The sequence below is a fragment of the Magnolia sinica genome, chromosome 4, assembly GCF_029962835.1.
Source record: "Magnolia sinica isolate HGM2019 chromosome 4, MsV1, whole genome shotgun sequence".
In the NCBI taxonomy this organism is placed as follows: Eukaryota; Viridiplantae; Streptophyta; class Magnoliopsida; order Magnoliales; family Magnoliaceae; genus Magnolia; species Magnolia sinica.
In genome coordinates, this window is record NC_080576.1 from 22,912,233 (window position 1) to 22,984,321 (window position 72,089).

The 72,089-nt window shown below is 41.1% G+C and overlaps 1 protein-coding gene across 2 annotated transcripts; it reads left to right on the plus strand.

Annotated features, from left to right (window-relative positions):
• Positions 1–816: 816 nt before the first annotated feature.
• Positions 817–26,753, plus strand: LOC131242778 (uncharacterized). Of its 2 annotated transcripts, XM_058241651.1 has the most exons (13): positions 819–1,312; positions 11,802–11,951; positions 12,203–12,229; positions 18,789–18,879; positions 19,539–19,582; positions 20,104–20,202; positions 20,822–20,879; positions 21,042–21,094; positions 21,258–21,359; positions 22,877–22,942; positions 23,146–23,255; positions 23,403–23,574; positions 26,441–26,753. In XM_058241651.1, the coding sequence occupies exons 1-13, from the start codon at positions 1,178–1,180 to the stop codon at positions 26,507–26,509; spliced, it is 1,176 nt and encodes a 391-aa protein (XP_058097634.1). In that variant the 5' UTR covers positions 819–1,177; the 3' UTR covers positions 26,510–26,753. The 2 variants fall into 2 exon arrangements, with proteins under 2 accessions (XP_058097635.1, XP_058097634.1); XM_058241652.1 differs by lacking the exon at positions 20,104–20,202 and having other exon boundaries at positions 817–1,312.
• The last annotated feature ends 45,336 nt before the right edge of the window (positions 26,754–72,089 follow it).

Genomic DNA, 72,089 nt, shown 5'->3' on the forward strand with positions numbered 1-72,089 from the left:
CGCTCGTTAGATGTGGGCCGCACATGTATGGTATATCAGACCATCGGTTGTCCATTGGTTTTGATGATGGAGCCGCTTACGAATATACCGGGTGTTTGCGTCTGTCGACAGTTGTGACGCGTCACACCGTGGAAGTTAGAAACAAGAGACGGTTGGCGGAGAAGAAAGCGTTGCATGTTAAAGCGTTGATGCCACGTTTGTAGCCTAGCATTTCTCCCAACGAGAAAGTCGAGAACGCGAAGCTGTGACCCGGTGCTAGCCACGTGGGTGGGACCCTGACCATGGCCCACCTCGATGCATACATTGTATATCCACGCCGTCCATCCATTTTGCAGGCTTATTTTGGACGTAGTTAAAAAAAATGAAGGAGACCAAATCTCAGGTATACCAACACAGGAAACAGTAGTCAATGAACGCCCATCATTAAAAAATTTCTACGGTCCACTGTAATTTTTTTTTTTGCCATCCAACCTGTTGATAAGGTCAAACAGACCTAAATGAAGGGGGAAAAAAATAACAGCCTGATCCAAAACTTATGTAGGCCACAAAAAGTTTTTAGTGGTCATTAACCATTTTTTCCTATGCTGCGGTCCACATAAAATTTTTACCTACTTCGTTTTTGAAATCATATCTAAAATTAGCTGGAAAAACAGATGGACGGCGTGGATACTGAATGCATACATCTAGGTGGGCCCACCCACATCGCTGGTTCCGGGGTCGCAGCCAATCGCGTCCGAAGGTCGAAGTACACGTGGCACGAGTCAATCAAGTCGTACATCTGTCAATACCTACTCCGACGGCAAAGTCTCCAACCGACACGAACGCAATGATGGACGGGTGTTCTCGTCAGTCCGGGAAAACTGCTCAAAATGGACGGCCAGAAACGTAAGATGGTGAAATCTTTTTGAGCAGTGATGGCCGCTAAAATCTACGGTCACACGGCGGCACGTGCGGGAAACCTGTGAATTTACAGGGACGAAAAACGCGAGACAGGTGGAAAGGAAGGGAGGGAGAGTGGAGACAGCGACACCCTTTCTTTGGTGTCTCCGCCCACCGACCCTCGAACTTTTCTCACCTCAAAACCCCACTCCACGCAAGAATCCTGACATTTCCCGATCCTTTTCTTGTGCAATTGGACCCCTCCGTTTTGGAAAATTCCAGTCCATGATCTGTTAAAATGGCCGGAGTTGCGAATTTCCGGACGTGCGGATGTCCGCAGAAGCCTCTTCTGGCTGCAGAGAGGGGATCGGGCCTTTCTTCTGTCGGTTCCGTCGGTCGGAGATCGACGGTCAGGATTTTACGGCCTTTTGAGGTACGGATCTGTGCAAAGGTTTCTTCTTCTTCTTCTGCTGCTGCTGCTGTGGCTTTTTTTATTCTTGTGATTTTTCTCTTATGTTTTAATTGAGATTGGAAATGGCTGTGGAAATCTCTCTAACATTTTTTGTTTGATGGAAAGATCCCTGACAAGCGGGGAATGTCTCTTCATTTTGCATTTGGTAATGCGCAGCGGTTAAGGTCATTTCTGTCATATGGTGTGTGCAATAGCCTTCTGTAGGTTCGAACAATACCAGATTTGCGCATTGTTGGGGCTTATTTGACCTTTTTGGACCTTTAGTTCTTCCAATGGAATTGAATTTTAGAATTACCGAAATGGCCCTGATATGACGGAAAATACCCATATGCCACCCCTTTGAACCAGGGAAAGTTGGGTCGGGCTCAATCGAACCAGGCTGGCAACCCAAAATTTTGGCCAGGTTGGGTCGGGTTTGGTTGAGGTTGGTTGGGTTGGGTTCGGGCTGGAAATCCTCAACCCCACACCAGGTCAGGTCGGGCTTGGGTTGAGGTCTCAGGCAACCTGACCCAACCCAACCCAATCTGGAAGCATGAGCCTCTTCTACAGAACCATTTCGGTCTTGGTCCTAACTTAGTACTAAACAAGTTCAAACTAACGGGTACCCATGTGATGGATTCCTCAAATGGGTTTGTCATTTCCATAAAGTGGTCACTTGGATGGGAGTCAATGGAGGTAAATGGGAGGAATAAGGAGTAAATGGCCTTTGAGGTGCATTTGGATAGGAATGAGTGCATGGAAATGAAATGAATTGGGAGTAAATGGGTCTATAAATGAAATCCTCTCTCAGATGAGAGATTTGGAAGTAAATGGGGGTGAAATGACTTTTTGGGCTCCCTTGGAGAGTCGCACGAGTAAACAAAGGTGTCGTTGCACACATGCCCACCATACACGATGATACTCTGAAACAATCTAATTATTGGCTACATCACTAAAATCACACCGATAGAATTATCCAAACCGTCCAAAGGTTGGCCCTCTAAATGGACGGCTAAAAAACATTGGCAAGTTGCTTCTTTGTGATCATTACATTTGTGGCTCACCTGTGGCTTGAAATTTCCTCATTTTTGGCTAAGATATATATTTCAATGGGCTTATTACAAATTTACAATCATTCCATCAAATATCACATATATACACTAATCTTGGATATTAAAGTTGATTTGGGACATCACATGTTCCTGTGAATATATTGAAAAATTCCAATGCATTCCAATTCCTCCCATTTACTCTCATCCAAACAAAATATTTGGATTTCAGTGCATTTCATTTACTCTCATTCAAACACCACTGAGTACGTCATTTACTCCCAATCCATTTACCTCCAATCCCATATCCCTTCACCTCTATTTACAAGCCCCCAAGCGAGCCCAAAGGATATAATTGACAACTCATAGTTGCATTTGCTTCCCTTTTGAATCTTTGGTCCCACCCAACCCAACCAACTTGACCAACCCAAGATGGGATAGTGTTGAGGATATTGCTCGGGATTGGGTCAGGCATGGGTGAACCTAACTTCATTCTCGTCGATCACTGGTTGACCCTCAACCCGCCCCGCCCCGCCCCGCCCTGCCCAAAGTTGCACTCTACTTTGAACTGGTGATATCCGGGGCCTGTAACAGTGAGTCAGTCCAATCTTTGATGCTGAGTTTTGCCTTTTTGGTGTCCATATTAACTTTATTTAAAACTTTTAAGTTATTCAGTAGTTTGTAATGACTGACATGTATTTATGTGTGGAAGTGAGAAGCACATGAGTTATGTATAGTCGTCAACTTGTAACTTGTAATTGTATATAAATACTACAAGCCTACAAGAGTATACGTACTGTGAAATGTGACTACACTACAGATTAGAGACCGTTAAATGAACCATCATGTGCATATTAATTGGCATACTTTAATTGGGTTTTCGGATGCATGAAATTAGTCGATTCATGAATTTGAAAGCCCGTCAATCGATGTCTTCATGAAATTGTAGGCTAATGATTTAGCATATTTATTATTTGATTTTTCTTTGTCAGCTTCATGGTATTGCGCTTTATTATTTGGTTGGCCTTATCATATTTGCATTTTGGGAGAGGGTTTTAGTTTACTTTTTTTTTTTCGATATCAAATGATCTAAACCATACAATCAATGGCTATCAAGATTGATGTGGATTTGAGCTGTCCAACATGCGCCACACTTTTGATCATCCATCTCTCTCAAAAACCACTATGATTGGATGATTCTAACCATCTGATCAATGATTGGGAAAGTATACATTTCATATTGATTATAATAGGGAGAGAAGCCTTAATGACTGGGAAAGTAGGCATTTCATATTGATTATAATAGAGAGAAGTTTCATTGTTTGTTGGGACTATCCATCATGATGAGCCCACCTTTGGTTGTTCACCCCTATTAAAGAAACATTGATGGGATGATACTAATTACCTGATCAACAGTGGGTGACCCATATTTATTGCAATTGAGGTCCAGTTCGTGATCTTAATTGTCCATCATGTGGTGCTCACCTTTAAGCGCCCATTCCTTTTAAGGGTCATTGCCGTACGACCGCATGCCTTTTTTGCCATTGACAAATAAATGCCTGCTTTTAAACTATTTCCATGTTAGTGCCTAACATTTTAAGTTGTTAGTCATATCCTACTGTTTCTTATGTGTATGTATGGGATACTATATTTTCTAAATTTCAATATCGCCCCTTTAGTCATATTACCGCTGCTTTTACGCATGCATAAAACACTAAAATTACATAGGGCCCACCATATTGTATATGTGGAATCCAATCCATCTATCATGCGAGAACCCCTATGATAACCGTACATACAAAATATCATCCCGATAAAAAAATTATATGGGCCACACTATCGGTAACAATGTAAAATTGTTCCTAACACCTCCAAGGTCATGCGATGTGGCCTGTTTGTGTTTTGCTTTAGGGTGAGTTTTGTAGCTTACAACTTGGTGATTCACACTCAATGAATGGCTTTGATGAAAGATACATGCGATGGTGGCCCATGAACAAACCTACGATTGGCTGCGTATGTGCAGACGCGTTTAATATTGGATACCGCGGCGGACGTGGATTGCATACTGACACAGCCAGTAGCGACATTGCCTGGACGATGCTCTATGGGCCCCATCATGATGTATGTCTTTTACGCTATTCTTCCATTTTTCGAGCTCATTTTAGGGCATGAGTCCAAATATGAAGCAGATCCAAATCTCAAGTGGACCACACCACAAGAAACAGTGGTGAATGAACGCTTACCATGCAAAATTTCTTGGGGGCCACAAAAGTTTTGGATAATTGTGAGTGTTCATTCACCATCATTTCCTGTGGTGTGGTCCACTTGAGATTTGGAACTACCTCATTTTTGGACTCATGCCCTAAAATGAGCTGGAAAAATGGATGGATGACGTGGATAAAACACATACATCATGGTGGGGCCCACAGAGGATCGTCTAGAAGCGACTTGCTACTGGCACTAGCAGTGTTAGTATGCAATTCGTGTACTAATGATGCCTATTGATGGGCAACCCTAAATTTTTTGTTAAAAGATGATCTGGCTGTTGATTGTTGTAGTCAAATTTTGTCCATTGAGATGTCGAATTGGACCCATAAACCAATGGAAAGAATAAAGCAATCCATTTAGTGTGATTATTAGACCATGGACAATTCTCTCGTGCAAGAGCTTGTGCATTTTTGCTAGTTCATCTAAACACGTCCAGTATCTGTATCTTACAGAGGCTCATTTAAACTTAAACGGCTCCAATTGTCATACCATCTCAACATGCCCGATCCTTGATGGCGAAGGAGGCAAAGCAAACTCTTCCTATTGATATGCAATGTGATTGAAGGGTTGAGTGCATCCCTTCCCTAGCCATTGGGTGGAATTGATAGGGTAGAGATGGAAGTATGAAAATATGGTAGATCGGGTCCATCCATGTACTACACTTGAACCCTAGCATGGGTGGCTTATGTTTGAAAAGAAAAAAGAAAAAGAAGACAATTCTACCCACATAATCCATGGCCATCAAAGCAACTTAAGAGAATGAATAACGACAAAAAATTCAGCAAAGAGAAGTAAAGGAAAAAAACAACGGATAGGATTGTTTGGTAGGTTTGATTTGTAAAATATAGGCCATCCATGCTAGGGCCCTTGTAGATGGATGGATTGGATTTATACAGAACCATTCCACGTGTACATTGGAGAGATGGCTCTACCATATTCTGGTTCTTCTACATCTCGTGTTAGTTTGCCTCTGTCGCGAGTCACAATTCAATGTGTGTCACCACCCACTGGGGCCTACTTGCTGACTAGTTCATGATCGGAATCTGGTTGTGGACTCTATGCTGTATGGCTCACTGTAAGAAACGTAAGCTGTATGGATGATTGTGACCATCAGTCTCTGCAAATGAATGTAGAACAATGAAAAGGAAAATTTCAATGATAGGCATTCAATTCCCACTGTTTCTTGTGGTGTGGTCCACTTGAGTTTCGGATTTAGTCCATTTTTTTTTTCCTCATGTTGTAAAATAAGCAGGCAAAATGGATGGACGGTAAATATGTCATCAACAATGGCAGTGGACTCCAAAATTCAGTTCTCCAAACTGTCCTTTTGTGCGATAGTCGTTAGTTGTGCTGGTATAAAATCAAGGGTAAAATTTCCTTTGCCATTCTCAAGTGTAAAATCGACTTATTATTCCATTACCCATCCATGAGTCAAACTCAACTAGGTAGTGTATTGACCGTATTTCTTAAAACTTGGCATTGACATGGAAATACTTCAAAAGCAGGCACTGATTTCTCGATGGTGAAAGAGGTAGGCAGCGTACGAGAATGACTATTCCTTTAAAAGGTCTTCGATATAATAATCTTAAATATCTAATCAATGGATAAGAAATGGACCGTCCATATTTGTTATACCATGAGATGTCCTATTAGATCGACGACCCACCTTTGAATGTCAATCCCTTCCATAAAATCACTTCGATTGAATGATCCTAACCATTTGATCAATGGCTAAACAAATGGATGATCCATATTGACTATGATAGAGAACCAATCATTGATCTAGGCCATCGATGATGTAAGGCCCGCCTTTGACTAGTCATCCCTCTTAAAAGTCACTTTGTCCAGATGATCTTAAGGATCTAATCAATGACTATGAAAATTGAAGGTTGATTATCATAGAGAAGTTCTAGTCATTATTCTAGACCATCAACGTATGGTCCTCTTTTGATTTCGATAGTAAGAGTCACTCTGATCAAATGAATCCTAACCGTTGATAAGATATTTATGTAAATGGATAGTCCATATTGATTATAATATAGATGGCTAGTCATTGATCTAGGCCATCCTTGGTGTCGGCCCACTCGTCTTAACCATTTGATCAATGGCTAGGAATTGGGTGGTCCGAGATCCTATTTGTGATATGGAATGTCCATGTTGGACCCACCTTTCATTGTCAACCCCATCTAGAAATCACTTTCATATGATCCTAACCATCTTGTCAATGGCTAGGAAATAGAAGGACCATATTGTTTAAGTAGAAAGGGCCTTGACGCAAGGAAGGACGTTATGAGGTCAATCATTGTCTTCCTCGATCGATAAACGCCTTGAATCCACAAGAGCAAATTTTCGAATCCACGAGAGATATGAAAGTTTTCTAGAGATTTTATTGATTGAAATAAACGAGTTTAACATCCTTAAATAACCCTAAACAAACGCTAAAACGTAATCAAAGAGTCCTAATCAAATAAGGAAACAAATTATGAAAAACAAGCAAATTTTCGTCGTTTGTCGACTTGTCAAAATGGCTCAAAAACGTCTAGAGACTAAAATTGGAAATTCTGTGAATTTTGACATGTTGACTCAATTTTTCGACCTGTTGAACAGTATTTCGACCTGTCTAAGCTGACAGAAATCAACCGACAAGCAATTTGGAATTTCTGGCAGAATTTCGACCTGTCGACCATATCTGTCAACTGGTCGAACCATGCTGAATTTTGTTGATTTCTCCTTGGGCTTCTTCCAATCCATGTGCGTTAGGAAGGTGCTTGATCCATGTCCTACATCAAACCCCTCCACTTGAAAAAAACTCGTCCTTGAGTTTGGTTCACAATACGTGTTTAACTTCCTCTAGTTCGGTTCACAATACGTGTTTAACTTCCTCGAGTTCTTCAGTGAACTTGGTTCACAATACTTATACCGGTCTGCTACATTGAAAGTCCTTGAGATCTCTATGTCCTCTAGAAGATTAAGAACAAAGGCGTTATCATTGATTTTCTTAAGGATCAGAATAGGGCTATCTTCTTATTCACCAACTTGTTATACGTCATAGCCGGAAACTCTTACTTGCGCAAGTGAATTAACACATTATCATCCCCTTGAAACACCTTTTGACACCAATGTTTGTTAGCATCTTCTTTGTACTTGACGTTAGACTCTTGAGCTGACACAAGACATGTACTCATGCTCTCCTTGACTTGATCCTTATGGATCAGTTCTCCGCTTGTGCCTGCAAGATCCCGCATTCTTTTTGATAATGTGTGCAATTAGACAAACTTGCTCCTGAGACAAGATTAATGTGGTTTTGTAGATCTCGTATGGGAGGCAATTCCTTAGGAAGTTTATCAGGCACAATTGCCTCGAACTTCTGCAATACTGATTTCAAATTCTCTGGGATGTTCACGAGCTCCACATCGTTGTCCCTTTCAACTAATGCATCTACATCTCTCGTCTCCGCAGATTGTTTGACGAAATCCTGTTTGGTTACGAGAGATTGTCCCTCCACTTTAGAAGTCTTGGGTTCGTTCTCCGTTTCCATAGGGGCCATACATACGCCACTGATGAATCCGGTGGCTTGTCGCGACTCCGTCTTGACCAGGTTGGCTCTCGCCGACAAACAATGAGATTTCTCTACACAACTCCTCATTGATCGGCTACCCTGCTGACAATTTTGGTATTGTTGGAACAATACCTGATCGTAATCGCTGGAAAGGAATTGTGTGCACAACAATTTCTTCATCCACGACCACGTATGGATTAGTGCTTTCATCTATCTTATCTGTGCGAGCCTAAGTTGCTTCCACCAAGTTGAAGCTCCGCCCTTCAACATGTAGGCCACAAGTTTAACCTTCTTCTCTTAAGCGATATCTATGTAGTTGAAGAAATGTTCGACTTCAAGCAGCCAATCAAGGAAGTCCTCGATGTGGAGTTAGCCATTGAAGATAGAGAGATCGACTTTCATCCCGAAGTCTTGATCCGTCCGATCTACCTAATCGCCGCCTCATCTGGGATGCTAGAGGATCATGTTATCGACCTCCTCATCCCTGGATCTCACCTCCTCAGGTGTGATTCTGCGATTCACCGCCAACATCGTCCTGCTATTAGCACGATTGCGAATTCCAGCGCCTACTGGAGGTGGATCATTGCCACGAACACGGAGTTTCCCTAGAGCCTGCGTCATGCAATCGATGACGGCCTACAACCCTTGCATGACTTGCCAACTCTTTTGCTGCGCCGCTTTGAAGGCCGTCGTTGTTAAGGAAAATTCCTTGGAGCACTGTCCATGGGAATGTTGCCCGATCTGTTGTCAAAAGCCATATATTCAAGGAGAAAGCCTTGCTTTGATACCAATTGACGTAGGGAAGGACGTGATGAGGATCACCGTCCCGTCTTCCTCGATCGATAAACACCTTGAATCCACAAGGGCAAATTCTCGAATCCACGAGAGAGATGAAAGTTTTCTAGAGATTTTGTTGATTGAATGATAGATAGATTGAAATATACGAGTTTAACATCCTTAAATAACCATAAACAAACCCTAAAATGTAATTAAAGAGTCCTAATCAAATAAGGAAACATATTATGAAGAACGCACAAATTTCCGGCGTATGTCGACCTGCCGAAATGGCTCAAAAACGTCCAGAGACTAGAAATGGAAATCATGTGCATTTCAACTTGTCAACCTGATCTGTCGACTTGTTGAACAGTATTTCGACTTGTCGACAGATCTGTCGATTTGTCTAAATTGGCAGAAATCAACCAGCAAGCAATCTAGAATTTTTGGCGGAATTTTGACCTGTCGACCGGTTAAACTATGCTGAATTTTGTCGATTTCTCCTTGGGCTTCTTCCAATCCATGTGTGTTACGAAGGTGCTTGATCCACATCCTACATCAGACCCATTGATTGGAACCTTTCATTACATGGGGCCCGCTACTTATTACTCATCCCTTTCAAAAGTCACGTTGATCGGATGTTCATAGCCATCCAACCAATTGCTAGAAAAGTAGGTGTGTTGGATGGGTAACCATTCTCTAGCTTAACCTTGGAAACCTTTGATTTCCCAACTTTGTGAATTGTGGAATTTTTGCCCTTTTCCCCTAATTGAGAAATCCACATGTTTCGTTAACTGGGCAATTAGTAAACTTAACTATTAAGGCTAACTAAATACACTAGTTACATGGTTCACGAACTTCACAATTAAAATTTGCCAGATTCATGAATTTGGTAGCTAACCAAACACACTAGTTACAAGGCTCCATTTTTCTTTTTAGAAAGATTACCCTTGTCTCTGTTTATGTCTCGGATTGAAACAAATTACTAAAATTCGCCCCTGCCTACGGATCAATCGACATTTTTCTCAAATTTTACGAACAGAGGCCCATATAGTCATATTTGTTATTCCTTGGCTTAATTCCAAATCTACTCCTTGGAAGAAAATAAGTCTTTTGAAATTTTGAACCTCAAATTGTATTCCTAAGCATTGTCCAAAGATAATCAACACGGCATCAAAGGTCTAGAGGGCACCTCAACATAATATCGTTGTCATTGATATGAATGTTATAGTTTTAGAGTTCTGCGGTTTTAGTTGTTTGTAAATCAATTATGCATATCAAAAATTAAAAAAGAAGTAGTTCGTAAATCAAGTTATGCAAAAACATTTGTGTATTTGTAGGGAAAGTGAAATATGTGACATATAATAGTGTTTGGTTGCTGGTTTTCTTTTTAATATTATTTCTTGGCTTAGCAATTCCCTGGTTTTTACAAAAAACAAGTTTGGTTTGCACTGTGGTCAATTTTTACATTCCTGAGGAATTCCATTCTTCATCTTTTCCTCAACAAGGAAAAAAACCTTTCACCCTTTCTCTCAAGTCTCAACGACAATGAAAGGAGTAAACATGGTCTCTCAAGTTGATATTGCGCATCGGCCATGTCTTTAGTCTTGACTGAATGATCTATTCAGTCTGAATTTTTGGGATGACCAATTCTGTAAGGACATCATATGAATCTCTTCGAATACATTATATGCACCCACTGATATGCTATGTGGTCATCGATGTTTTGAACCATAATTGCAGCAGCCACAAACATGAACTAATTGGTTTGTGTCGACTTCTGTAAATTTGTCCAACAAGAACCACATATCATCCAACTGAAATAACTGCATCGCACACTTCTTCTCGAATGAACGCAATACTGTATGCAGATGGCAGACACACATTTACACAGATAGGTTTCTGATGGTGGAGAAATGAAATTGTCTCTTACAGGCTAATGACTTTGTTGACAAACTTCATATATTCAAGTGCTGCAGGCATGCAGTTGACGTTCACCCACTGTTGACTGTGTGAAAAGTGAAAACCAATGCTGGGATTGGGCACTCGTCAACAACTTCTATTGACTCTCTTGTTTGCCTTTCTTGTATTTGTATCATGACTAATTTTCCTTGCTAATTTTTTCTGTTGCATTCTCTTTTTCTTCTTCTTGTTCTTTCTTGAAATAAATACGTTTACCATGATCATGCAGGTTTGCTGGTTTCAGTTATATGAATTACGTGTCATTGGTTATATCGTATCATTGTCACAGTACACAGTTTAGTAGTTTCTTTACCATTATGATTACAAAACCTGGGTTTACATTTTTGGCACAAAATTCCAAAATACTACTAAATTTAAAGACCAAACTAAACTATAGAGTCATGCCGGAATATGAAAAGGATGGCTAACTTCTCCAAGTGATCCTCTTACCCTTAAAATCTTCACCTACTCCCTCTCTCCCCACATGCATCACATTAAAGGATCAAGGGAAGGACAAGATATGTCAAATTTGTCTTGTATCCCATGTCAACAAATGTGTATCATACATTTTTTTTTTTTTTACACATGTTCCCGCCACACACCCACGCACGCGGTAGTGGGATTTCACCACCTATGGGTTTCGAACCCAAGACCTTGTGTTGAAACTCCTCAGAGTCTACCACTCGGGCAAGGACTGGAACCCAATGTGTATCATACATATATGAAATGATATTTCCTTGAAACAGGAAGCATCTTTCTTACATAGATCTGATGATGGGTATGTTTATCATTTATGGCTTCAAGAGGAAAAGGACCTATTGTATATGGTTCATTGTGTATGCTCTTTTGTTGGTTTCAGGATGAGGCATTTTGCGTTGGGAGATTAGCTCCAGGTCACTTGAAGAAGGCATCTCTCAAGGTTGCCAGGCCAAGATCCTGTATACACATGGCTTTAGTTGACGAGAGACATGCTCTTGGCCGAGATGTTGCCAAGCCTTCAGGAATCCTGGTAATTTAGTAACTTCCCATTTCATATCTGGTCGTAGCATATATTAGTGCAGGTCCTTCAGCTCATCAGTGTCAGAGGTGCATGTCATGTGAAGATGAACTTTGTCTGAGAAGATTGAGATTTATAAATTAGATGCAAGCTTCTAGGCTCAAACATTTGCCATAGTGGGTGTTGATTAGCAAAAGGAAAACATTTGCTGCATTGGTGTTTTTATTCCTGGTATAGCTGAGTTACTTTGTGTTCTTTTGCAGGCATATGACCTGGTTCAAGGAGCCCTTGTAAGTTTGACCATTTGCATACTACCCTTTATTCTGTAGGCTGCTGCTTCATTTCATGATTATGGTTTCTGATTCCTTTTAATTTCCGTTATGCAAATATTCCTCAATCATTATACACTTATGGATGTCTTGTCCATTCTAGAGCATACCTTCTGCCTTTTTGTCTTGATCTTGGGCATTCCTTAGGTTATTTCTCCTGACACCTTGTATGAATTGAACTTATGAGACCTGCTTTTTCCATTTGTTACTCTAGTCCTCAACTTAACTTCTAACTACAGATTATTGCTTTGCCTACTTGCTGATTATGTGACACTGTTTTTCCATTTGGTCCAACTACGTGTTCTGTAACAGTAACGATGGCCATAATGGCCACCACCGTTACCTTTACGATACGGGTCGTAACGGCTATTTCAGCCACCGTAATGGCCGTTACGGTCTCTTTTTTTTATTGAAAAAAAAATCCTGAAAAACATGTATTTGACTCGTAATGTTGATTAAAAAGTATGAAAAACCTGTATTTGCCCCATAACAGACAATTACGGGGCTGTTATGGCCTTTATAATTGTAACGTGCCATTAACGGCAATTACGAGTCATTTTTTCCATAACGGCTGTTACAGCCCTTACGACCCCGTAACGTGTAACAGCTGCCACCATTACCTTTATGTAACGGCCTTTACGGCACACCCCATCCAAGTTACTTCTCTCTCTCTCTCTCTCTCTCTCTCTCTCTCTCTCTCTATATATATATATATATATATATTTTCCTTTCTTCTTCTTCTTCTTCTTCTTTTTGAAAATGATGATTTTATATAAAGAATAGAGCAAGGGGCAAGAGGTTGGATAAGATGGTCTAACTGAAGTTATGACCCTCCATAGAGTGGAATGGCAGAACAGGATTTGTGTAGCCAACCCCTATTAGTTGGGATAAGGCTGCTGCTGATGATGGTGATGAGTAAAGCCAGGAACATGCAGCTGTGACAGCCCAATGCAACAACTGATCCTTTCTTCACTATGCCAAGTAGCCAATGCAAAACAAAAACAAAATAAGCCAGAGCGCAAAATATATCGGAGACCCAAGGACTACACCCAAGAGGCTCATTAACATCTTCCTACTGAGTTGCCAATCCAATCCCCACATTAGATCTCCCCACATTGCGTTCTCCAATGAATACCATCAGAAATCTTGTCTCGGTAGAGCCCAAGTAGTTATTATAAGAAGAATTCTTCTTATTACGACATCAGAGGAAGCCTCTTTGCCTCAACAAAATTCTTCCACTTCTCTCTTCCACAATCCCTGCATCAATTCGCCAATGAATTGTTGTCAATCTTGTCTCGGTAGAGCCCAAGTAGTTATTATAAGAAGAATTCTTCTTATTACGACATCAGAGGAAGCCTCTTTGCCTCAACAAAATTCTTCCACTTCTCTCTTCCACAATCCCTGCATCAATTCACCAATGAATTGTTGTAGGACCACAAGAACTCAAAATGAAGGAGAAGTTATCTCACCAAAGTGTAATGGATGAAAATGTGGTTGATTGACTCCTCATTCCTGCACATGAAGCCTTAATGTTTCCGTACTGTTTATTTGCCATCCAATCTGTTGATAAGGTCACATGAACCTGAATGGAGGTAAAAAAACAAATTTCAGTTTGATCCAAAACTGTTGTAGTCCATTAATGGTAAATCACCACTTATTCTTATGGTCCACCTGATAATTGAATCTGCTTCATTTTTGGAATAATGCCTGAAAATGATTTGGAAAAATGGATGGACAATGTGGATACATAATACATCAAGGTGAGCCCCACGGTAACTGCACGGTAAGTGCTGCACCGTCTTGGGTGAGGCCAAGGTCTCATGGACGTGGATTTCTTGCTAAAGCCATTCACAGGAAGTTCCTGCATTGGAATGTTAGGTGGGGCCCATTGTTATGTTTGTGAGAAATCCACTCTGTCCATCCGTTTTTCTTGATAATTTTAGGACATGAGACCAAAAATCAGGTGGATCCAAAACTCTAAGGCGGCCATACGAGAGGAGATAGTGGGGATTAAGTGACCACCATTGAAACATTTGTATGGCCACAAAAGTTTCGTATCAGGCTAATTTTTTTGTGTTTTCACTTCATCCCAGTGGGAATGACCTTATAAGCGGTTTGGATGGCATATAAACATCAAGATGGTGCCCTGGAAGGTTTCAATGGTAGGCAAATCTTTCCTCAGTTTTTCCTCTCGTATGGACGCGGAACCAACAATGTGGGTGGGACCCTGACAGTAGGGCCCACCTCGATGCATGCACAGTATATCCACATCGTCCATCTATTTTGCCACATGATTTTAGGGGTTTGTCCAAAAAATTATGCAAATGCAAATTTCAAGTAGTCGTGGACCACTTCACACGAAATAGTGTTTATTGACCATTAAAAACCTTTTCTGGGCCACAAAATTTTTGGATTAAGTTGATATTTGTTTTTTGTTTTTTTCCTTTCATCCATGTCTGTGTGAACTTATCAACATGTTGGATGGTCAATAACCATTACGGTGGACCCGAAGAAGTTTTTAATGGTGGGAGATCAATGACCACTGTTTCTTGTAGTGTGGTCCACTTGAAACTTGTATCTGCTTCATTTTTGGGACCATGCTATAAAATAAGTAGTCCAAACAGATGGACGGCGTGGATATGTAGTACATATATCGAGGTGGGCCCCAAAGAGTTGACTCACGCAATCCGTGTCCCCAAATCCACGATGCTGGGCCAACCAACAAATTGGGTGGGACCCTGACCGTGAGGCCACCTTGTTGTAATACGGTGTCTCTACACCATCAATTCATTTTGACAGATCATTTTAGGGAACGGACTGAAAAATGAGGCAGATCCAAATCTGAGGTGGACCACACCACATGAAATAGTGGTCAATGAATAGCCACCATTAAAAAGTTTTTGGGGATTACAAAACTTTTAGATCAAGCTAATATTTATGTTTTCCCTTCATCCAGGTCTATCGGACCTTATGAATAGATTGGATGGCAAATCCACATCATGGTGGACCCCTAGGAAAGCTTCAATGGTGGACATCATTGCCACCACGGCTTCTTGTGGTGTGGTCCACTTCAGCCTTATATCTGCCTACTTTTTGGGCTCATGCCCTAAAATGACCTATCAAAAAGGATGGACGGTGTGGATAAAACACATACATCATGGTGGGTCCTACAAAGCCCCTGACAGGACCATCAATCTCGAGCTAACTCGATCTGCACCTGTAAAAAGGGCTCAGAAGCCTATTTTGGAAGCCAACGTGGGTTCTGGACTTCTGGAACCCTAAAACCCCAAAATCCCTCCCAAATCTCTGGATTTTTTTATTTTTATTTTTTAATTTCTTCGGATTTTTTCAAAGTGCAATACCGAAATCACTTGCATTTCGATTGGGTTAGCTCGAGATGGACTCAGAGATTCTGTTTGTACTCAGCTACAAATGGCGCAACGTTTCGATTCAAATGGCCCACCAAATGAAGCTTCCGATTAGGGCAATCTCTTCTACATGTACCAAATCCACACTGTTGAAAGTTTTTATCTCTTTAAATTTTATTTATTTTTTGGATATTTATGTTGTCCCGAGTCTCCCGACATTCCGGCCCTTTTATCGGCGAATTTGGTAGTTGGCTACAGTAGCCCCGTGACTGGGTAGGTGTTGTACAACGAAATATGCATAAAAATCCCACTCAAAGTGATAATATTGTCGATATTGCACGATATTTAGCGATATTGTGCGATATATCGATCGATACCAAGTATTTCTTGATTTTTTTTTATTTTTTTTTTTGGTTTTTAAATATAATTTTGTAGTCTCTTCCGAAGGGTTTCGTATTGTTGGACCCGCGATACCGATAATATTGGCCCGATATATCGGCCGATAGTATCGATATTACGAACAATGGTTGTACGGATGTTTTGAAAGAGTGCTTCTTTCCGTTTTAGGCTTGTAACCTTTTTGCACCATCTTAGCACTCTCTTTAATAAAATTCTTTGTTACCTTGAAAAAAAATCCATTTCCCTCAAAACCCTAATTCACCTTGAATCTCTTGTACAACACCAACGAAAGCTCAAATTGCTTTCAAGAAATCCAATTTGCTGACCTTTCGAGGCGTAATCTTAGAAGAAATGAGAAAGTTGTTGAAATAGCACATAAAAGCTCTTTCTTATATATTTGCACCCTCATTGGGTGATAAAATACACACGCAAAAAGAAAAAAAAGAAAAAGAAGGCGCATAGTGGATGTACCCACAAGGATATTTCAAATAAAAAGCCACAGGTGCTGCAGGCATGCCCAGACGCATCCAAGTGCTAGGCCTAGGTGCACGCTTGAGGTAACTGCCTTGCCTAGGGTCCAAGTGAGGCGCAGGGCGCCCAAAATGCCTAGGCATGTGCTGGGGAGCCTTTGACTACACTGCCCGCGGCGTCATTACCAAGAAGAATGACTTGGATGAGAATTTGCAAATTTTCAACCATCTCCAAACTTTCCTATTGTTAGTCAATGTATTGGTATGCCCATCCGTCAGTCTACCCAATTAGTTCACTAATAGATTTGATTCCTCATGAAACAAGTTTCTTCACAGCTTGGCATTCCAAGCCATGCCACCCCCTGCCAACTCGAAACAATCCTGGACTGTTCCTTCCTCAGCAATCACACCCAAATACAAGTCTTGATAAGTTCCCGCAAGTGGATTTTCTCATCCAGCCAAGCATCCAGAACAAAAATGAACTTTGTTACCTTTACCCACAAAAAAGTGGATGCCTTCGTGAAACTCTGCCTGACTTTACATGAGATGCCCCTATTTGCCCCAGCCAAGGTTCTCTTTTTCTTCCCCCCACCACTCTCAAAGAACTTGTAGGTAAAGTACTATTTTTGGTAGTAAATGATACAAAAGATGATCTACCATCTAGAATTTCAGCAAATTTTCTTTTTCTTTCAAAAGTAAAAAAACCAGAAAGAGAGAGTAAATGATGGAATAGAGTTGATCAGGTTGCAGTGTGTGATTAAGAAACCAGGTAACTGAAGACACTAATGGATCTTCTTTTTTAACCCATCAGAAAATGGATGCCCTTGTGAAACTCTGCTTGAATTATGAGATGTCCCTATTTGCCCCAGCCAAGGTTTTCTCTTTCTTCAAGCTAAAGTACTCCTTATAGTGGTAAATGATACAGGAGATGCTCTACCATCTAGAATTCCAGCAAAATTTTGTTCTGTTAAATAATAAAATAAAATAACAGAAAAGAGAGCAAAATGATGGTATAAAGTTGATCAGGTTGCAGTGTGTGATTAAGAAACAAAGAAACTGAAGACACTAGTGGATCTGCTTTTTTAACCCATCAGAAAATGGATGTCCTTGTGACACTCTGCCTGGCTTTACATGAGATGTCCCTATTTGCCCCAGGCAATGTTTTCTTCCCCTCCTCTTAAAGAACTTGTAAGCTAAAGTACTCTTTTTGGAGGTAAATGATACCCAAGAGGTGATCTACCATCTAGAATATCAGCAAAAATTTGTTTTCTTTCAAAAATAAATGATAAAAGACAGAAAAGAGGTAAATGATGATATAGAGTTGATTAGGTTGCCGAGTGTGATTATGAAACCAGGAAACTGAAGACACTAAAGGATCTGCTTTTCTTAGGCACTGCCAGGGACATGGTCCAATCTATTTCATCTGACATCCATCTGCTTGGTTACTATAACGAATATTGTAAAGTAACATAATCTTAAATATATTTCTTGCATACTTTCAGTATCTGTTTCTTATCCTGTGACTATAGATTAGTTTCCTTGCAATTTAAGCTATGAAGTTAATCTAGGCAATGACAGGATTCAATTTTAGATGCAATGAAGAGTGGTTGCAATTTCAATGTTTCAATATGATAAAGCACAATCTGTATACGAGGCCAGATCTGTTTGGGGGGGGTGGTGATGATCCACCACAAAGCTTTGTAGATTAAGGCTTAATCTACAGCATGATGTGTGGGGCCACCATCATCTACACGACATCCAAACTGTCCATCTCATGTGACCCCTTGTGTTCTTCTTGGTGCCCAAAAACCAGGATGATCCAAGATTCTAGTGTGCCGCACCACAAAGAACAGCTTAGATGGGGTGCCCACCACACCATTAAAAAACTTCAGATTGTACATGGGGCTCACCATATTTCGTATGGTCCATCCAATCCATTCAAAAGAAGCGTCCTATAAGGATGAATTGACACCCCAACAATAAGGACCCGAAACTCATGTGGCCACACCACATGATTTTAGAGTTTCTAGGAATGATTTTACCTGTTTGGCCCACCTTAGTTCTGGACCGACTGGATTTTTGGGCTCCAATGAGAACACGAGGGTCCTGACAAGGACTGATTGGATGTCATGCAAACATCACAGTGGTCCCCACATATCACATTGTAGTGGATCGGGACTATACGTGCGTGTGGCCGTGCATATGCAGCTATGGGTCTGTGTCTGTGTATGTTCGTGTGTGTGCCCGTGTCATTTTTGGATAACTAGTTAAGATTCGTTGCAGGTTAGATGGAGCTCTGTTATGGACAAATCAATACCTGATCCCCCAACCGCTGTTCTTCTTCATGGCATTCTTGGTAGCAGGAAGAACTGGGGTAGGTATATTTCTCTTCAGACTTATACGCAAGCAGTCTGCACCGGTTTCATTAGACAGGTGTTCCAAATTCAAATTGCGCAGTCCATCAGGCATTTGCATTATTTGGTCAATGCAGACTGATTTCTTGGCCAATCATCACAATCTGTGTCAATGAGAAAGCAGATTGTATTGTTTGGCTAGATTTTTCAGATTTGTATGTTCTAATATTAAACTAAAAGAAAGCTCCTTCAAGTTTGAAAAAGTACAATGATGAATTTGTTGATAAACTGCACCAAAATATTATATTGAGGTTGCATTCATGGTCTTTGTTTTATTTAGTGGAGTTACATCCCTCAGTTCTGGGTTTTCATCAGCTCTCCCTATAACTTGGTCATCCTTTTAATACCCAGGGTGTAAATGTAACACCCTGTTTATTCTCCAGACAGTAAAATTGATTTGAATGTACTAATAACCCAGAATCCCTCATGGATTTCCAGCCCTTGGTGAACTCTGTTTCTCGTCCCATGTGTTCTTTTCTTTTCTTTTCTTTTCTTTTCTTCTTCTTCTTCTTCTTCTTCTTCTTCTTCTTTTTAATTTTAATTTTAATTTTAATTTTATTTTTTACATCATCATTACCTGTAATGTATCTTTGAATATCTTCTTGCTTGATTTCTTCAGGATCCTTTGCTAGGAGATTGGCGCAAGAATTTCCTATGTGGCAGGTACTTCGCATCAAATCTGAACTTCAAGTTGAATTTTGTTTTTAGTGATTGGACATGTTTAAAATGGAACGTGGAAAGAACATGGTTTTTTCTTTAGAATGCAGGATGGTCACCTAAAAATGGTTGGATTCTGCAACACATTTCTTTATGCCTTCAGAAATTTGTTCTCCATCTCTGCCCTTGGAAATACCTTTTATTTTAAATGGTAAAATGCTCATAAACAGGGTTGTACTGCAGCCAGTTGTAGGTTATCAGTTCTCCTTTAGAATTATACATATCAAAGGAGTTCTTTTAGAATTTAATTGAATTACTCTGGATTGAAATGAATAACTGTTTCTTGCTTTACTTGTGTTCATTCACTTATTTCTAGCATGTGTTATTGTTTTAAAACCTAAAAAGTAGCTCCAGACTTTCTGAACTTTGGAAATGTTAGTTTTAGCCATCCAACATCATCCATGCTGACATTTATTATACAATCCATATAGAAACTTAATTCTGTTGCATTATATTGTCTGATGCAGTTCCTCTTGGTAGATTTACGTTGCCATGGTGACTCCGCATTGGTTGAGAAGAGTGCCCCTCACACTGTTGCATCAGCTGCTCTTGACATCTTAAAGCTAGTGGGTAATTCAGGACCATTATTGGTTATATCATAGATAATATGCATGCAATTTGTTGCAACTTATGCAGACCTTATCCGATGGGATATAGATGATTCTACAAACTCTCTCTTTTATTTTTATTTTTATTTTTTAGTTCCTCAATATTAGACTACTGGTACTCATGAGTCATGAGTTACAAAGTAGCTGATGCAATTAGAAGTCCTGGATAACATTTCTTGTCATTTTGTGAAATGATTCAATCATCAGAGGATGCAATTCATAAAAAAATAATAATCAAAGGATGCAATTCGTCCTGAAGCTTTGGTATTAGCCTTTGGCTATGCGTTGTCAGATTAATTTATGGTATTTAGAGCTATGCATCATGAATCATAAGGTCCATCCTTTTTTACTTTTTAACAAAAACTCAAGGATTTCTCATATTATTTGCATACCAAACTGGGTCCACTTTGAATGTCTCTACCCTCCTGCCCTCTGCATGTAAGTGAAACTGGGTCCACTTACGAATGTCTCTTAACTTTTTGTAGTCTCTCATATCTAGGTCCACTTACGAATGTCTCTAAACTTATTGTAGTCTCTCATATCTTTTATTTGGCTGGTCTACCATTGATTGTATCAGGTGGCAAGACTTAGAGTAACTCCCCGAGTGTTAGTGGGTCACAGCTTTGGAGGCAAAGGTACATTTGTGGCTGCAACTCTAGCATATTAGCACATGATGTCATAATGCATGTTACTAGGATTACTTAATTTTGCTTGGACATTCTCCAGCACATTGCATGTGTTGCTTATAAATATTTGAAACGCAATACAAAAGTAAGTTTCTCATCAATACTATGCAGTTGCCTTGAGCATGGTTGAACAAGCTGCAAAACCTCTTGCACGGCCTGTTAAGGTAAACTACAATCCGTTAGATGACAATTTGTTAGATGTCTGATCTAGTGATCTCGAACAGATTATTATAGTCCCTCAAGGGTTAGGATCTATCTCTTATTATTGGAGAAACAGGGAAATCTCACATTGTCAGCTTATTGTTCTGGGTGCCTTTTTTTGTGAAGGTTTGGGTTCTGGATGCAACTCCTGGGAAAGTCCGTCCTGGTGGAGATGGGGAGGATCATCCTGCTGAACTAATTGCTTTCCTAAGTACAATGCCTAAGCAGGTGCATTTTTTTCCTGCAGAACTAATTGCTTTCTGAAGTAAGAAAGAACTTGATGATCTATGGTCTAAATGAAGTTGGCCCTTGATAGAGTAAAATGGCAGAACAAGATTATTCTACCTGACCCCAATTAGTTGGGACTTGGGATAAGGCTTAGATGATGACGACGACGACCCTATCCTATTTACACCTTGTTAGAATCTGTTTATTTGAAGACAAGCACCATCCTTATTTTATGGATTAAAGAACTATCCACTATGGATACTTCCCATGAGGTTCATACTGGACAAGTTCAGTCTACTCATTAATTGATTAATATTAAGAGGTTTGCTAGTCCCTTCGGAGGTAAAGGCTTGCTTTTTTTCAACGTGTCACCCATACATGTGGCAAATGTCCAGGGAAAGCAAAGCCATTGATCTGATGGGTCACCTTGTCACCAGGCTGTACATATAACAATCATGGCAATTTAACAACCGTGGCTCCGTAATTGGTGCAATTTTTTTTTATCTTCAAATGTGGGCCGTTGATCTTTATATTTTTTATTTTATTCTTCCTGAATTATCATTCTACATCCTCTTGGAGGTCCCCATTGTGATTGTTAAGATAGTCTATTTGCTGTGATTTTTGAGCTATAACCGTTTCATGTTGTGGCTGACCAGATCAAGGATTCTGAATGATCTAGAAGTGTGCCTTGGAAGGAGAAGATTCTGGAGACGAGCAAGCCTCCATCTCCATGTTTGGTCCATGCATGAAGAGCAGACATGCATTGAAACATGCAGAACCAAGATTTGGCGGTGTAGCATAAGCTTCAGAAGAGAAATTAAATGCCTTAATCTTATGATTGGAAACCAATTAAGTCAGGTGCCATCTGCAGCTGAGCCAGTATGCCTATACTTGGCTTCAACGCTTGAGTGGGTAGCTGTAGACACCATGATCTTGTAATTGGAAGTTAAGTCAGCTTCAGCACTTCACTGGGTAGCTGTAGATTGTTTCGAGCACTGAAGGGAAAAGAAAAAAAGATGAACTTAAATGGCTCATATTCTCGAGTTGATCGAAAGGAAATAGACAATGAATGACAGTGTCAACAAATAAAAATTTCAATATACAGGAATGGAGAACACCGCAAGTTGACCTTTCAGAAAAAAAGTAAAAAAAAAAAGAACACAAGTTTTTTATTCTAACCAAGCCATCCCTGCGGGGCAGATCCTTGTTGATTTTACTTCTTGTTAAGAATAAGGTTGTAAGTTTTAACCAGTGTATCATGGTCAAAAGCTTGACTCAGTTTATCATTGTAATGATTGTTAATTACCTTAGAATGACCTCTTTTATCAATATCACAATCATCATGTTCTTTGTTCTTAAAATTTCATGTCGTGTTTGCTTTATGTGCTCTACATTTTCATGCAATCAATTACACCTGACACTTTATGTAAAGTAATGGGATTTACTAAAGAGCATTGTCTAGAAAGTCTAAGTGAAGACCCTCCAAGCATAATGTAATGATCTTATTTTCCTAATAGGTTTCTTCTAAACGTGAAGTTGTTCGGGCTCTCATTCAAGAGGGTTTCTCGAAAGATGTAGCACAGGTATTCTCATTGCCATATGCCAAATACTTTTTCAGCGCTCTTTGTTTATTATCAAGCAAAGAGATCGCATTGCACACCAGTGTGGGCATAAAATAGTACTAATGTTGTATGAGTAACGAATGTGCTTTCAAAAGTGCATGCATGCATTTAAGCTAATATGTGAGCCACTGACATCTAAAGGTCTTCTTTTTCTTCTTTTTTAGTGGGTGGTCACAAATCTTCGTCAGACTGGCCCGTCATCAAGCTTCTCATGGGGTTTTGACCTCAAGGGCATTGCTGAGATGTACAAATCCTATGAAGAAACAAATTTATGGTATTCCCATTCAACAGTGTTACTCCTTAGTACCTTTTTGACTTAAAATGTTGTGAGGTCCCTCTCAAAATCTTTTCTTCAAGTGCTCCCAAAATCCTTGGAACTAGTATTTCTGAGTAGTATTCACATCTCTTCTAACCTATGCAGGAAAATTGTGGAGGATGTGCCTCGAGGTGTTCATGTGAATTTCTTGAAAGCTGAGAGAAGCTTGCACCGTTGGGCCCTTGAAGATCTTCAGAGGATTCATGCTGCAGAGCAGCTGGCTGCAGATGAGGGGGCTGGGGTTCAAATGCATGTTCTTGAAGATGCTGGACATTGGGTAATCATTCTTTTACAACAAGGAATCCTAACTCGTGACATATTTGCTTAACATGCTTAACCTTGGGATGGTTAATTTTAGCTTATTTTGTAGCATCATCCTAGGGGGGTGTTTGGGTCGTAAGTTACTTAAGATAATCTACTTATGCCTTAAGGGCCTGTTTGGGAGGGTGGATTTGGAATCCTCTTGTTGTGTTTGGCACCCTGGATTCAAAATCCCCTGTAATCCCAAAGTAGCTATGCATAACATATTTACAGGGGTTTGAATTTAATTACTAAATCAACTTTAATATCTCTAATTAGTGTACTCATGTAATTTTGACACAATGATTGTAATAAGCCCGTTGAAATTTATACTTTGCCCGAAAATGATGAAATTTCAAGTCTTGGATGAGCCACAAGCACAAGATCACATCCGAGTGACTAACCAACGATTTTTAACCGTTGATTTACATGGACAATGTTTGGACGGTGGAGATCATTGTATTAAAGTAATTATAGTGATGCAATTGATACTATAATTGGTGGTTTGGGATATCATCAGTGGGCCATGTGGCCAATAGATTAATAGCCTAGTGACACAGATGTTACACATACACGTCTTGGAAGGATTTTAGATGTAACTCAAGCTTTCACCTTGGATTTCAAACCTCCTCTTTTGAGGGGATTTGAAACCCCCTGGATTCAAAACCCCCAGTTACTTTATGGTGCCAAATACCCCCCACCAAATTCCATGGTGCCAAACGACCCCTAAGTAGCTTATCTTGATTTCAACTTATTAAATTGAAGTGATTAAGTGACTTTAAATAAAAAAGCTACTTATAATTGATCATAAACCAATCTTACTTATCTACTGCTTAAGTAGAAAAGGTAACTGTAACTTATTTGGTGGTATCCAAACGGACCCTAAAAGACCATAATTGTTAGTTATTGCATGGATCCAAGAATTTACTTGGAAGTCTCTTCCTAGACACTCCCATATCTCTATGCCCTTCAAGAACAGTAAATCAGCAATCCCTGTGGTACACTGTATGCATGGTTTTGGTACTCTCTCCTCATAAAGAGTTTGATCTACTGTTTATTTAGGTATCGAGATTTTGGTTTTCTGTGGGAGCGACATTATTGCATAGTAATATGACCACAATAATACTCTGTAGTTTTTCCCACACTTGGAACTAATCTAGTAGTTTGTCCCTTTTTTCTGTTCTCTTTCGAAATATCGGTCTTTTCTCGCTGAAATTAGAAGAGCCTTTTTTTTTTTTTTCATTTTTCCAATGCATTCTTTCAATTGATTACTTGTGGGAAATAAGAAGTAATTTTTGTTTTGGAATGATATAGAGAATTTCTTCGATGATAGATCCAAGTCTTCTTTTCTTTGCATGCCTTTGCAGTGAGAATAGGGCCCTCACAAGTGATAAAACTTGCAAAGCTCTATTACCACCCATCACAGTTTCTTGGACAGCATCAAACATGTTTCATCTTCTGTCCTACCTTCCTGGCTCAATGGAGTTTCATCTTTTCCTTCACTGTTATTATTATTATTATTTTATTTTTTATCAGTGGGTCTGCCCATTGTCTCCCAAAATAATAGATTGGTGGAAGGCCCATTGGCCATTTGTAGTGAAAGACTAAGGTTCCACTCGCCATTACTTTGTTCACAGAGAGTTGGAAATGAGGAATTATAGTCCTTGACCAGCTGGTTTCAATAGTACACTTGGGTTTTCAGTTCTGACTGGCGGCACCTGTGGTTAATTTGTCAAGACCATTGACCTGCTAGGCTCTTCCATGGATGGATTATACCCAAAGGTGTCCTCGATTGGATAATGCTAACCTTCTGATTCATGGCTTACAAATTAACAATCATCCCAACGGTCCACATCCAACTGAAAAAGGTCCAAAGGTTGGTTGTTAGGATCTTTAGATCAGGAAGAGCTTTGGGGCGTGGTCAATCCATTCATGGTGGGATGCAACAGACCAATGGTCTGGATGACTTAACCATGGTCTCTACTTATCAGAACTGAAAACCAAGTACACTGAGGTCTCTACTTATCAAAACTGAAAACCAAGTACACTGAAGCCTTGGATTGAGGATTCTAGAATTCCTGTTTAATGAGTACTCTGATTTTAATGGCATGACCTCATGATTATTTTATTTTTTTGTTGGAGGTGGTTGAGAACTCTTTTCAGCCTTGCATTTTTGGTGTTGGGCAGGCCTTGTCAGACTGTCCGTAAGGATTAGTCCTATTCCCCCATAGCACTTGCCTATGGCCAAATCTTTATGTTCGTCCTAGAAAAAGCAATGCAGGATACGGTGGAGTAGTCCAACTGGTTAGGGGGACTTTATTTCTTTAAATTGGCTCCTAGTTAGAAACCTAGGCTGGTTGCTGTTATTTTATCATGCTATGATTGCATCTGGCAATTAGACACCCTTGTCAGACACAAAGTTCTTTTGGGGACACATGTCTAATTTGTACGAGATCCTGACTACGCCTTTCCATGTGGGCCATTGTTGGGGAATGGCTCCAGAATCAAGCCAACCATATTAACTGCCCTATCTGATTCTTGATTCTCAGGCCACGGCCTATCCATGGTGAGGCCCCACCAATGTGGTAGTGTCTGCATCCTGTACATGTCTGCCATGTGTCCCGGTGGGAGCTTGTCTGCAATGAGATGGGGAGTAATTGGTTTGCAATTAGAGTCCCTTTCTCCTTTCTTTTTCCCCTTCCAAGATTACAATGAGCAAAAGAAATTTGTAACCTTCTCTTATTTTTTCTTTCTCTTTATTTTTAATTACTAAGGTTGTGATGATAAAAAGATAGGGATGCTTATGACCTTTTCTCTTCTTCTTTTTTAAATTACATGTGCAGGTGCATGCTGACAACCCGGATGGGCTCTTTCGGATACTCTCATCTTCCTTCCAAGGGTTTAAATCATAGCTGTGATTTGATGCCCCATTGTATTTAGTCTACTTCTTCATAGGTTTGTTCCTTGATAGAAATTCTTTTCTTGTATCAAGTTGCCACACGTTTGACTTCACTGTTTGCCATTGTCAGCCATTTATTCATTTATTAATATGTGCACACTGCAGAGACATGCAGTGCATGCTACAAGTTTTGTTGAAATTGGATGACGAATTTTGATGACCAAGTCAAATTGCCTGCAGTCAAAATTTTCTGGCCATGTTGGTGGTTTCTGTTAATGTTTTGATCCATGAGCGGTCCACCAAATCTGCGTTGTAAGCATGGCCCATGTGCATTTATCTGAATTTTCTCGGACTATAATGAAAACATTGCATTGGTGAAATGACCAGTAACTTAACTGAATGCAGCCGTTTCATGTTAGTTATCCTTCATAAGTTGCCTGATAGGTTTGAGCTTCACACAGCATACCCGGCAACTAGCGGCTTATGATATGTGCACTCTGGGCCTTTGTATGGTGGACAGAAGAAGGCTTGCCGTTGTTTGGGTGGTTCAGTTGGCTGCTGAACTGGTCTGCCTAAGCAGTTCGAATTTGGGCCAGCAATCTTCATATAAGACTGACACATTGGTCATTCATGCAAGGTGAGCTGCTACTTTTTGTGTTGTTGTTTGTTGCATTTGCACAGTGAGAATTGGTACAGTGGAGATTTTGGAGTTGGAATCTGTTTAGAGAAACCCTTTCCTGTATAGATATGCTGGCGTAAGTGTATGAATCAGTGGCAGCAGATTATGGACCCTACCAAGGATGTCCTACTCATGGAAAAATGACCTCAATCTGATGATCCTCACCGTTGCTTTTTTATGATTTTCTTTTTATAGTTGATTTTTCTATAGCCAAATTTGTTTTTCCATCATTGGTTTGAAGGCAGCTAGTTGGGTGGCTAAGATTTACCCAATCATTGTTGTTTTTTTAACAATGGCCATCCATGCTGGAGCCCACAAGTGGGACTGCCATGATTCAATGGGACTTGGATTGCATACTGACCCTGCCAGTAGCGACCTCACTATTGGTCAGTGCTGTGGGCCCACCATTATGTATGTGTTTTATCCCCGCTTTCCATCCATATTTCCAGCTCATTTTAGGGCATGATCCAAATAATGAGGCAGATCCTAATCTCAGGTGGATCACACCACAGGAAAACAGTGGTGATTGAAATCTCATCATTAAGAACTTTCCAGGGTCTACTGTATTGTTTATTTGCCATCTAACCTGTTGATTAGGTCACAGACCTGAATGAAGGGAAAACACACATCAGCTGGATCCAAAACTTATGGCCTCCAAGGAAGTTTTTAATGGTAGGCGTTCAATCACCACTGTTTCCTGTGGTGTGGTCCACCTGAGATTTGGATTTACCTCTTTTTTTGGGGTTATCCCCAATTTGAGCTGCCAAAATGGATGGACGGTGTGGATAAAGCACATACATCTTGATGGGGCCAACAGAGCACGGATCAGCAGCGAGGTGGCGGGGTGGGTGTGCAATCAATGTAAAAATAATAATGAGAAAAGAATGCAAGAACAAAACTTGAAGCGGGAACAAGTGGTCCCCAAATCATCAACGAGTCAGAATTATCTTAATAAGAAGGTAGAAAAAGATGATTTAAACAAAAACGTCTCTCTTTCAGTTGGCTGGCTGACATTTTGGACTGCCCAACAGCTGGCCCCAAATAATCGCTTGGAGAACACCTTTGTTTTTGTTTTTAAATTTTTTTGAACATATCATTTGCTGGAGACAGATCAGATGGAAAGAATTATTTGTCATTTTGTGTGCGATTGCTGGCCCACTGGATGAATGGTTGACACCCGATAATAGAACCAAACCGTAACTTATCCGATCCTATTTGAGTTCCCGTGTATTATGCATTGTATTGGCGTAGCCACCTTGCCATGGTTGGAAGGCGTAGGACCCACCGGAAAGTGATGGGACAATCTCCATGCTTTAGTATAGATAGAATGTGATACTCGAGCAACATATGACACTTGATAAACAGGCAGTCGGAAACTGTACGTGTCAAATATAAACTCAAATCAAACAATTATAGAAGCTGCCATAGCTATGTTAGTCCCATAATCAGATTTGAGTGAACAATCTAAGTGCCTGCGCATCGTTCGTTCATGACACTGTTAGAGTATCAAAAGTACTCTGGCAGATGACGCTTGATATGCAGGCACTTAGAAATTGTATTTTTGCATACACTAATCCAAATTAAACTTGTGGAATCTACTGATGCTATGTCGCTGAGATTCGTGGACACTTGTTTGTTGCAAACAGGACCATTGGATGTTTTTCATTCTAAGCATCCAATAAATGTCCACCAATTCGATTATTTCCAATAAGCATAATTTTTGGTTTATGATACTTATAAATTGGACACGTACTTTGGACGGTATAGTTTGAATTCCACGTATGCCACCTATTCAATATCTAAGTAATTTATAAGTGCCTGTGTATGATCGATCTATCAGACTTTGCCCGAGTATCTGAGTTTTTCACACTCGCGCGAGTAGCCTGGATACCTAATACTGGTCTGGTCCTATTCCGTGTACCTTTCTCCATTACACGTGGCTGCGCGTGCGGTGATCCTCACCATAGATTTTGTAGACTCCCCAAGGACGGTCCGCGGTCCAAAACAACCACCAACTGGATGAAGATTTTGCTGACCAATTAATCGAATCTAGACACATCCGGCATGAGCCATCTTGGTTTTAGCGGTTGGATTCAAGGATCTATGTCAAAGGAAGTGAGCTGCTTGGACGGTCAACCTTTTACTTTATTCCTGATGAAATGGCTACCTAAATAATAGGGTATTCGTAAATAACCCAAAAAGTATTACCTAGCACGTGCAATGTGGGCCATTTCGGTTTTAACGGTCGGATTCAAGGCTTTAAGTCAAAGGAGGTGAGCTGCTTGGACAGGCAACCTTCTACTTTATTCTTATTGAAACATGTTTTTGTAAAGAAAAAATTACCAAAGTAGATGCTGTCTTTTAGGGTAATTATTTTTCTCGCTCGCGGGAAACTTTGCCTATGGAAGATGATTTTTAGAGTACGGACAGACAAAAACATCCCTCAAGCCCCTGAGTTCAGGTGAAAAGCAGGTGAAAAAGGAGGGTTAATTTCATTCGAAATAGGTTGTCCATACAAACAGGGGTCTATTTTGGTTATCTATGTTTGTGGTCCGCTGACGCTGGTAAGGTAGGTAAAAGGTGGTGTGTAGGGTAAAAAATTACCCTTTTGTAAATAACTACCTAAATAACAAGGTCTTTTGTAAATAATTCAGTAAAAATATTACATATGCAAATAACCACATTGTTAATTTATGATTATTGCAATTTACAAATACTCACTATCCGTTAATTTTTTCTATCATGTTGTTAACCCTTTATTTATGTTTTGAAAAAATGACCAAAGCACTCCTACCTTAAAGCCTCTTTCTTGAAAGAATCCCACTTAAAATTAATTTTTGTCATGTGTGGCATGTTTGATATAGAGGAAAATTAAAATCACGCCTTAAAAAAATAAAAAAAAAAGAAGAAGAAGCAAAATGCATGAAGCAGGGGTGATGAAAATCTATTTACCACGGTCATGCGTCTATCTATACTCACTTTTTACTTTTACCACCTATTAGCATATATTACTATTGTTTCCATGATACGAAATAATCTCTTAAAAGCTTATTTGAATTTATGAAAAGGTAAGAAAAAGGCACGTCATTTCCTATTAAGTTCAAGCACCTGTCATGTGCCATGTTTCAACCATTAAACTTTAGCACCCGCATTTGTCATATGTCCTACTGTGTCACTTGTGTTCATGTGTCACATGTATGCATCGCATGTGTCACACGTGCCACCATACATGTTCAAGCACCTGTCATGTGTCATGTTTCAACCATTAAACTTAAGCACCCACATGTGTCATATGTACTACTGTGTCACTTGTGTTCATGTGGCACATGTATGCGTCGCATGTGTCACCATACGTGCTCAAGCACCCGTCATGTGTCATGTTTCAACCATTAAACTTAAGCACCCACATGTGTCATTATCCATCTTTAAGCGTTTTACTTGTGTTATGTGTTTTATCAAATGATAAATTTGAAAACAACCCACAAATTTTCTACAAAAATCCTATTTAAGAAACCAGCGTGAAAAACAAAGCATCCTTTTTCATGATTTCCTGAAATTGAGGTTTTTTTGAGAAATAATATTTTCTTTTTCATGCTTTTCACATATTGAAACAAGCCCTAATGATTTATGCTTCCATGGAGGAGAATTCTCTGACGTGTCATATGAGCACTTTCATCACTCTCTAGCAATTACTGATAAAAATTTGAAAAACTAACAAAATTTGAATATTTATAATAACGGTGAAGGGGCCTTGTGCAGTAAACCCCCCACGCGCGGTCGTCCATCGCCGTAAAGTAGTCCCTATGAAGCTTTCAGGAAGAGGGTTAGTCTTGTGCATAAGCATAGCATTTCTAGTTGAACCCGCCCAACCCAATTGATGAAGAATCAAACACGATAGACACATCTTTTTTTTTTGGAGGGCTCTCGGAGTAGGGGTACCTCGCCTTTCAGGAGGCCTTGATGACCATACATTGAACCTATCAAGTTTTTTAATTCGGTATTTGCAAATACTCTATTATTAACATGAGTGTGTGTGTGTGTGTACAGGTGTACACACACACACACACATATATATATTGTAACGTTCTGGATTTTTACTATTTTGGATTTTCAAAAATACTTAAATTTTTTTTAATGTAATTAACTTATATTATCACTTATTAACCAGTAGCACTCAATGTTAGTTTATACATGGGTGGTACCAGTAAAGAACTGCACAAGTCCGATTAATCAACAGTAGAAATCCAACGAATCCGCCCGATCACTTGAACATCAAGTTTAGCCCCATGATTTACTCACATAATGCCCAAATCTAACCGACCCATTGCTAACTAATCAAGATAATCATAAATAAATTAAAGATCTAACCGAAGCCGAGTCAGATAAGGCCCAGATCTTAACTAATAGACCAAATCAACCCCGTTATTCTTTTAACTTAAAACTGACGGTTTAGAGTAACCATGACCAAATCTCCACTTTCACTAGTTATAAATAGGCTACACTATGAACATAGTTAATCCAAACCCTAATAATTGCACACGAGAAATCTCAATACCTAATTCATTCCAGAAATGCCTCGATTTTCTGAACAAGTTCTACACCGCTCGTCAGTGGGCCACTAGTTTCAAAACTATAGAATAATGTCTGTCTTATTAGGCTCGACGTCCATTGCGGGAGTCGGACCTGAGTAGTATCCAGAACCGCTCAACTTGAGCTGAGGGATGAGTGCATGAGAAGTGCAAATACCCTAAAGGAATAAGCTGAAACTTAAGTGAATTGGGTCGTCCACTCTTACGCGAAGTTGAGAATTTCGGACAGTCGGTTTACAATCAAACTTCACATGTAGAGTAAGGATATTTCCCTACTCATATCCGTATAGCCGCGGCCCTGATCGACCATCGGTGACCGATGAACAGACTTCTAATCACATATGTCGATCGGCCCATCCAAATGGTGGGCCGATCATGTCCATATGTAGATCATCATTAGGACTAACTATCCTACGGTGTATATCAATAGGTACACCCCATAGTGGGCCCTAGAGGTTAGAAAAATTTTCTCATATGTCTAGTATAGTAAAAACCCAACCATTGAGGTCATTTACACCAAATTTAACACTATATAAGGGCCTCATTTGGTTACCCCTCTCCCCATACGAATTTACCTTAGAAGAAAGAAAGAGAGAAAGAGAGAAAGAGAAGCAAAAGAGGAGAAAGAGAGGGAGAACTTGGAAGTATGATGATATGTGTACCTTCACCATCACATCCCCCTCTATAGCTACCTTGCTGCTCATGGATCCTTTGTGGAGTTCTCTCGGCGGTAATTGGAGATAAGAAATAAATTATACTCTCTAATTTAGTATTTTGGGTTAGGTTTTCTAATCCTTATAATGGTACGTATGATTATTTAGGCTTTGGTGAATTTTCCATATAACCATAATAGTAGGAGCGCTTTGAGTCAGGTGAATCATTACAAAGGTGTAGACTATTATCCTTAGGTGGCAAATTACCAATTCTAGGATGAACTTAATGATTTTGGATGCTAGATTGATATGCATGTGTAGACTTTAGGAGATTCTATCTAGGAACCTGTTTGATGTGTATGCCTAATATGCATGCAAAGATAAATTGATGTTTAATCAATCTGAAATGGTGTTTAGGCTTGTAAATTTTGCTACATGTTCACCCTTGCATTTGAATTCCAGCATGATTTTCTATACTTTTGTATGTATGCATTTCCTATATTGTGAATTACATATGAAATTTTTTACATGCATATCTAATTTTTGCTACTAGGGATAGTTTGTATTCATTTTGATATTCTGAAAATTATGTCTTGACTTCTTATGTGTTATATTCTATAAATATTTGATGAGAAATCATGACTATCTTAATATGTTAAGAATTGAAGCCATTTTGTCCGAGTTGGTCAAGAACCTATAAATTATAAGGGCAGCCCCGTCGGTTGGGCCATCCCGAGACTAAACTGACTAATTTGGGCGAACTCGTATGTATGACAGTAATAGGACTACATGGGTTGCTTTCACCCAATGTCATGCGATACGTGCTCGCCTAAGTTTGGGCGGTTGGGTCCACCAACTGACTAACAGTGTTTGTTAACCATGTTTGATGACGCCTGTTTGGAACCTGGAACACTCCTCACCCACTGACGCCCACTGATAACAGATGGAAATTGATCCAGTCTCGTGAGTCGGACATGGTTGAATAAGACACTATGTCCGAGCTATCGGCCTACGCTGGGGTGACGAGCCTCCCCGTAGTGATCGCGAGTGATCCCGCTTCCTAGCACTCCCCACGTGCTTGCAATCGAGGGTGGGGACCCCGATGGGATTAAGGATCGCTGGGTCCTGGCCTCGCGCGTTGAGAGGTCCGGGCTTCGCCAAATGGATGAGGGCATTGATATCGTCGGGGTGTACCAGTTTTTCCAACTTGTTAGATGAATGGAATTAACTAAATACTCGGCTAACATTATTCATGCATCGCATTAGCTAGGATTTGGCGACTTGGCAGTTGAGGTCGCAATTAGGGAGTGTTGGTCATGCGCGACCATGAGACGAAGTTGCTCGAGGGAGTGTTGTGGGTGAGGTCATGCATCATACACAACTCATGCATATGCATTAACAAAGACTAGTTAGTGATTTATGAATGTGTTCTTTCCATTAAATTCATCATTGAATTGTAATTTGATATAACTTATGGCTAATGACACCCACTGAGTTAGTTACTCACTCACACTTTGGGACGTTGTTTTAAAATACCAACCAGACACGTCATTAGATGTAGCTGATGTGGAGCTCGACGAGCTGAGCGGAGTGAGCATGGATGAGGAAGAGGAGCTTCACTGCTTCCAGACTTTCGGCGGATCCTTCTAGTCTAAGTTCGGGCTACCGCGGGGTATGGGCCAGGGCTCTAGTCACTTTGGGTCATGTATGGGGGGGACTAGTTCCCTATTTAGATGATTTTGAATTTGTGGTTTGGATATTTTTATATTTAGTGGCACTTGATACTGCTTGATGACTTACTTATGCTTCATGCCCTGCTAAACTTTACATTGTTTATAAGATTATCCAAATGTAATTAAAATCTGAAGCCTATTAGGGCACCCATGACACCTAGGAATTCGGGAGCCGAGTTCCTACATGGCCCTCGAAAACCCAGGGTGTTACAGATGGTATCAGAGTAATGGTTTGGATTAAATTGGGTTGTGAATTATGAACTCGTCATACGCTAACGTAGGAGGGAGCGATTGAACTTAGTGATACTTATAAGACCCTAGGACCAAGCCATCCAGCTAATCTAAGTACTGAAGTCTTAGCCTAAGGTTCAGGTATAGAAAGGACTTAAGCTATAAGTAATGATCTAAATCACTTATAGTTAGGAATTCGAAGGTTGGAGGTAATACGACCCAATGTCAAGGAGTCAAGCGGCTTAAGTAGCACGCGTTGCCCTAAACACGTGCATTGTACTTCCGATAATCCGATGCAAGGTAGGACATACTCCCATTTCGATTTTAACGGGCCGAGTCGTCCTCGCCTTGAGCTTGAGAGACTTTTGAACTACCTAGACCATCAAGTGAATAGTGGCCCTTTTGGGATTCAAGACGAAGAAAAGGAGGGGGATGATGAAGATGATGAGGATGAAAATGAGAAGGAAACCGAGGAAGCAGGAAACCGAGGAGAGGGCCACTTTGACCGCCTACCCCATGGCGGCCTAATCGAGAGGGATCCTCCCGCTTTTGATGAACAACAAGGTCATCAAGGGACAACCGACCCCCACAATGCGGATCGTACTACCCAACAAACAGACCCGAAAGTACAACCAACTCAGGGTCACCGTCAACTCTCTCTTCCAAATCTATTCTTTTTCTATGAGAAGTCCCCTCTCTAAGCTCATCTTTCAACTCTCATTTCCTCCCAAGCCCATTAACCTTTAGAATCTCCCCTCCCAACCCATTTTCTTCAAAAATCTCACCTTCCACCAGTTTATTCTTTTAATTTTTCTATGTACCTTCATTTTACACACAAATCCTAAAGCTCAAGGATGAAGAACTATAATTAGACAAAAAAATTATTATAAATAGTAAAAATATAAGTAAAATGGATTTTTAACCATTAACCTGATGGAATCTTGCGAAATAACCATATTATTTGAATAGAGTAGCTTCTCATACCCCAAATTCATATATGACACGTCGAATAACTCATTCTGTCTTGTGAGATATGCACGTCGCAAGGTGCCCCTGCCCGGGAAGCCAGATTTTGACGGGCCCCCGCCCGGGGAGCCAGTTTTCGGCATTGCCCCCGCCGGAATTTCTTGTAATTTTGGGTTGACTTCAAAATTCATATCTCCTTCGTTACAACTCCGATTTAGGTGATTCAAAAGCCAGATTGAAGCTTGATGAGTCTAGTTTTATATAAAAATAAGAAAAAAAAATAATTATTATTATAATATAGTTAAATTTAAGATATTTTGTCAACTATTCAAAAATTATTAATTTCGGACAGCTGTTGCTCCTAGGATTTTAATAATTTATTTACAACTCCAAATGATATGAAATTTTGTGGGATGACTTTAAACTTAATTATAAAATATTATAAAAATTTTAAAAAATAATTCAATTACCAAAGTATAAGAAACCTTATAAGAAATAGAGACATTTTGTAATCATACAAATTTTTTTTTTTATTAGTTTCAAACAAATGTCACTTCTAGAATTTTAATATTTTTTTCTACAATTCTAAATAAAATAAAATTTTATGGAGTGAGTTTAAACTTAATGATAAACTATTATAAAATTTTTTTAAAAAATAATTCTATTACTAAATATGTAAGAAACGTTACAAGAAATAGAGATATTTCGAAATCATATAAAATTCATTGGTTTTAGACAACCGTTACTTCCAAAAAATTTTATAATTTTTTTGGAGCTTAAAATGAATTGAAATTTTGTGAGATAAATGTTAACTTAATTATGGATTACCAAAAAAAATTATAAAAATAATTTAGTAACTAAATGTGACAAAGATGTTATGAACAATAGATGGGTTGGAATAAAAAATTTCCGTAACCTCAAGTTGCTAATAAACCAAGTGTATTTTTTTTCATATTGGAGTTTTAGTCTTTTGTTTCTTTTTAGAAGTTACTTCTAACCATGATAGAAATCGTCTTGTATGCTTGTAACACCCCGTACTTTTCAGTACTCGAGCGTTACCGTGAGATTTACCGTAACATGTACATGGGTACGATACCAATTTAACTTTCTCACCTTGCATCTACCCTCGAACCTGAATCTGACCACTGGGAATGACCTTCATCCATAAATCAAGTCATCCGACCGTTGATCATGTGATCGGATACATGTACCTTCCCTCGACCAAATCGGTGAATAACTCTTTAACCATAATTATTTAGATGCAAGTTATTTTGTAAGAATTGTTTAGAAAATGACATATAATCATCTAGAACTATTAGATTTCACAAAACTCTTAGGTAAAAAATAATTATGAAAATGCCATCAACCTATACCCTGAATTCAAATTCACATGGTCCTCATTATCTGTTTCATGTGAAATTTTATACCAGGCCTAATTATGATAAATTAACCGTACACATCAAATTTCAGCCCTTAGATCACATTAAATTAGCTACTGGATCTATACATTCGTCCGTATACTTATTAAATCAAGATTCTGATCCATTCATCTTGTTCACACCGTATGAATATGCTTAGCCTACCATTAAAATTACAATATGAGAAACCTACACATGTGAGAAAGTCACTCGAACCTAACGATATACATGTCCTACCCCTAATTACTCCAGAAACACACTTTATGACCATCCGTATGCGAAATTGACCATACATCCACCTACCTACATTGTTAGGGTGCTAACCACCAAGTCCCCTATTTTTTAGCTAGTCATCAGACCATCCATCATTTTTGGATCCGCCAAACGGGCCACATGAATACCACAGTGAAGCGACCATCATAAAGATCTTAGGACATGTCGAAACTACCCGGTAACTCGTCAATCAAAGGTTTATAAATACTGTTTCAAATTTCGGAGAGTGTTAGCCAATAAAAGAGCATCTCAGCCATCCTTGACGGATCGGGCCCCAAATTTGATCGGTTGAGAGATCTTAAGAAATGAGGATGATTGGTAAAGTTCACTTCTTTTGGATAACACAGTAGGGAGGAACGGATGACAGAAGATACAACAAAGGGAAAGGGCAAATTTGTAAATACCAAGTGCATGAAAACCACTTACTAAGGAGGATGGGATTAAACGGTGAATGACACCTCATGCATTGAAGGATCGTGTGGCCCACCTGGAAATCGGATCTTACTCAAACTTGGGGTTGTGGGCCATAACGACATATAGAAAGTGGTGAATGGCATGGATTCTCCGAAAGATCATCACAAGTGGACCTCACCTAACCAATCAAAATTGGCACCTTCCCGTGCAGGCTATAACAACTGTTATAGCGACTAAACCGGACGGAATGATGGGTTTCACCCTACCTCCCTACCCTACGTGTGGGTCATCTGATCAATGGATTCCCCCCATATTTTGGGCCCCTAACCTAAAATAACCATACAAAACTAATGAACGGATTAGATCTCTGGGAATGCCATAAAAGTAGACCCCACTCAATGCTACAATAAGTCGCAACTCTCCAAGCTAGCAACCTTTTCGAAATAAGTATGTATTCAAATTCAAAACGAACTACCTCCGTTTCTTCCTCCTAAAACAATCACGTTCCAACTAGGATTAACATCAACAGATCTCACCACTCTATATGGGATGATCCCTACCCTCAGTGGACCCTGTTAACTCAAGGACCGATTTGGAAAAGAAACTCTCTCGCACACTACAGCAATGCCCGTGAAAACCATCAGTGTAATGATCTGTAGTTTAGATTTGGGGTGTACCCCATTAGCATGGGCCACTTGAGTTTTGATCTTGCACCACCCATAATTAGATGGCTTAGATATGACTCATAAAACATGACAGACGGTATGGATCTCAGTAATCCTCATTGAAGGCCCCACATATTGGTGGTGCGTGTACACATAATGTGTACACTCCCGAGGATCACCAAAACCAAGGCTAGCCTAGATTTCACTCGAGATTTCAGCGAAGGAAATCCTTTCTTCCTTCCGCATTCACGGACGATCGTCCGCTGGGACGAGTCGTGGCCCACCATGATCGTCCCTAAGGATGATCTGAACTGTCCATTCAGTTAGTTACGCGACAAAACCCAAAACCTCAAAAACTGAAAGACTCTATACAACTCGTGGCGTGCGCACCAGCTGACACAAGGACAGCCGTTTCCCATTGAAACCGGTAGTGGCAATTGTTCTGCGATCAACAGCCTATTCCTTAGTGCAATCAGAACCGTCCAAACTCATCCTCAGGGAATTTCTAACCCCACTAAGGAGGTTGAATTGGGAGATACCTCGCCCCTGGATTGCTGGCCGATCCGTTCTACAAAGGCAAAACCGCAACTGCCTTCTCTACACACGAAACCGGGGCTACGTAAGTCCAACCAATCATCCAGTTGCGTGAGAGATACGCACGGGTCCTCATGTATACAAAAGACCTCCCGTCCCACCAGTATAAGCCACGATAGAAAGAAAAGAAGAAAGGTGGGAGAAAGAGAATGTTGGAGGATTCAGGTAAAACCCCATATCTAAACTCCAATTCACACCATTATTAGAATCTAGCCGTTCTCCCGTTAGTTGGATTCAAATCCTCCTATTTTGATCGATAATTTAGTTCATCTCACGCAGTTTTCTGTTTTAAAATTTTCATTCCAGTTCCAGTGCGGATCTCTTGAAACCGGTTGTATTTCGGCCACATCAAAAGGTCTGGCTCTCACTTCCTGATTTTGACATATAAATATCTGTCTTTTCATCTATTGCTATAAAACCCATCTCTTATTGGTATTATTGCCAAATAAATCCTAATCTTGCATGCCAGTTGGCCGAAGTTTTCCATCCCACCTGCCGACCTGGATGGGGTACTACTTCTCTAGTAATCTGAGGGGCCCACATGATCTTTGGTTTGATCACTATACATATATTCCATGTGGAGTGTGGTCAACGTTACCTGGATCTTACTTGTATCAATGTTCGACCCGTCTAGGTAATCTAAACCTTAGGTTAAGACCTTAACCCTAAATAGTTTGTAAGCTTGAACCTAGCTGTATAAATTTATAACTCATGATAGGGTTTGATTCTAAGGAAACACGCACTCCCTAGCAACACTGGTAGGCGATTCAAAGTATAAGGTGATGATTTTTCCCTTTAAGCTTTCCATTTCCAAATTGGTTTGAGTTATAGTCTTTATCAAATGTTAAAATTGTTAATTCATAGCATGCGATCTCTTATATGATTTATATATGATTTACGATTGATAATTGTGAAATATGATTGCATGCGATAGTTACTACATGATAGCTCTCATTTAATTTATAGTTCACATCATGACCTGTTGTGATTATTATGCTTAACATATGCCTGTCATGCTATAGCGGTATATTTTCGTATGAATTATTGTACGTCATTATGAACCTATATTCACTACACTTATTAATGGGTAAGCCCTCTAGTGTATGTGAACCCATACTTAGGATGTAATATGATGGAGTGTGGAATGAAATGAACCCTCGATTGGAGGTTATGTAGGAGATGATATTCCCTACTCATTTAATTTGATTGACGACTGATCGATGGGTTTCATTAAACATCCTAAGGTAGGAGAAATCTCATGAGCTGGGGATGGTAGTAATGGGACACTATGCCCGAGCTGTCGGCTTACACTAGGTGATGAGCCCCCGTAGTGACCATTGAGTTACTTAAAATGGTTGATTGTAATTGGAATAATAATGCTTTGGCTGATCATGCATCCATAGCATATTGGCGATGACAGGTGGCTAATTCTGGATATTGTAGCATGTTCCCTTAGGAGTATTAAGGGATTACTTTGCTAGCTCCTAGAGCACCGACTATCGACCTATTTGTCCAACTGCAAGAGCATTTCCAAGTCGATGATTGCATGGGTGACGAGCCCAAGTTCGACTGGATACATCCCCAGGTCGATGATTGTATGGGTGACGAGCTCAAGTCCGACTGGATGAACATCCTCAGGTCGATGTGCATTCACGCATCCATTCATTTAAATAAGACTATCTTTTAGTTGTTTTGAATACTTGTTGTTTTTAACTATGCTTAGCTAAGGCAGCGGTGTGTAATCTTGAGGAGAATTTACACTGAGTTGGCCACTCATCCATCAAATATATAACTATATAGGTAGTACAGGTGGCTTAAGTGATATGCAGGTTCAGACTAATGAGGAGCCGTATAACAGTTAAGGATGCGTAGTTGTACCTACCAAGGAATCTACGCGATCTTACGGCTTTCGTTTATATGTTTTTATATATTCCTTATATATGTAAATCTTGTAATGTTAACGTGGAGGCATTAGTTTGTATAAGTTATTATGGGCAAACTCTTATATACTTTAAATGTAAATGAAAATATTCCTTTATGTTGACTTGTCCATTCTACGCTTATCTGCTAACTCTAATAAAAGAAAAAGATTATATATGGAATTTGACTCTTTTTAAGTTAACACTCGGGTTCTTGGAAAACGGGTTATATACTCCGGTCTTAAAAACACGGGGCATTACAATGATTAAATTAGATTATTTTTAGTATATTTTTCTACTTCAAATAGTTTCTAATACGGTTGAACTACGACTCTTGGAGAGGGTTGAGTTTGATTATTTAATACTTTTTAAGTTCATATTCGATGCAGTCTTCACTAAAATATTGTAAGTTTTCTTATTTTCTTATGAAATCAAGATTCATACCACATTGAGGAGATAATGTTCTTCATCTTTCCATTTCCACGGCCTTTCCGGGGTCACTATCCCTTCAAACCTCTGAAATATCCTAAAACTTTCAGTTCCTTATTCTCTCTCGAAATTAACAAAACCCAAACACGGTTTGCTCATAACCTACTATCCATAGGATCGAGACAATAACATAAAGATACAATCTTAGTCCATTAGAAACCTTTTTAGGATAATTGTTTGACCATAGGCATAGTGAAAAATTTATTAATCATTAATTTGGACATTAATTAAGGCGAGAACTCTCTTTGTACAAGACCTGAATGACAACTTTATGAATAAGAGATTTTAACTTTTTAATGATGTGTGATTTCTCTAAGTATTTAGTTTAATTAGACTATGAAATTACGAGACTATGCACTTGCGAAGTATTCGCGGCTTGACCCAATTCTTAATACTAAGCGACTACCAACGGACTCACTGCTTTCACCGAGTAGAAGACCAGGATCCATCAAGATTAAGAAGGGATACAACGAGTTGTCTGCCCTGATCAGGTGGACAATCGACATATTAGATTTGAGGATGAAATTATTTTTAAGGGGAGTAGATTGTAACGTCCTGGATTTTCAAAAATTCTTAAATTTTTTTAATGTAATTAACTTATATTATCACTTACTGACCATTAATACTCAATGTTAGTTTATACACGGTTGGTACCAGTAAAGAACTACACAAGTCCGATTAATCAACAGTAGGAAGCCAACGAATCCGTCTGATCACTTGAACATCAAGTTTAGCCCCATGATTTACTCACATAGGGCCCAAATCTAACTGATCTGTCGCTAACTAATCAAGACAATTATAACTAAATTAAATATTTAACTAAAACTGAGTTAGATAAACCCAGATTTTAACTAATAGACCAAATCAACCTCGTTACTCTTTTAGTCTAAAACCGACGATTTAAAGTAACCATGACCAAATCTCCACTTTTACTAGTTATAAATAGGCTACACCATGAACATAGTTAATCCAAATGCTAATCATTGCCTACGATAAATCTCAATACCTAATTCATTTAATAAATGCTCCGATTTTTCGAACAAGCTCTACACCACTCGTTAGTAGGCTACTAGTTCCAAAACTATAGAATAATGTCCGTATTTATGGGCTCGACGTTCAACGCAGGAGTCGGACCTAGGTAGTGTTCAGAACCGCTCAACTTGAGCCAATGGACGAGTGCATGAGAAGTGCAAATACCCTAAATGAATAAGCTGAAACTTAAGTGAATTGGGTCGTCCACTCTTATGTGAAGTTGAAAATTTCAGACCGTCGGTTTACGGCCAAACTTCACACGTAGAGTAAGGATATTTTCCTGCTCATATCCATATAGCCGCGGCCCCGATCAACCATCAGTGACCATTGAACAAACTTCTAATCACATCTATCAATCGGCCCATCCAAATGGCGAGCCAATCATGTCCATACGTAGATCATCATTAGGGTTAACTATCCTATGGTGTATATCAGTATGTACGCCCCATGGTGGGCCGTAGAGGTTAGAAAAACTCTCTCATAGGGCTAGTATAGTAAAACCCCAACCATTGAGGCATTTACACTAAATCTAGCACTATATAAGGGCTTCATTTAGGCACCCCTCTCCCCATACGAATTTACCTTAGAAGAAAGAAAGAGAGAAAGACAGAAAGAGAAGAAAAAGAGGAGAAAGAGAGAGGAAGAGCTTGGAAGTATGATGATATGTGTACCTTCACCCCCACTCCCCCTATATAGCCACTTTTCTACTTATGGATCCTTTGTGGAGTTCTCTCTGTAGTAATTGGAGGTAAGAAATAGATTATACTCTCTAATCTAGTATTTTGGGTTAAGTTTTCTAATCCTTACAGTGGTTCATATGATTATTTAGGCTTTGGTGAATTTTTCCTATAACCATAATAGTAGGAGCGCTTTGAGTCAGGAGAATCATTACAAAGGTGTAGACTATTATCCTTAGGTAACAGATTACCAATTATAGGATGAACTTAATGATTTTGGATATTAGATTGATATGCATGTGTAGACTTTAGGAGATTCTATTTAGGAACCTGTTTGATGTGTATGCCTAACATGCATGCAAAGATAAATTGATGTTTGATCAATCTGAAATAGTTTTTAGGCCTGAGAATTTTACTACATGTTCACCCTTGCATTTGAATTCCAGCATAATTTTCTATACTTTTGTATGTCTACATTTCCTATATTGTGAATGACATATGAAATTTTTGTCTCTTAGAAAAAAATCCAATTCCATGTACATGCATGTCTAATTTTTGCTGCTAGGGGTAGTTTCCATTCATTTTGATATTCTGAAAATTATGTCTTGACTGCTTGTGTGTTATATTCTATGAATATTTGATGAGAAATCATGACTATCTTAATATGTTAAGAATTGAAGCCCTTTTGTCTGGGTTGGTCAGGAACCTATAAATTATGAGGGCAGCCCCGTCGGTTGGGCCGTCCCGAGACTAGACTGACCACTTTGGACGAACTTATATGTATGATAGTAGTGGGACTACATGGGTTGCTTTCACTCGATGTCATGTGATACGTGCTTGCTTAAGTTTGGGCAGTTGGGTCCACCAACTGACTAACCGTGTTTGTTAACCATGTTTGCTCACACCTGTTTGAAACCTAGAACAACCCTCGCCCACTGACGCCTACTGACAACAATTAGAAATTGATCCAAAGTCTCGTGAGCCAGGCATGGTGGAATGGGACACTATGTTCGAGCTGTCGGCCTACGATGGGGTGACGAGCCTCCCCATAGTGACCGCGAGCGATCCTGCTTCCCAGCACTCCCCACATGCTTGCAATCGGGGGTGGGGACCCCGATGGGACTAAGGATCGCGGGGTCCTGGCCTTGCAAATGGATGAGGGCATTGATATCGTCGAGATGTACCAATTTTTTCAACTTATTGGATAAATGGAATTAACTAAATACTTGGCTAACATTATTCATGCATCGCATTAGCTAGGATTTGATGACTCAACAGTTGAGGTCACAATGAGGGAGTGTTGGTCATGCGCGACCGTGAGACGAAGTCGCTTGAGGGAGTGTTGTGGGTGAGGTCATGTATTATACACAACTCATGCATATACATTAACAAAGACTAGTTAGTGATTTATGTATATGTGTTTTCCATTAAATTTATCATGAAATTGTTATTTGATGTTACTTTTGGCTAATGGCACCCACTGAGTTAGCTACTCACTCCCACTTTAGGTCGGTGTTTTAAAACACCAACCAGATACGTCATTAGATGCAGGTGAGGTGGAGCTCGATGAGCTAAGCGGGCTGAGCATGGATGAGGAAGAGGAGCTTCACTGCTTCCAGACTTTCAGCGGATCCTTTTAGTCTGAGTTCGAGCTACCGCGGGGTATGGGCCACGACTTTAGTTACTTTGGGTCATATATGGGTGGGACTAATTTTCTATTGAGATGATTTTAGATTTGTGGTTTGGATATTTTTATATTGAGTGGCACTTGATACTGCTTTATGACTTACTTATGCTTCATGCCCTGCTAAACTCTCCATTGTTTATGAGATCATCCAAATGTAATTAAAATCTGAAGCCCATTAGCGCACCCATGGTACCTAGGAATTCGGAAGCTGAGTTCCTACACGGCTCGGTCGAGTGGTGTTTTATATATATATATATATATATATATATATATATATATATATATATATATATATAGATATATATATATAAGGAAATGGTTATACACAGTCGACCTCATGAGAACTTCCCATGAGGTCGAGCTATGTGGGCCCCACCGTGATGTGTGTCAAACATCAACACCATGAATTTGATGGGTCCCCTTTAAATTATGGGATATCCCAAAAATCAGTCGTATATGGAACTCAGGTGGGCCATACCATCTAAAATCATGTGAAGAATGCCTAAAACATATAAAAGCACTTGGTGGGGTCCACTTGAAATTTAGATGCGTCTAAAACTTGGTCTGACCCCTCATCCAAGTGAGATACACATAATGGATGGGCTGGATTTGTGAACCACATCTCAGTGGGCCCAACAAATGATTATGAATGTTTTAATGGAAGGGTAACCCCTTTCAACTTTTGTATGTGGTGTGGCCCACACAAGTCATGGATTGACTTGATTTTTAAGCCCGACGCCCACCATGGAATGGTGCATATGATTGATGGGGTAGCTGTTCAACACCCATCACGATGGGGCCCACACAACTCGACCTCACATTAGGTAGAGGGGACAACTCCTAAGGTCAGATGGAGCCTATTTACATTTTCTTTCTTTGGTAGGTCGAACTTTCAAGAATAAACGGAAGAAGGAGAGGCGGGTTATTCAAAGTCTCTCGTAGGTGAAAGTCTCCTTCTATCCGACGGGTCTCAAGGCTAGGTTATTAAGGAATTTACTCGGATTCATCCAAGACTCCTGGGAGGTCGATCCCTCGATTCGACGATCCCCAGGTGTTCGGGAGGAGTGAACAAAAGCAGAGGGGGGGGTCCGGATTGATCGACCAACATCAGATAGAGATGCCAGGTTGAAGGATATAGGTGCTTGCTGGACTTGAATCTCCGAATTTCAGGGATGTAGGGGAATGATCAAGATCAGAGTCAGAGGAAGGCGAGAAGACAGTTATGTTCCTCCTGACTGAACAATTTCTACCCCATCCATTTCAATACCATCTTTTTAGAGTGAGGAAATATTCGTCATTTCATGCCTCCCCGCACCTTTCCCTGATAACCCTACCTATAGCTATGAGTAGGGGTAGGCAAAACTCTTCCTTTTTCGAATCTTCTGGCTAGAACAATATGCTAGGTGGTTAAGGAATTCCTTCCTCCGTAGTACCATCTTTTTCATCAAGGTGTTTCCACCCATTAAGGAAGAGGAGGAGGACAGAATAGGTCCTCCGTCATTAGAGTAGTTGATCCCAGTCGTCCCTCATGGAAACATCTTAATTCGGAAGGAGTAGTAGATTGATTGATCCGGAAAGCAGGAGGTTGAATCAGGTCAGAATGAGATATTGATTGGACAGGCAGATCGGGGTCATTGAAGTCAACTGCAATGAAAAGGCGGGGTTTCTAATTCGAGAAGGGGATGCAGATGAAGGACTTTTTGGTCGAGCGAACAACTTATAGGCAGTCGGAGTCGGTCAACCAACACCAGACGATAAGCCCCTTCGGGGGGTGGGGCAGGATCTTTTTCTGATTCGAGGAGGGGATTACTTGTGGCTAGGGGCAGGTTTCTATTTATTGACAAGGCAGGGACGCCCCTCCATCATTCTATAAAAATGTCTTTCACCTCCTCCACTACGATCGTTTGGGCCGGTGGCCCTTCCAGATATAGAGGCAAAGGCAGGATTATCTCGTATCATTATACTCCTCCATCCGCAGGTGGAGTGGCTTCCGCTCCTTCCTCCATTGAAGGGGAAGGTTGAAGAGAATCAAATAGGGGTTGCTCCTCTAGTAGTGGCATAAATCTCCCTATGATGAACCGATTGAGTGTACCACTAAAAAATGCTCCTCATCTATTTATGTTATGCATTCAAGACCGAAGACTACTAGACCGAAAAAAAAAAGATTGGAGTTATTTAAGGACTGCCCTCTTAACTGCGGGGGGGTGTATTCCTTCCTCCCCCACGGGTCTCCTCACCTCTCGGTTCATCTCTCTCATCATGCAACTAGAGGATTTCCGATTGATCAAATGGGAGGCTCATCTGGGAAAATAGGCGCATGAAGAGTAGAGGAGCTTTTATATAGCTCTTTCATATTGGATAGATATACGACTCTAGAAAGTAGGTCTAGTGGAGGAGTTTTCAATAGTAGAATGCTCCTCCCCTCTAAAGAGGAGTAAACCGATGTCGGAATGCTCCCCTATCTCTGAAAAGGGAGCGGTACCTGGATGATCAGTAGACCCCTTTCCCCACCTTAGAGAGGGGTGGGCTCGGTATACCCGGGAGGGAAGGAACGATAGCCGAATGCTCATTATTGATTTCATTCTCATTATTCCATATTGATCTAATTATCACTATTCCATTGCCGCTAATGCTGTTGTTCCAAGTAACGCTTAAGCGGGATGTAGCCTTTAGATATATATAGTATTGATCTCCTGCGCATCGTACCTTAGGATAACTTCTGCACACCAAATTCCCACTCGTCATGCCAACTTAGACAAGTGTGCTACAAGTGAGCCTCACCATGATGTGTTCCTGTGATCCACTCCGACAATTCAGTCCATGATATCAATTGAACCATTGGGTAGAAAATATTCTGGCTAATTTATGATTTACTGGGCCACAAAAAGGAAAACAATGGGAGAGGAGAAGCCTACAATTGAATTTTGACAAGACCTGCCATGATGTTTATGTGAAATCCATTCCATCCATTAGCTGCCTTGTGCAAGTTAATGTATGGATACCAAACATTAGACCTATATGCAATGTATGTGGATCACACCACAAGTGAAGTAATTTGAATGGTGGAGGTCCCCCACACAGTTTCCACTCATGTGGCCGACTATAATTATAGATGTGGCTAATGTTGAAGCAATACGCCTAAATTATCATCATGCCCCATTATGGTTGGAGTGGATTTTACATACATGTCAAGGTGTGGTTAGGATGTTGTCATAGGCTATGGATAGAGGTGGGCATGTTGGACTCGATCCGACCCGACTCGGTACCGTTCCGAACAGAACCGACGGCCTATATCGGCCCTGATCGAGTTTGTTAATCCGGATCTGATCATTTTTCGGGTCGGGTTCGGATAAAGGTGTATTTGGACAGAACTGATCCGAAAACTCGAACCGAAATGGTCCGAACCGACCTGACCCGGGATGTAAATATGTCTCTAAACAAAAGTTTCACCGCCTAGACTTTTCGTTCGGCGCCAAAAAATCCCGCCCAACTCTATCTCTCTATTTCTCTTTATCTCTATATATCTGTCTATCTCTCTCTATATCTGTCTCTCTATTTTTATTGAAGAGGATGGCAAAATCCTTCTTTTTCAGCCGTTGGTTTTGGAGGAGTTTCATGGGATTTCTCTGTTGAAGAGAAATATATACTGAGAAAGGGTGTATAGTTGTATACGAAAGAGAGAGAGTCACAACAGGTATCGATTGGAGAATAGTCGACGTACAACTGTTTACAGGCTATCATCTTAACAGTCCCACCTGAAGTTGACGGAAGCAGATTGGCCTGTGTACGAAGCGGATCGGGTGGTGTAACGGGTCTGATCACGAGGTATGTGTTATATCCAAACCGTTCATCCATTTAGTGAGCTCATTTTAAGGCTTGAGACAAAAAATAAGACAGATGTAATACCCTGAAAATCGGGGGTCGTGCATACACTCGACTCTCGAGTTCCCGAGTGTCACTTATCATAAATTTTATGGTTTTATGATTAATCACGCTTCATTGCGCAACTTGGAATTACATGGAACATGGAACACAACCACAACTAGTCTATTGTAATGAAAAGAGATAATATATATATATATATATATATATATATGTATGTGTCCAAAAGAATAAAGGGGTCGCACAAGGCATTACCTAATAAAATCACAAAAGAATAGCATGTCTAAAAAGAATAGAGCTGAGCTAACTACTCAGCAATCCAACGTCCCATCTACTGATCCGTTGAGGTCCCACTCATCAGCTGGAAGTAGGAGAACTCGTCCTACTCATCGAGGCTCGCATCGCCATGCTCCTCATACTCGGCATCAGCTGCATCTACGAACAAGTCTAATTGGTGTTTTAAAACACCGTCCCAGAGTGGGAATGAGTGATCAACTCAGTGGCTGCTATAAGTCTTAAGTTGTAACAAGTATCAGTTATAAAAAGAATTTAATGAAAAGCAGTCAATCATAAACACCTAACTAATCTTATTAATGCACACGCATGACGGATGGTATGATGCATGCTCTCGCCACAACTCTCCCTCGAGCGACTCCATCTAACGATCGCGTATGACTAACACTCCCTCAGAGCGACCTCGACTGCCAAGTCGCCACCCTAACTAATGCAATGTAATGCGATCATGTTAGCCGAGGTTCTTAGTTAAGTTTATTCATATAGCAGGTTGAGAAATCTGATACACCCTACGTATCAATACCCTGATCTGGTTGCTAGGCCAAGGCCCTCCAACGTGTGAGGCCAAGACCCCGCGATCCGTGATCCCATTGGGTTCCCCGTCCCTGACTTCAAGCACACGGGGAGTGCTGAAATGTGGGATCGCTCGCGGTCACTATGGGGAGGCGCGTCACCCCAGTGTAGGCCGACAGCTCGGACACAGTATCCCATTCCACCATGCCCGGCTCACAAGACGGTGGATCAGTTTCAATCTGGCTAATGATGGGCTACAATAATTATAAGGTGTTCCAGGTTCCATACATATGTAAGAAAACAGGGTTAACAACAAGGTTAGTCAGTAAGTAGGCTAGACCGCACGAGTCAGGCGAGCACGTGACGGACGACATCGAGTGCAAGAGGCCCATGTAGTCGAACTACTGCCGCCCACGCTCACCCGCCCAAATCTATAGGGTTTAGCCTTAGGATAACCCTACCAATGGGTCTATCGTCTCTCCTCATGTTTCCTGACTAACCCAAGGGTTTGAGAATGGTTCATAACATGCCAACCATCTGGTTATCAACTAGCATAACAGTAACATATTCACATACACCTCAACATATGATTCACATACACCTCAATATATGATTCAAATACACCAACAAGCGAGCTACAACATTACGAACAAGGTGCATGTGAGTGGTGTGAATTAGGGGGAAGTTAAGCACTTCTTACACCTCAAGAGATTAAATACACAAGAGTAATAAATCATGCACACTACGAATCAACACATATGAGAAAAATCAAACAAACATGAGCATTTAATCATCCATATACTAAATCATATGAGAGGTAAGATTATCATCAAATGAGAACAAAAGATGCAAATCCATACAATTTCAACAAACATACCATTCCTAAGTTTCCTCTAGATTCTTCAATACAATATCGTATTCAAACAAAATCATTAAACTCCTATTATAATCGGTACTAGGCCACCTAAGGATAATAGTCCGCACCTATGGATCGTTGGAGAGTTGAAAAACGACCTAGGAATGTGAATTTCAGGGTCGATCGGCCGGAATCCCTAAAACAATCATTGGTATGTTAGATTTCCATGTAAATCTCCTCTCATCACAAGAATTTCAAGAAAAGGGGTGATGGATCTTACCTAGACAATCAACGGAATGAAAGGGTGGTCGTAGATGAGGGTCTCTTCTTGGAGAAGAGGTAAGGAGTTGCAAGGTTTGATTTTTCTTGGCCCCACCTTGATCTAGGGTCCACCTTGCTCACCTTCACTCTCTCTTTCTTCTCCTTTACTCTCTTGCTCTCTCTTTACTCCTTAGTGGTAGTGGTGAATGAGAGAGTTATGAGATAGCTAGGATTTATTTTTTAGACTTGGGCCCTTTGGCCTTAAGTTTCAACAACTTCCCAAAATGGCCCTCTAGGACTCCCTATTGGTGTTGGGGCGGCCCTGACACCCCCTTGGACACCAAATTTGGTGTGTAGGTGCCTCATGGCCCGATGAGGAGTCATGAAAAGTTTGAAAAATAACGGATGAACGAATATCGGGTTTCATCACACGGTCCCGATCTTTAAATGGCCTTGTGGGGTCCATTCCGGTTGTTGGGGCAGCTCTGATGGCCCCCCAGCCATGAACTTATAAGATAGGTGCTCATGGCCCGATGAAGGGTCATGTAAAATTTGGAAACGATTGGATATGGGGTTTAGTCGCACGGGTCCGATTTGCGATCAACGATCACCGTTCCACGATCGGGTCCCAGCGTGTGTGGACGGGCATAGAAAAATACATTAGACCTCCACCGTAAATTTTAAAGAAATTCAATGGCTGAAAAGCTCGGTGTCTTAGTTTTATTTACAAGTGCCAGATTCCAATTTTGGCATTGGTGGGGTGCATTTGGCAGGTGTCAGACTTCACTTCTGGATGTCCACTGGGTCCATAGTCCGCGATTGCCCACAAGCCAAATGAGATCTTTAGTTCCCTAAATTCTTAAATTTTTCTGACCCTCCTGCATCGCAGTGTAGCCCGCACGGGCTGTTGTTAAGTGCGAACAGCCATCTGGCTTGAAGGCCCGCACTTGGTCCTGTCATGATCCGTTTGGTCTATTCAATTTGGGCTAATCTTGGATTAATTTATTTGTGGTACCTCACTACGAGTGGCTTAAACGAACGGTCCTGTGGCAAATCCTACGTGGACGCCCAGGACATTGTGCTGGTTGGACGGACGTTACAACAGATCTAACCATCAACTGGACCACACTTCAAAAACTAGTGGGAGATTGAACGTTTACCATTGAAACCCTTTTTAGGGTCACAGAAATTTTGGATCAATATGAAATTTGTTTTTCCTCTTCATTTAGGTACTTATGACCTTATTAAATTTATTTTTCCTATTCATTCAGTTACTTGTGACCTTATGAACAGATTGGATGTAAAATAAACATTATAGTGGGCCCTACAAATTTTTTAATGGTGAAAATCATTATCTCTATTGCTATTTATGGTGTGGTCCAGATGATCTTTGGATATGATTCGTTTTTTTGGATAATGCTCTAAAATCATCTCTAAAAATAGATGAACGGTGTAGATATAATAAATACATCACTGTGGGGGCCCATGTAAGATGTAACTTTGATCTCCTCTGAACTGTTCTCACAACTCGGAGATCGAGGAGCATCAGTGCTGTCTTCGCACGACACGTATGAAGACATGCAACTATATATGCTAACTGGTGCTAGCTACAGACAGCAAGCAGTACTTGATTTATAAAGCTTCTTCAATAAGCTATATATCTTGTGTAAAGCTTCTTCAAGAAGCTACATAGTTGTTCATTTTTATCCTACTGAGTAAATTATGTGGGTCATCTTGTATTTTTTGGTTTATCCACACCATTCATCAGTTTTTTCAGATCATTTTAGGGGTTGATACTAATTTTAAGTAAATTCAATAATCAAGTAGATCGCACCATACGAAACACTGATAATAATGATTTTCACACCGTTGAAAAAAAACGAACGATCCGAACCTTGCCCAATCCGATCCGACTCGGTTTTCCTGACCGAGTCAGACTCGGATCGATTCAGGCCAGCAAGAGTTCGGATCTGATCGAGTTAGATGACTCGGACCTGGTCTCGGATCGAATCGAGTTCGGTTCAGGCCATACAATTTTCAAACAGAGTCGAGTTGGACCTAATCCGATCCAGCTGTGGGTTACATGCTGTGACGGTAGCAACCACCCAGCAGCTAGTTGGAACTCGTTCGCCTGATAATGATGTATGTGTTTAATCTAAGTCGTTCATCTATTTTTCCAGCTGAATGTGTGGCATGATAAAAAAAAAAATGAGTCAGATCCAATCTCAAGTGGACCATGCCACAGGAAAGATTGCTGGAAAGTCCACCATTAAAAAATTCTTTGGGCCAAAGTAAGTTTTGGATCAAGCTAATATTTGTGGTTTCCCTTCATCCAGGTATTTGTGACGTAATCAATAGGTTGGATGGAAAATAAACTGTAACCTAAGAATTTTCAATGATGGGTATTTAATCACCACTATTTTCATGTGATGTGGTCCACTTTAAATTTGGATATTGGTCATTTTTGGGTTCATGCCATAAATTGAGCTGGAAAAATGGATGGACAACTTGGATTAAATATATACATCACCGTTGGGCCCACTACCACCAACCAGTAGCAAGGTCGCTGCTCACAAGGTCAGCATGCATTAATCCTCATCTCTAACGCATCCCAACCATTACTGAGTCAGCTGGGGTGGGCCAACCTTGATGTGTCTTTGAAATCCGCTCCATCCATTAGGTGTGTGACAATAATTTAGTTGTCAAAATAAAATATTAGCCACGTTTATAATGTTGGTGGGCCATATGAGCAAAAATAGTAGAGGGAATGCCCATTATCCAAATGGTTTCACTTGGTGTGCCCCATCTAAATCACAAATCTACCTACTTTTTGAAATATACTGCTAAAATTATATCACGTACCTAATGACCAGGGTGGATTTCATGAATGCATCATGATGGGTCTTAATCCCATCTCACCCTTTCTAATTGTGTTGGTGCGCAAAATGCCTCGTGCGGTACTGTGCGCAGGAGACCCTGTGTGTGTGGGAAATGGTTTTACGCGGTCGAGCTCATAGGAACTTCCCATAAGATCAAGCTATGTGGGACCCAACGTGATGCGTGACGAACATCTACCTCATCAGTCAGATGCAACATTCCATGGTGGGCCTCAAGCTTAAAAATCAAGTCAATCGATGACTTTTGTGGGCCACACCACGTATAAAAGTTGAGAGGGGTTACCCTCCCATTAAAACATTCATAATCATTTGTTGGGCCCACCAAGGTGTGGTTCACAAATCCAGCCCATCCATTAAGTGTGTCCCACTTGGATGAGGGGTCAAACCAAGTTTCATATGCATCCAAATTTTACGTGGGCCACACCAAGTGATTTTATATGTTTTAGGCATGTCTTCACATGATTTTAGATGGTATGGCCCACCTGAGTTCCGTATACGGCTGATTTTTGGAATAGCCCATAATTTAAAGGGACCCATCAAATGCACAGTGTTGATGTTCGACACACATCACGGTAGGGCCCACACAGCTCGATGTGTGTGTGTGTGTGTGGAAATGGTCTTATACGGTCGAGCTCATGGGAACTTCCCATGAGGTCGAGCTATGTGGGATCCATCATAATGTGCGTTGAATATCAACATAGTGCATAGGGTTGAAAGTCGGGCGGGTTGGGTCGGGTTGGTGCTCAACCCTAGCCCAACCCAAGGTTCCTATACCTCAATCCTAACCCAACCCAACCCAACCTTGGGTTGGAAATTCTCAACCCAAGCCCAACCCAAGTGGGCACAGTCGGGTTGGGTGGTTTGGTCGGGCGAATACATGCTAATAGTTTTGTTATTACACTAGTCTATTATATCTTAATACACTTCTTATTTTTTGTACCTATGATTTTATTAACTATATATGTAGTTATTTATGGTAAAGAACTTTATTTTTTGTAAATAAACAAACTAAAATATAGGACTACTTTAAAAGTCGTGTTATGTAGCATGTAGTCTATTTGAGAGAGAAATTTGGCATATCTTATTAGCTTGAGTAATTGGAAATGGTGTGGACCAATGAGACCTGACGGTACTGGAATTTCCTATGCCTTCACAACAGATGATCCACACTCAATTATCATTTATAACTTATATATTGATTGGGTTTGGGTTGGGTCAGGCAACCCGAGACTTAAACCCAAGCCGAATCCAACCTTTATCGGGTTAGTGTTTATATAGCCCAAGCTCGAGATCAAAACCGGTACATCCAGCCCAAGCCCAACCCAATGTCGGGTCAGTCGGGTTGAACCCACCCAACTTTCAATCCTAATGGTGCATTTGATGGGTCCCCTTTAGGTTATGGGATGTTCCAAAGATCAATCATATAATGAACTGAGGTGAGCATACCATCTAAAACCATGTGAAGACATGCCTAAAATATATAAAAGTAATTGGTGGGGCCTACCTAAGTTTCGGATGCAGCTGAAACTTAGTCTGATCCCTCATCCAAATGAGACATACAATGGATGGGCTGGATTTGTGAACCACATCTCAGTGGGCCCCACCATGGAATGATGCATTGTGACGCCCTGAAAATTGGGGGTCGTGCAAACACTAGACCTCGAAGTTCCCGGGTGTCACTTATAACATAATTTTTAGTGATTTACATATAATTCAATTTAAATGAGCAGAAATGGAATCGACTGGAACATAAACCACAATCACAACTGGTCTACTGAAATGAAAGCGGTTAAGGTATACGAGTCTACAAAAAATATCAACAAGCCGTACAAGGCATCGCTCGACAAAATACATATGTGGAATGTTCAAAAGAATAGTACGCTGAGTCCCCTACTCAGCAATCCCATAGTCAGCCCGCTCAATCTACGGTGACCAGCCCATAAGCTGGAAGTACGATAGCTCCTCCTCGTCTATGCTGGTACTACTTGGCTCGTCGAGTTCTGCATCACCTGCATCTACTGAAGAATCTGGTTAGTGTTTTAAAACACCGTCCCAGAGTGGGACTGAGTGATCAACTCAGTGGGTGCCATTAGCCTTAAGTTACATCAAATATCAATTCTAGGATGAATTTAATGAAAAGCATACATTCATACATTTCTAACTAATCTTGTTAATGCATATGCATGAATTATGGTATGATGTATGACCTCACAACAACACTCCCTCGAGCGACTTCATCTAACGATCGTGTATAACCAACACTCCCTCATTGCGACCTCAACTGCCGAGTTGCCAACCTAACTAATGTGATGCGATCATGAACGTATTAGCCGACTTTTTAGTTAAATCCGTTCATTCAGCAGATTGAGAAATCTGATACACCCTGATGATATCAATGCCCTCATCCGATTACGAGGTCAGGACCCCTCAAAGTGTGAAGCTCGGACCCCGCGATCCTTGATCCCATCGGGGTCCCCACCCCCGATTGCAAGCACGTGGGGAGTGCTGGGAAGCGGGATCGCTCACGGTCACTACGGGGATGCTCGTCACCCCTACGTAGGCCGATAGCTCGGACATAGTGTCCCATTTCATCATGCCCGGCTCACGAGACTGTAGATCAATATCTAGCAGTTGTCAATGGGCGAGGGGTGTTCCAGGTTCCAAACAGACGTGGGCAAACATGGTTGACAAGCATGGTTAGCCAGTCGGTGGACTGGACCGTCCAAGTTCAGGAGAGCACGTAACGGACGACATCGGGTGCAAGCAGCCCATATAGTCCCACTACTGTTGCTTATTCGCTTCCATCCAAATCAGTCAGTTCAGTCATAGGATGGTCCAACCAACGGAACCACCTTCACAATTCTCAGTTCCCTGACCAACCCAGTAGATGAGTTATATTCAATATCACTTCTAGCAATTAAGAGTTCACCTTCTAATACAGGTGGAATCATACGTACAATACATCGAGCATAAAATTTCAGGTGGTTAAAATGAATGCAACTACTCTTAATAGCATAAGTTAGACGTGTGTGTGTGTGTGGTGCTGGATTACCTGAGAGTCCAAGGACAACACATCTCTCATGGTACAAAAAAATACAGTAAGAAATAATGCAATCATACATGCTACAGGGAAGATCATGCAAAAATCAGATGTGAAAATGAACATGCAACACCAATTTCATGACCAAACTTGTTGAAGACCAATCAAACAACAATTTATCATTGCATGCATGTTGGGTGGACCTATCATATAGGTTCCTAGCTAGATTTTCTCTAAATTACTCATGCACATCACTTTAACATCCATAATCATTAAATTTATCTTAAAATTGGTACTTAGCCACCTAAGGATAATGGTCCGCACCTATGGATCGTTGGAAGTTTGCGGAATTGACCTAGGGGTGCCGAACTCGCGGGTCGATTTACTGAGGTTCTGAGTCAAATGCATCCGCATGTTAGGATCCATGCAAGGACCTAACTTAATAAAATGAATTTATGGAAAAGATGGATGATTACCTCTAAATTAGTTGGAATTTGCTTCGTGGATGTAGATATGAGATCCTTTAGGGGATAAGAAGGAGATTCTTCAAGGCCCAAGTCCCTTGGGCCCCACCTTCTTCTACACTCTCTTCTTCTCTCTTCTTTCTCCTTTCTTTCTCTCTTCTCTCTCTTGCTGCTGGAGTAGCTGTGGGAGTGGGTGAGAGAGGGTGCTTAAGGATCTTATATCCTGGATTTTGGGCCAAATGGCCTTAAGTTCTATTATTTCCCTTTAATGGCCCTTTGGGACCCCTCTTTGGCTGCTGAGGCTGCCCTGACACCCCCCTGGCCACCAAATTTGTAGTGTAGGTGCCCCATGACTCAATGAAGGACTATGCAAATTTTGAAGGCAAACGGATGCGGAGTTTTATCGCATGGGTTCGATCTTTAAATGGCCTTGTGGGGTCCATTTCTAGCTGTTGGGGGTGCCCTGATGGTCCCCCTGGCTATGAAATTTATAGGATAGGTGCCCAATGACCCGATGAAGGGTCGTGCAAAGTTTAAAGGCAAATGGATGCGGGAGTTTACCGCAAGGGGCCGATTTGCGATCAACGGTGATCATTCCACAATCAGGGGTTCAGATTTTGTGGACGGGTGTAGAGAAATGTTTTTGACCTTCGATGTAAATTTAGAAGAGATCCGACGGCTGAAATGCCTCATTTCTCTGTTTCAAACAAGAGGGCCATTGATTTAAAATTGTAATCTTTGGGGCAAGGCTGGGGTGAGTCGCGCTTGGCAAGTGCCGACTGGGTAGTATGGATATTTCATTTCCGGGCACCCTTTGGGTCCGTAATCCATGAAGGACCACAAGCCTAGTGAGGTCCACGGCCTCCCCAAGTTTTAGATTTTTATGTCCTTCCTTGGCTGTTGCACAGCCCGCATAGGCAGTTGCCAAGTACAATCAGGCGAACCGGCTTTACGGCCCACACTCGGTCCAAACATAATCAAACTTGACCGCATTAATGGGATAACCCGGGTTAATTTGCTAGTGGTATCCCTCACACGAGCGGTCTGATCGAACGGCCCTGCAATAGTTCCCACGTGGATGCCTCAGAACACTGTTCTAGTTGGGCCGGGTGTTACATGCATCTAACTGATGGGGTAGATGTTCGACACATCACGGTGGGGCCCACATAGCTCGAGCTCATGGGAAGTTCCCATGAGGTCGACCTCATAATACCATTTCCCATATATATATATATATATATATATATATATATATATATATATATATATATATAAGGTTCTATGCGGTCAAGCTCATGGGAACTTCCCATGAGGTCAATTGCGTGGCCCCACCATGATGCGTGTCAACCATCAACACTGTGCATTTGATGGGTCCCCTTTAAATTATGGGATATTCTAAAAATCAGTCATATACGGAACCTTGGTGGGCCATACCATCTAAAATCATGTGAAGACATTCCTAAAGGATATAAAAGCACTTGGTGGGGCCCACCTAAAATTTAGATGCATCTGAAACTTGGTGTGACACCTTATCCATGTGGGATACACATAATGGATGGGATGGATTCATGAACCACACCTTAGTGGGCCCAACAAATGATTATGAATATTTTAATGGGAGGGTAACCCCTCTCAACTTTTTTAGGTGGTGTGGCCTACAAAGTCATCAATTGACTTGATTTTTAAGCCCAAGTTCCACCATGGAATGTTGCATATAATTGATGGGGTAGATGTTCCACACGCATCACAATAGGGCCCACACAGCTCAACCTCATGAGAAGTTCCCATGAGCTCAACCATATAGAACCATATATATATATATATATATATATATATAGAGAGAGAGAGAGAGAGAGAGAGAGAGAGAGGGAAAAGGTACCATGCGGTCGTGCTCATGGGAACTTCCCATGAGGTCGAGCTATGTGGGCCTCACTGTAATGCTTGTCGACCATCAACACCGTGCATTTGATGGGTCCCCTTTAAATTATGAGATATCCCAAAAATCAGCCCTATACGGAACTCAGGTGGGCCATACCATCTAAAAGCATGTGAAGACATGCCTAAAACATTGTAACATCTTGGATTTTCATTGTTTTGGATTTCCAAAATCCTTAAAAAAATTTTAATTAACTTATATTATCACTTACTGACCGTTAGCACTCAACATTAGCTTATACACGAGTGGTCCAGTCTGGTCACGATCAGACCGTGTGCAGGCCATCAAGTCAGATGATCGGTTTGTACTCGGCGACAGCTTGTGTAGGCCGTGCAGCAGCCGAGGAAGGTTAGAAAAATCTAAAAATTTGTGAAAGCATAGATCTCACTGGGCTTGTGGTCCATCACGGACCACGGACCCAGTGGACACCCAGAAATAAACTATTTAGGCCATCCCAGCGGCACTTGCCAAATGTAACCCACCAATGCCATAATTAAAATCTGGCACTGGTAAATAAAACTGAGATTTCAGGCATTTCAACCGTCGGATTTCTTCCAAATTTACGGTAAAGGTCTAATGTATTTGTCTACTCCCGCTCACAAAATCAGGGTCCCAATCGTGGCACGGTGATCGTTGATCGCGAATCGGACCCGTGCGACCAAACTCCATATCTGATCGTTTCCAAATTTTACATGGCCCTTCATCGGGTCATGGAGCACCTATCCTATAAGTTTCATGGCTAGAGGGCCACCAGAACTGCCCTAATTCTCCAAACAAGTTCTAGACCGCTCGTTGGTGGGCCACTAGTTCCAAAACTATAGAATAATGTCCATCTTACTGGGCTTGATGCCCATCATGGGAGTCGGACCGGGGTACTGTCCAGAACCATTCAACTTGAGCCAAAGGACGAGTGCATGAGAAGTGCAAATACCCTAAAGGAAGGAGTTGAAACTTAAGTGAATTAAGTCGTCCACTCTTATGCAAAGTTGAGGATTTCGGACCGTCGATTTACGACCAAACTTTACCTGTGGAGTAAGAATATTTCCTTGCTCATATTCGTATAGCCGCGGCCCTGATCGATTATCGGTGACCGTTGAACAGACTTTTAATCATATCTGTCGATCGGCGCGTCCAAATGGTGGGCCAATCATATACATACGTAGATCATCATTAGGACCAATTATCTAATGGTGGGTGTCGACTCCTATGCCCCATAGTGGGCCCTAGAGCTTAGAAAGACCCTCTCATAGGTCTAGTATAGTAAAAACCTAGCACTTGGGGTCATTTGCACCAAATTTGGCATTATAAAAGGGGTTTCTTTGGGGCACCCCTCTCCTCATACGAATTTGCCCTAGAGAAAGGAAAAAGAGAAGAGAGAAAAGAGAGAAGGGGAGAAGAGGAAGAGGAGAAAGGAGAAGAAAGAGAGAGTGAAGGTGAGAAAGGTGGACCCTAGACTGAGGCGGGGTTCCAAGGGAACTCAATCTTGCAACTCCCTATCCCTTCTCCAAAGAAAAACCCTACACCACAACCACAAGAATCATTCTGTTAATTATCTAAGTAAGATCCCTCATCCTTTTTTTCTTAAAACCCTTATGTTGAAAAGGGATTGACATAGATTTCTAACATACAAATGTGTGCTTTAGGGATTCCGGCTAATCGACCCTAAATTCCTCTTTCCTAGGTCGTTTTCCAAGTCTTCAACGATGCATAGGTGCAGACTATTATCCTTAGGTGGTCTAGCACCAACTATATCATGAGCCTAATAATTTTGATTGCTTGAATGATGTATTTGGAATTTTTAGAGAAACCTAGGAATTATATGTCTTGCTTGGAATTGCATGGAATGATATGTTTTGTTTAGTTCTTACATGATGTTGTTCTTGCCTCTCACATGATTTGCTACAATGGTTGATTACATGTTCATGTCTTTTGTATCAGAAGGTGTTGCTTTATAACATGTATAATTCCTTAATTCTTGTGCTATTTGGTTCTATGAAGTGTAGGAAGTGCTTAGCTTCCTCACTAACCCACACAACACACTTACACCCTTAGTTCATATCATGATTAGCTTTGCTTGGTAGAGACACTAAGATTTTATGTTGGAAGATGTGAACGTATGCTTCTACTTGTATTAGATGATAACCTTGATTATGGCATGTTATGAAATTACCCTCAACCCTTGGGTTGGTCAGGAAAATGAGGAGAGTAAAGGTGGTCTTGTTGGTAGGACTATCTTGAGGCTAAACTCATGGATTTGGGCAAGTGCGCATGGGCGACAATAGTTAGACTACATGGGTTGCTCGTACCCGATGTCGTCTATCGCGTGCTTGCCTAGACTCGTGCGGTCTAGCCTATTTACTGTCTAACCTTGTTTGTTAACACTGTTTGTTCACATATGTATGGAACCTGTAACACCCTACAACCGTTGTAGCCCATCAATAATTAGATTGAAACGGGTCCACTGCCTCGTGAGCCGGGCATGAAAGAATGAGACACTGTATCCGAGCTGTCGGCCTACGCTGGGGTGCCGCGCCTCCCCGTAATAACTGCGAGTGATCCTTTTCTCTCGGCACTCCCCATGTGCTTGAAGTCGGGGATGGGGAACCTGACGAGATCAAAGACCGCGAGGTCTCGGCCTTACACGTTGGGGGGTCTTGGCCTCGCAACTAGTTCAAGGTATTTGATACGTGGGGGTATCAGATTTTTCAACCTACTGGATGAATGGACTTAACTAAGAACCCGGTTAACATTACCATTGCATTGCACTAGCTAGGTTGATGACTCGACAGTCGAGGTCGCTCTGAGGGAGTGTTGACATACACGATCGTTAGATGGAGTCGCTCGAGGAAGTGTTGTGGTGAGGGCATGCATCATATCATCTATCATGCATACTGTGACGCCTTGGAATTCGGGGGTCGCGCATGCGCTCAACTCTCGAATTTTCAAGGGTCACTTATAACCGTCTTTCATTAATGAGCATTTAATTTGGTTTACTTGCGCAGCCTGGAATTTCCTGAAACATGAACATAACCACACAAATCTGCTGAGATGAAAGAGATCTATCATATATACAGGTCCAAAATGCAGATGGGTCGCATCAAGCGTTACCTAACTAAAACAACAAAAGAATAATATGTCCAAAAATAATACGGCTGAGCCCACAGCCCAGCAATCCCGATCCTGCCCATCAAGTCGATGGAGAGCTGTCCATCAACTGGAAATAAGATAACTCATCCTCTTCATCGAAGCTCGCCTCACCAAGCTCCTCCAGTCCTGAGTCACCTACATCTATGAACGGGTCTGGTTGGTGTTTTAAAATACCGTCCTAGAGTGGGAGTGAGTGATTAACTCAGTGGGTGCTATTAATCTTAAGTTATCACAGGCATCAATTATAATATAATCTTAATGAAAAGCAGTCAATCATAAACATTTAACTAGTCTTATTAACGTGCATGCATGCAGGATGATATGATGTATGCCCTCGCCACAACTCTCCCTCGAGCGACTCTATTTAACGATCGCATATGACAACACTCCCTCAATGCGACCTCGATTGCCGAGTCGCCACCCTAACTAGTGTGATGCAATGCGATCATGTTAGCCGAGTTATTAGTTAGGTCCATTCATTCAGCCGATTGAAAAATCTGGTACACCCCACGTATCAACGCCCTAAACGGGTTGCGAGGCCAAGAACCCCCAATGCATGAGGCCGAGACCCTGCGATCCGTGATCCCGTCGGGTTCCTCATCCCCGACTTCAAGCTCATGAGGAGTGCCGTGAGAAAGCGATCGCTCGCGATCACTACGGGGAGGCGCGGTACCCCAGCATAGGCCGACAGCTCGGACACAGTGTCCTATTCCACCATGCCCGGCTCACGAGGCTGTGGACCAATTTCAAGTGGGTTATTGATGGGCTACCATGGTTGTAAGGTATTTCAGGTTCCAAACATGTGTGAGCAAACAAGGTTAACAATCAAGGTTGGTCAGACGGTAGGCTAGACCTCACGAGTCAAGCGAGGTGAGGCGTGTGACATCGGGCACGAGGGTCCCATGTAGTTGAACTACAGCCACCAGATCACACCCACTCAAACCCACAAGTCCAACCATAGCGTAGTCCTACCGATGGGACTAACGTCTCTCCTCAAATTCCTGACCAACCCAAGGGTAGGAATAGTGACTCATAACATGCCAATAACCAATGCAACATCAAGCATATTCAACACCATGTTCTCATGTTGCTTAACATACAATTCAAATTTCTGTAACAAGCAACTATTAATATCATGAATAAAGTGTATGTGTGTGGTGTGGGTTGGTGTGGAAGTTAACACTTTCTCCATGTTGAGAAATCATATGTACAAGAGTAATAAATCATACATCCTATGAGGCAACAACACATGGGAAAATCACACAAGGCATGAACATGTAATCATCCATACACCAAATCATGTGAGAGGTAAGAACAATCATCATAAGAGTCAAACCAACAATTTCATATAATTTCGACAAACCTACAATTCCTAGAGTTTCTCTAGATTCTCCAAATATGACATCCAAGCAACCAAAATCATTAATCTCGTATTAAAATTGGTGCTAGGCTACCAAAGAACAATAGTCTGCACCTTCGGATTCGTTGGAGGCTTGGGAACGACCTAGGAGCGGGGATTTTGGGATCGAATTGCTGGAATCCCTAAAGCATACATTTGTATGTTAGAATCCCATGTAAGACTCTCCTCTATACAAGGGTTTCAAGCAAAAAAGGATGAAGGATCTTACCTAGACGATCAACGGACGATCCTTGGGGTTGTAGTGTTGGGTTTTCCCTTTGGAAAAAGGGTAGGGAGATGCAAGATCGACTTCCTTAGCCCCCACCTCGATCTAAGGTCCACCTTGCTCTACCTCCATCTCTCTTCCTCCTCTTTACTCTCCTTCACTCTCTTTCTCTCTTGGTGGTTGTAGCAATTGAGAGAGAGTTATGAGAGTTAGGGTTTATTCCTTAGACTTGCGCCCTTTGGCCTTAAGTTTCCTCAAATTCTCAAAATAGCCTACTAGGACTCACTTTTGGAGTTGGAGTGGCCCTAACACTCATTTGGCCACCAAATTTGGTGGGTAGGTGCCCTATGGCCCGATTAGGGGCCATATAAAATTTGGAAACAAACGGATGAACGGTTATGGGGTTTGAGTCAATGGTTCTGATCTTTAAATGGCCCTGTGGGGTCTATTCCGGTGATTGGAGTGGTTCTGGTGACCCTCTAGCTATGAAATTTATAGGATAATTGCTCCATGGCCCGATGAAGGGCCATGCAAAATTTGGGGACGATCGGGTTTGGGGTTTAGTCGTACGGGTCCGATTTGTGATCGACGGTCACCGTTCCAAGATCGGGTCCCAGAGTTGGTGGACGGGTGTAGGAAAATTCATTAGACCTCCATCGTAAATGTGGAAGAGATCCGACGGTTGGATAGCCTGGTATCTCAGTTTCATTTGCAAGCGCCAGATTTTGGTCCTGGCATTGGTTGGGTGCATTTAGTCAGTGCCAGATCCCACTTCTGGGCGTCCGCTGGATCCGTGGTCCGCGATGGTCTACAAGCCCAGTGAGATTTATGGTTCTCTTTATTTTTAAAATTTTCTGACCTTCCTGTGTCACGGTGTAGCCCATATGGGCTGTTGTTAAGAGCAAATGAGCCATCTGGCTCGACGGCCCGCATCGGGTCCTATCATGACCCGACCGGTTTATTCTAATGGGCTAATCCTAAGTTAATTTGCTTGTGATACCTCACCGCGCATGGTTTAAATGATTGGTCCTGCGAAAAATCCTACGTGGACGCCCCAGGACTCTGTACCGGTTGGACGGGATGTTACACATACGCATTAATAAGATTAGTTAGATGTTTGTGAATGATTGCGTTTTATTAAATTCATAATATAACTGATGCCTGTTACAACTTAAGACTAATAGCACCCACTGAGTTGATCACTCACTCCCACTCTGGGACGGTGTTTTAAAACACCAACCAGACTCTTCAGTAGTTGCAGGTGACGCCGAGTACGAGGAGCCTTGCGGTGCGAGCTTGGATGAGGAGGACGAGCTGTCCTACTTCCAGTTGATGGGCGACTCTCCATCGGCTTGATAGGCAGGATTTGGATTGTTGAGCAGTGGGCTCAGCTCTATTCTTTTTGGGCATATCATTTTTTTTGTTGTTTTTGTTGGGTAACACCTTGTGCGACCCTTTTGCATTCTTTTGGACGTGTATATATATTTAGCCTATTTCATTTCAGTAGACTGGTTGTGGTTGTGTTTCATGCCTCAAGAAATTCCATACCGCGCATTTAAGCCTGATTAATCATAAAATAATAAAATTGATTATAAGTGACACCCGGGAACTTGGGAGTCGAGTGTATGCATGACCTCCAATTTCAAGAGCGTTACAACCATATAAAAGTACTTGGTGGGGCCCACCTGAAATTTGGATGCGTCTGAAACTTGGTCTTAACCCTCATCCTAGCGGGACACATATAATGGATGGACTGGATTTGCAAACCACATCTCGGTGGGCCCAACAAATGATTATGAATTTTTTAATAGAGGGTAGCCCCTCTCAACTTCTGTATGTGGTGTGGCCCACACAAGTCACGAATTGACTTGATTTTTGAAACATAGGCCCACCATGGAATGGTGCATCTGACTGATGGGGTAGATGTTCGACAAGCATCACAGTGGGGCCCACACAGCTCGACCTCATGGGAAGTTCCCATGAGCTTGACCGCATAGTACCTTTTCCCATATATATATATATAGGGAAATGGTTCTATGCAGTTGAGCTCATGGGAACTTCCCATGAGGTCGAGCTGTGTGGGCCCCACCGTAATGTGTGTTGAACATCAACATCATGCATTTAATGGGTCCCCTTTAAATTATGGGATATCCGAAAAATCAGTCGTATAAGGAACTCAAGTGGGCCATACCATCTAAAATCATGTGAAGACATGCCTAAAACATATAAAAGCAATTAGTGAGGCCCATTAGAAATTTGGATAAGTCTGAAACTTGGTTTGCCCCCTCATCCAAGTGGGACACATATAATGGATGGTCTGGATTTGTGTACCACATTTCGGTGGGCCAACGAATGATTATGAATGTTTTAATGGAGGGTAGCCCCTCTCAACTTTTGTATGTGGTGCGGCCCACACAAGCCACGGATTGACTGGATTTTTAAGCCCTAGGCCCACCATGGAATGATGCATCTGACTGATGGGGTAGATGTTCGACACGCATCACGGTGGGGTCCACATAGTTTGACCTCATGGGAAGTTCCCATGAGCCCGACCGCATAGAACCTTTTCCATATATATATATATATATATATATATATATATATATATATATATATATATATAGGGAAAAGGTACTATGCCCTCTACCTCACCATAAGCTCCCGTGAGGTCGAGCTGTGTGGGCCCCACTGTGATGCGTATCGACCATCAACACCGTGCATTTGATGGGTCCCCTCTAAATTATGGGATATCCTAAAAATCAGCCGTATACGGAACTCAGGTGGGCCATACCATCTAAAATCATGTGAAGACATGCCAAAAACATATAAAAGCACTTGGTGGGGCCCACCTGAGTTTTGAATGCTGCTGAAACTTGGTCTGACCCTCATCCAAGTGGGACACACATAATGGATGGGCTGGATTTGCAAACCACATCTTGGTGGCCCAAAAAATGATTATGAATGTTTTAATGGTGCACGGCCCCTCCTCACTTCTGTATGTGGTGTGGCCCACATAAATCACAGATTGACTTGATTTTTGAGACCAAGGCCCACGATGGAATAGTGCATCTGACTAATGGGGTAGATGTTCGAAACTCATCATGGTGGGGCCCACACAGCTCGACCTCATGGGACGGACTCATGAGGTCGAGCGCATAGTACCTTTTCCTTATATATATACGAAAAAGGTACTATGCGCTCGACCTCACGATAAGCTCCCGTGAGGTTGAGCTGTGTGGGCCCCACCGTGCATTGGATGGGTCCCCTCTAAATTATGGGATATCCCAAAAATCAGTAGTATACGGAACTCAGGTGGGCCATACCATCTAAAATCATGTGAAGACATGCTAAAAACATATAAAAGCACTTGGTGGGGCCCACCTGAGTTTTGAATGTTGCTAAAACTTGGTCTGAACCCTCATCCAAGTGGGACACACATAATGGATGGGCTGGATTTGAAAACCACATCTGGGTGGGCCCAAAAAATAATTATGAATGTTTTAATGGTGCATGGCCCCTCCCCACTTCTATATGTGGTGTGGCCCACACAAGTCACGGATTGACTTGATTTTTGAGACCTAGGCCCATGATGGAATGGTGCATCTGACTAATGGGGTAGATGTTCGAAACGCATCACGGTGGAGCCCACACAACTCGACCTCATGGGACGGTCTTGTGAGGCTATATATATATATATATATATATATATATATATATATATATATATATATATATATATATATATACACACACACACGGAGTTTAGGTGCGAGCCTTCATGAGAGACGTAAGATGAAGAGAACCGTTGGGATTCTCTGCACTGAGTGAGAGAGTTTTAAAAAATAAAAAAACAAGACTCTTCGTGTAAAAGCCTTTAGCAGCGAGTTCCTGCGCAAGGATTCTGGGTAGGGCCACTATGATGTTTGTGATAAATCCAATACATTTTGAAATTATTTTAGGACATGCGACCAGAAATAAGCAGAATCTAAAAGTTAAGTCGGCCACATGAGAAGAGACAGTGGAGATTTAGTGACCACCATTGAAACATTTATATTGCCACAAAAGTTTTGGATCGGTTTAAGTTCTTGTTGTTTTCACTTCATCACAGTGAAAATGACCTTATAAATGGTTTGGATGGAATATAAACAACAAGATGGAGCGTAGGAAAGTTTCAACGGTAGGCATTCCTTTTAGATCTGTTTCATCTCTTATGACCCATTGAAGTTTTGGATCCTCCTCGTTTTTGGTTGGATGTCTTAAAATGAGCTCAAAAAAAAGATGGACGGGTTGGATTTATTACAAATATCATAGTGGGCCCCACCCAGAATCCTTGCGCAGTATCTTCCTGCCAAAGGCATTCGCAGGAAATTCGCCTCCTACGCTCACGTCGAGACACCGGACTTCTGTCTTTGCACGGAAATCAGATTGCGTACTGAGTTAAACTCTGTTGGGCTCACCATGAATGTATGTGGTTTATCCAAACCGTCCATTCATTTTCCCGGATCATTTAAGTGGTTGAAACCAACATTGAAGCACATGCAAAGATCAAGTGTCCCATAGCACAGGAAACAATAGGAATAATGATTTCCACGGTTGAAACCTTGCTAGGCCCCATAGTGATGTTTATTTATCATCCAACCTGTTCATGAGATCAAAAAAACATAAATGAAGGGAAAAAAACAAATATAATCTTAATCCAAAACTTCAGTGGTCCTCAAGAAATTTTCAAAGGGTAGATGTTCAATTCACACTGTTTCCCGTGGTGTGGTCCATTTGATATGCTTTATTTTTGGGGCTTAAGCCATAAAATTATAAATATGAATGGAATGAGTAGATAAAATATATAAATTATGGTGGACCCCTCAGAGTTTACTAAGCGTACTGAGTTACTACGCAATCCGCTTCCCTTTGCATGCCGATTGCATCCTACCCTCGCCCGGATGGGCAAGTCTCTGTGGGGCCCACAGTGATGTAAGTGTTTTATCCACATCATTCAACGCTTTTCTCAGATCATTTTAAAGTATGATCGGAAAAATGAAGTAGGTACACAACTCCGGTGGACCACACCAAAGGAAGCTACAATGATAATAACACCCACCGTTGAAACCTTTTTGGGGGCCGCCGTGATGTTTTTTTACCATCCAACCTATTCATAAGGTCAGGTAGATGAAGTGAAAATACAAATATCAGCTTGATCAGAAACTTCTCCGGCTCCCAAGAAGTTTTTAATGGTAGACGTTCAATACCAAATTTGTGGTCCACTTAAGCCCTGGACTTGCCTCATTGTTTTTCTCTTACCTTATAACGACATGAGAAAAACTATGAACGACATGGATAAAACACTTACATCACCGTGTGGGGGTAGGACGCAGTCCGCATCCAGCACGTGGCTGGTGGTCGGTGCTATGTGGGCCCCACCATGATGTATGTATTTCATCCATTCCGTTCATCCATTTTTAAAGATCATTTTAGGGGTTGATCTAAAAAATGAGAGGAATATATATCTCAGGTGGACCACACTAAAGGAAACCAATACTGATTGGATATCCACCATTAAAATCATCTTAAGGCCCACTGTACTATTTATTTGACATCCAATCTGTCAATTAGGTCATACAGACCCATATGAAGGAGAAAAAATAAATAAATCAGCTTGATCCAAAACTTTTATGGCCCCAAAATTTTTTTAATGGTCTACGTCCATTCAACACTGTTTCCTGTAATGTGATCCACTTGAGATTGGGATATACCCCAATTTTGCTCTCATACTATAAAACAATTTAGAAAAACAGATGGATGGCATAGATGAAACACATACATCATGTTGGGGCCCACATAGCACCGACCACCCACCATTGGCCGGTGGCAGGGGTATCATCCAATCCGTTCACAGAGACGCGGATTTCCTGGTAGAGCCTTTCCTATGAAGATCTGTGTGAAGCCCACTGTGATGTTTGTGTGAAATCCAACCAAACCATTCGTTTTAACATATCATTTTAGGACATTATACCGAAAATGAGGAGGATCCAAAATTCAAGTGGGACATACGAGATGAAATAGTGGGAAAATAAATGTTTACCGTTAGAACCTTCCTAGGCTCCAATTTGATGTTTATATTCCATCCAAACTGTTTATACGGTCATTTTAACCGAGATGAAATGAAAACACAAGAAACTTAAACCGATATAAAACTTTTGTAGCCGTATGAATGTTTCAACAGTGGTACACTAAATCCCCACTGTTTCCATACACCTTATTTTAAAATGATTTCAAAAATAGGAAGGACGGAGTGGCTTTCTCACAAACATCAAAGTGGCCCCACGCAGAATCCTTACGAGGGATCTTTATGCGACAGGCTTTGGCGGGAAATCTACTTGTAATTTCAAGAGTTTCTTCGGGGGTGCAGGTGTGCTAAACTCCGTACGGTACAGTGCCTCTCTCTCTCTAGAGCTCACGGGAACTTCCCCGTGAGGTCGAGCTGTGTGGGCCCCACTGTGATGTGTGTCAAATATCAACACCATCAGTCAGATGCACCATTTCATGGTGGGTCTAGGGCTTAAAAATCAAGTCAATCCATGATTTGTGTGGGCCACATAACATAAAAAAGTTGAGAGGGGCTACCCTCCATTAAAACATTGATAATCATTTTTTGAGCCTACTGAGATGTGGTTCACAAATCCAGACCATCCATTATATGTGTCCCACTTGGATGAGGGGTCAGACCAAGTTTCAGACGCATCTAAATTTCATTGTCTTCACATGATTTTGGATGGTATGGCCCGCTTGAGTTCCATAAAGGGCTGATTTTTGGGATATCCCATAATTTAAAGGGGACCATCAAATGCACAGTGTTAACATTTGACACACATCACGGTGGGGCCCACACAACTCGACCTCATGGTAAGTTCCCACGAGCTCGACCGCACAGAACCTTTTCCCTATATATATTAAATACTTAGATAGTGGTTAGCAGCATCATTTCCATTTCATCTTTTTCTTCCGAGTGATTATGATGTCGAGAACTTCGTACCCATCAGAACGAGGATAGTGTCCTGTGTGCCCGTAGGTGCAATTTAGGCCCATGGTTATGATCCAAAATGGTATCTGAAATGTCCCACCGTGGATGCGATATACTTGGGAAATCTTTTTCTTATGTAAATCATTAAAGTAAAGGGAACAGATTGGACGGCCACAATCTTCCAATCTAGATGATTTAATAGATATCCATCATCCCTGGGCCATGGAGGTCCCATCCGTTCAACGGTCCGGATCACCTAACCAGTCGCATTTCTACCAACCGGAAGCACGAGGACCGTATTCACGTACCTGATGTATCCGGACCCTGGGCAGTGGGAGCGGATTGCTCCTACCCCGCCTCCACGGTAAACCCGTTCAGGGAGGGTTCTGTGGGGCCCACTGTGATATATATCTTTTATCCATGCCGTTCATATATTTTTCCATGTTATTATATGGTATAATCTTAAAAATGAGGCAAATCAAAGGCTTAAATGGACCACACTGGGAATTGAAAACCCGCCATTAAAAACTTCTTGAGAGCCGCTGAAGTTTTGGATCAAGTTAATATTTCTGTTTTTCCTTCATCCAGGTACATATAACTTTATGAACAAATTGGATGGAAAATAATCACTACGAGTGCCCCTGGAAAAGTTTCAACGGTGGATGTCACTATCACCATCGCTTCCTATGGTGTGGTCCACATAAGCTCTGGATCTACCTCATTTTTGGGATCATGATCTGGAATGATCTGAAAAAATGGATGAACAGATTGGATAAAATTTATACACCATGGTGGACCCTGCAGAGCCTTGCCTGGACGGATTAACAATCTGTGCAGGTAAGGCTCTTTGAGGCCCACCGCGATGTATGTATCTTATCCAATCCATGCTGTTCATATGCTTTTTCATATTACTTTATAGCATGATCCTAAAAATGAGACTGATCAAAAGCTTAAGTGGACCACATAGTGGGGAGTGAAAATCACCATTAAAAATTTCTTGAGAGCCGTCAAAGTTTTGGATCAAGTGATATTTCTGTTTTCCCTTCATCCATGAACAGGTTGGATGGAAAATAAATATCATGGAGGACTTTAGGAAGGTTTCAATGGTAGGTGTCATTATCACGGTTACTTTCTATGGCGTGGTTTACTTGATCTTTTAATTTGCCTTATTCTTTGGATCATAACTTAAAATAATCTGAAAATGAAAATAGATGTACAGAGTGGATAAAACACATACATCATGGTGGACCACACAGGGCCCCTGCCTGTACGAATTGTTGTCCAGCTGCGGCAATCAGCTTACTATTTCACTAAATTAGTGGTGACTCGGACCTCTGCCATGTGAAACTTTTTCTTTTACACACGCACACACCCCCACACACTCATGCCATGGTGGGATTTCACCACCTATGGATACGGGAAACCTTGACCGGGTGTTGAAACTCCTCGAATCTACCACCGGATCATGTGAAACGGATGTACAGGCATTCATACAAACCAAATTGTGAGACTAGAGAATATAGAATATTTTAAGGGCATGTTTGGGAGCGTGGATTCGGAGCCCCTTGGATATGAAATCCTCCGAATATGTTTGGCACCTGAATTATGAATCAACTTTAATCCAAAAGTAGGGTTGCATGG

Bases quoted from the DNA above. Each gene is read 5' to 3' on its own strand.
- LOC131242778 (XM_058241651.1), top strand. From the start codon at position 1,178: ATGGCCGGAGTTGCGAATTTCCGGACGTGCGGATGTCCGCAGAAGCCT. The intron at 1,313-11,801 runs GTACGGATCTGT...TGTTGGTTTCAG, and splicing joins GGATTTTACGGCCTTTTGAG to GATGAGGCATTTTGCGTTGG. The intron at 23,575-26,440 runs GTAATCATTCTT...TTACATGTGCAG, and splicing joins TTGAAGATGCTGGACATTGG to GTGCATGCTGACAACCCGGA.